At 35.4% G+C, this 72,089-nt stretch overlaps 2 long non-coding RNA genes across 2 annotated transcripts; both read left to right on the plus strand.

Moving 5' to 3' along the window:
- Positions 1-30,657: 30,657 nt before the first annotated feature.
- On the plus strand, positions 30,658-44,161 carry LOC121765196. Its single transcript, XR_006042781.1, has 17 exons — positions 30,658-31,574; positions 31,641-31,693; positions 31,817-32,025; positions 34,376-34,473; positions 34,595-34,686; positions 34,775-34,862; positions 34,941-35,039; positions 35,254-35,317; positions 35,455-35,527; positions 35,952-36,058; positions 38,455-39,501; positions 40,292-40,389; positions 40,691-40,789; positions 40,868-40,937; positions 41,474-43,023; positions 43,422-43,765; positions 44,061-44,161. It is a non-coding gene; the product is annotated as an uncharacterized LOC121765196 (long non-coding RNA).
- A 108-nt stretch (positions 44,162-44,269) lies between these two features.
- Positions 44,270-45,795, plus strand: LOC121765206. Its single transcript, XR_006042795.1, has 3 exons — positions 44,270-44,359; positions 45,022-45,119; positions 45,586-45,795. It is a non-coding gene; the product is annotated as an uncharacterized LOC121765206 (long non-coding RNA).
- Positions 45,796-72,089: the final 26,294 nt, after the last annotated feature.

Raw genomic sequence — 72,089 nt, forward strand, 5'->3', positions numbered from 1 at the left:
AGAGACAAGAAGAACTGATGCTAAGTGATGTAGCTATGCAACGACAAGAGATCATACTCGCGATGCAAATTAATATAACATTATCTCGCATAATTTTGCTAAAAGTAGCAACACGATGGAGACGACCTTTATAGCAGGCAGAGAAGCACATGGAGGGTTAAAATGTTTTAAGAGAATGACTGTTATAATATGCAAGAATATTATGAAGATATGGCTTTTGACTGACTACAATTATTTTGTTGTAATGGCGTGATGAATATCAACGTTGAATATACGGATTCTTAGAACGATGTTACCACGTTCTCAGAAAGACAAGCGAACGAGTGCGACCTTCGTAGCTAGAATGAACGATTTTAAATCAACAGTACTTACTTGGATTCTAAGTTCTTTTCGATACGTATTGAATAACCGTGGGCCCTTGCCTATTTAAACACCTTGGTTGACTCATGCTTTGCAAGTAGTGCCAATTATTTCTTTTCCTATATCGAGTCATGACTCACTTTTATTTCTTGAAAATTTGGTGCTTACCTTGGTATCTTTGGACATCTTGATTAGTAGTCTTCTTTGATTCATCTCTCGTAGGCAAAATGTTTTGACCTTATGAGCCTCCGTCATTGAACTTCATTCCTAAAGTTGTTTGCAGTTATGACCTTCAGTATGATTACATCTCCCATACATGTTTTTTTTCAAAGAATGAAATATTCCTCTTGGAACTTTTGTACACCTTTTTATTTCGTAACTATGCATGTGGCAAGTTCTTTCTTGCAGAAGTGAAATAGTTTTTAGCTCAGTTTCACTACATATATTGTTTCAAGCAATGATTTTTCTTGCTTGCAACACCAAGTTAAGGCTATCGTGTTCTCTTTTTCCTTAACTTGTTTGATCTAGCTGGTTTTCCAAAAAAGTTCACTTCACGTCGGTTGCAAACCTGTGAATCCATTGATGTGATTTCATTATTCAATAGCATGATGTCGTCGAACCATGATCAGTGCTACTTCATGACATTTTTCTATGCTCCTAAATCCTCCCACGATTGACCATCCCATGTCATGACATGTTTGAACCGTCATTTATTGATGCCGAAATTTTGCTAATTTGATTGACAATTGAAATATCTTATTTGGCAGCCTACTATGGAATTTGAGACTTAATTCAGTTCATCCTGTTCTCAAGACCTATGTCATATTCTTTCGAGCTCTCATCAGAAGTAAAGTCTCAAGGTTTATGAGTTTACCTGAAACCTTAATTCTCATAATGAACACCAATTTTTGTAAATTGGTGATGAGATCTAAAAGAGTCGAGCTAGAAATGTTGTTCTTGTTTTCTTGATTAATTCTGCAGCCTTTCTGATTAATACACTTCCTGCAGTGTTGTTATAATTTTTAAATCAGTTCATATCCAAGTAAGACTGTTTGATCAATTTCCGAGTTCTTGATACTAGACTTGGAGGAAAGGGTGAGGTTGAGCTTTTCGAATGCACACGGGGGAATAAGTTTCTATAATCAGACATGCGTAAAAGTGATACACCAACTAGAGGCATCGATATAACCAAGAACACGAGGTGTTAAATTTTCAGCAATGGTTATTAATCTTAAAGAGTTACGAGGAAGCTGTTGGAAATTGGATTACAAGTTCATGGAGAAATATTTTATTAGAATGATGTAAGCAAATTTCGGGATGAAATTTCTGTTAAGGTGGGTAGAATGTAACGCCCGTACTTTTTATGGAAGATGACGCACGTAAAACGAGGAACGGTCGAAGGAATTATATTTGGAACAACACCAAATAGTATAATTTTGCGTTGGGCGTTTTTAATCGTTGTGAAGACAAGATAACGAAATTTAATAAAGTTCCCGTGATTTTTTTTTAATGAACGAGGGAAAATACGAAAAAAAAAATATAAAAAGTATGAATTTATTTTGGTTTCTCCAAAATAAATTTGAAGCCAATTAAAAATGAACAACTTGTTTTTCTAATCACCCTTTTATGTTGGGCTTGTATTTCTTTTTAGCTCATTAGAAAATAATTCTACGTGCAAGCCCAAGCATGAATTTAATTGATTTAAGCCCAAGCCTTTTTCTTCCTTTTTCTTCTTTCTTCTTCTTCTTTCTCCCCCATGACCGACGGTTTTCTTTCCCCCATGATCGACGGTTTTCTTTTTACCTCCCCACTTCCCCATCAATACCCACACCCCAAAAGCCACCCCCTCACTTTCACTTTGCAAGGAAAAAAGAGAAGAGAGGAGGAGAAGTGGCGAGAGAGAGAAGCCGAGAGAGGAAGCGAGAGGGGAAGTTTTCACATCTTTGTCCATTCACCATCAAGTCCAACCATTTCTTTTTTGGAGGTATACTCCCTTCTCTATCTCAAAGCATGAGTTGTTATTAGCTTTGCATGCATATAGTTTGTTTTATCCTTCATAACCGAGCTAGGTAGAATTTAACGTAGAACCTTCCGAACGATCGCCGCGAGTAACCGGAACTTAGAAAGAACTTAGCTTTAGGTTAATAAAACGTGTTGCGAGCCTTTGCGGGGTGTTTTCGGGCGGTTTCGGAGTGGTTTCGGAGGAGGAGGAGTCGCCGCCGGCGATGGGCAGCGGCGGACAGCCGCGCTCGACGTTCCCGGTGCGGATGACGGCTCCCGGTGGCGACGGCGGCAGCAGCAACGCGACGGGAGGCAGCAGCGGCCGGTGACCCCGGCTGGCGGCGACGCCATGCGCAGCCCCTTCGCGGCAGCAGCTCTCGGCGAACTCAGCGACGGCGACGGGCTGAGGACGTCAACTCCTCGACGACGTTGCTGCAGCGGCGATCCCATCGATGGCGTCGAGCCGGAGAGAGGGCGACGGCGGCGTACCTTCCGTCGGGAAGGGGCAGTCGACGGGAAGGGGCAGTCGACGGGAAGGAAGGAAGAGAAAAAAAAAATGACGAAGAGAGGGAGGGAAGAGAGGGAGAGGGTGTGTTGGAGAGGGAGATGTTTTGGGCCTTTGTTTTTTTAGAAAGTAGGCCTTTTATTTTAGAAATGAATTAGGCCCTTGTTTGTTTAAAGGAAGTGGGCCTATTAAATTAAATGGGATGTTTTGGTTGTTGGGCTTTTATAGATTAATTGGAAGATGGGCTCACTAATTAATTTTGGAGAAATAAAGTGGCTAAGGAATTTAATCTCTTGGGCCGATAAATAAAATTTAATCGGGGGAAATTATTTAATTAATTCCCGGAAGACTTTTTGAAGAATAAATAATTTACCTAAGTATGAAATGATACTTTTTCAACGGTAAATAATTACGAAAAGTTAAGCTTGCGCTTGAATAATTTTTAGAAATTATTCCGACGACATGGAAAATACGAGGAGCCAACGGAGGAAAAGAACGAGCGTAAGCGGCCGACCGGCGTCGCACGCGATGCCTTGGGCGGTTGCCGAATAACTGAAAATGCACGAAAACCGAGAAAACGAATTAAAAGATTTAATTAGAGTGCATGCATTCTAAAATGGTTTTTGTTACCGAGATTGATATGAATTTTATGTATTTTCCGAGAAGGTGGTTTGCACGCACGCTAAAAGTCAGAACGAGGAACTTTTTACGGAAATCCTAAGCTTTTGAGGTGGGCTCTATTACTTAAACTCTTTTATTTGCAATGATATGTTTACGGAGAGATAAGGGTGGTTTGAATGTTATGTCATGCCGTATTTTATGTTTTGAATTGCCTATCTGATTGTCTACTAGGATAACATCCTACTAGACTTTGATGGTTAACGAATTCGGGTCTGACTAGGGAGTGAGTCCCTACTCGGACTAGTGCACTGATGGGGATCGTGAGCCGTCCTTTGTGGTCGGCCGGTCCAGCGATCGAGTTTGTGGCCACATTCTCGTTTCACATGATGGTTCAGATATGGTATATGATGGAGGATGATAATGATATGTGTCTGCAGACACCTTTTAAGGAATGATTTAATGTTTCTCGGCCTTTTAAAGTAAAACCCGAGTTTCACTCAATGATGGCTTGACATATCTTAACGATGAATGTATTCCGGGCATGAGTTCACTTAGTGCATCAAGTACTCAGCCCCTGCATATGTTTTCCCTATGTGCAAGTTGAGTGTGGACGGGGGACGGAGGATGTTGAGCATTGGACAGAGACAGTATTCAATAAATGATCCGGTTGCTATTGTGTCTTCATACATAGTAGTAGCTAACTCTCAAATGCTTCCGCTATGCCAAGTTTAGGAATTTCTTTGATTTCCTTTGAATTGTCAAACTATGTCATTCACGTTATGTACCTTCGGGATTTGGAACCCTGTTGATAAATGAAATTTCGTATTTCGACCGATATGTCGTACTTCTTTGATTGTTTCCCTTTCTTCCCCACTTCTTAATTCCCCCACTAGTCACGATTCCCCGTGTTTTCTATCCTTAAGAAGCGCGGTCGTGACAAAACATGAGTCAAATGAATTCCCGTACACAGTGAAGTCGTCCATAAAAATCTCGATGCAGTCCTCCAAAAGATCCGAGAAGATACTCATCATACACCGCTGAAAAGTGCCTGGCGCATTGCACAGGCCAAACGGCATCCTCCTGTAAGCATACGTGCCGAAAGGACACGTGAAAGTTGTCTTCTCCTGGTCCTCGGGATCCACATAGATTTGAAAATACCCACTATACCCGTCTAGGAAACAGAAATATTGCTTGCCCGCCAGCCTTTCCAGCATCTGGTCAATGAAAGGTAGAGGGAAATGGTCTTTCTTGGTCGCTTCATTTAACTTCCTGTAATCGATGCACATCCTCCACCCAGTGACTAGTCTGGTGGGCACCAATTCATTCTTGTCGTTCTTGACCACCTGTATTCCTGACTTCTTGGGTACCATATGGACTGGACTCACCCATTCACTGTCTGGTATGGAATAAATGATTCCTAGGGAGAGTAGTTTCAATACTTCCTTCAGCACTTCCTCCCTCATGTTAGGATTCAATTTGCGTTGAGGATCTCTGCAGGCTTTTGCTCCTTCCTCCAAACGGATGTGATGCATGCACAAATCTGGACTAATTCCTACCAAGTCAGAGAGTGTCCACCCAATAGCCTTCTTGTTTCTTCGGATTACCTTCAGCAGTTCCTCTTCTTGTCCTTCGGTCAAGCTGCTGTTGATAATAACAGGGAAAGTTTCGTTCTCCTCTATATAAGCAGGCCTGGTGGAAGTGTTTTCAGCTCTTTCTTGGGAACATCTTTTTCCTGGGGCAAGGGATTTTTCTCTGTTTCTTCCGTAGTCATTCCCTTCCTCGACCCAGCAGAACCTTCCACACTCGCCACATACGGTGTCTTTCTTGACCTAACTAGTTCCGAATTTGCACAGAATTCCAGAATTGCTTCAGCTAACTCCTCATCAGATAACTCACTTGTGTTCATTGCTTGACACCAACTGGCTACCTCTCTATCAATGGCATGACTCATCTCGGAGTTCTCAATCTGTTCCTGCATTAATTCCGTCTCAAGGTATTCCTGGACCAAAGGGTTAATAACATCTATAGCATGCAGGTTTTCAACGTCAAGAGGTTTCTTCATTGCCTCATCTATACTGAATGTATATTTCTCCCCATTATAATCAAGGCAAATTGTTCCATCAAAAACATCAATGATAGTTTTAGCGGTACGTAGGAAAGGTCTCCCTAAAAGTACTCCGCCTGACTCAGCAGACTCATTATCACTCATCTTAATCACATGGAAATCAGCAGGGTACAAGAAGTCATGTACCCTGACTATCACATTCTCAAGCACCCCTTCAGGACAGATGCATGACCTATCCTCCAATTGAATCACAACTTTCGTATCTACCATGCCTACCCCAACTAACTTCTTGTATATGGAAAGTGGTAACACGTTTATCGACGCACCTAAATCACACATAGCATGCTCGATTTTCACGTCACCAATAGAGATGGGTAAGGTGAACATACCTGGGTCATTGCATTTTGAAGGCATCTTCCTCTTCTGAATTATTGCGGAGACATTCTCGCCTATCAGAATTTTCCCACTGGGCCTAGCCTTCCCAGCTATAAATTCCTTGATGAACTTGCTAAAGACTGGCATCTTCAGGGCCTGTAAAAATGGCAGATTGATTTCCAACTTCCCAAAAATGTCCATGAAGTCTACTGGTTCTTCTTTCTGTTTCTTGGCTTCCCCCCAACTTGGAAAAGGTTTCAGTCGCTTCCCTGCTCCGGTAGAACTTTCAGCTGATAACTCTCCAGTTTCTTTTCCCACTGCCTTATCTTCCAACTCCGGCTCTGGGTCGAGGAAGAATGGTTCGGTCGGTCTAGGCAATTGTTTCTCCAAATCTTTTTCCTCAAGATCATCCTTGACCAAGGGACTTCCTCCCTCCAAGTGTCTGGGTCTGGGAGTTGTATCCTCTTTCTTCTTGCCTTCCTTAGGATCTGTCCCCTCCTTTGTTCTCACCACCGGTCCCTCATATCCTTTCCCGGACCTCAAGGTAATCTGACTTATATTAGCTCTATCAGGTGGCCTTACTGAGGCCGGAATTTTTCCTTCGTTTCCCCGCATGTCACTCAAAGAAGTGGCTATTTGGGACAATTGCTTAGCCAGCATATCCATGGCTGCTTTCTGTTCTTGCTGAGCGTCTTGAAGCTTGTGCACTACGTCATTGTTCGATTGCAGGTTGTTTTGCATATGTTGCTGAGAACTGACGAGGTCGTGCACCATATCATCGATACTTTTTGGTGGTTTCGGGGGCTGACTGGGCCCTGGCCCTATACTCAGAGTTGGTCCACTCACTTGATTCTGACGAGCGTTTCCTTGACCGCCTGAAGAGTTATTGTATTGATTTCCTTGGCCCTGGTAATTGTTCTGAAAATTCCTTTGGTGTGGTGGTACATAAGAGTTCCCCTGATTGCTCTGATTTCTGTTTCCCCAGTTTGGGTGGTCTCCTTGGTTACGATTGATCCAGTTGCCCTGCCCTTCTTGATTCCTTCCTGACCAGTTACCTTGTCTTTCGGGCTGAGGTGCAAACTGCTGACTTTGTTGTGGTGCCAGCTGATTCTGTTCATTGTCAGTACATCTGAAATTTGGATGGTTTCTCCAAGGCGCATCTCTCTGTCTCCCTGGATTCCAGCTCCCATCGGGATTCCAACTTCCCATTGCATTGACCTGGGCCTGATAATCTCCTTCCTGGGTCCCGTAATATTGTTGCATTTGATTATCTCCTGGACCAGGAGATTTCTCCTTCCCTTGTGAAGCCAGTGGAATCGTCTTTTCAATCACGTTCAAAAGAGCCTTCTCGAGCCTATCAATCCTTGCTTCGACTTTGTCATCTTCTTGTTCTCTCACAGCATGCACCGATCCTCTTTTCACTGCATTCCTAGGGTTATCGTACGCCTTCTTAGCGTCAATCAACTTCCCTAGGATCTCTCTTGCCTCACTTCTCCTTTTTCTTGTGAAATTTCCCCCACTCGAGGAGTTCATTAAGTCCTTTGACTCGGGAGTTGCTCCTTCGTAAAACAGAGAGTAGGTCTCTGCCTCTATCATTCGGTGATTCGGGCATGCATCCAACAACCCCTTAAATCTCGACCAATACTGACTCAACGATTCATCGTAATCTTGCTTACACTCTAGTATTTCTTTCTTAAGTGCATTCGTCTTGTTGGATGGGAAGAAATAATCTAAGAATTCTAACTTGAAGTCCCTCCACGTGCGGATAGAATCCGAGGCAACCTCAATAGCCACGTATTAGCTTCCCCCTTCAAGGTAAACGGAATCGCTCGTAGGCGATAATCCTCCTCTGTTGCATCATTCGGCCTCTTCTGAATACCACATAACTTACTGAATTCATTTAAGAACTCATACGGACACTCATTTCTACGCCCAGAGAACGTCGGCAAGATGCCGAGTACGTTTGTCTTGATCTCGATAGTCCTCTGGCGTGGATTCATCACTATAGCTTGAGCTGGTTCTCCATCTAAATGGGCAGTGAGAGAGCCGATTTCTGGATCTGGGTCTACCACCTGCGCCATGACTACTTCCTCTTCTTCCCCTGTTTCTGACTCTGTTTCTGATTCGGGTGGTGATTCTGGATCTTCGCGTCCTGATGACGTCCAAGATTCGTCGCTAGTAAATTCACTCGGAAACGGGCCTCCCGTGGTGAACCCTGATCTGGTGGTCACAGTAGAGACTGTATCCTTAACTCGCCAATCAAACTGGCCGTGTTTCCACCCAGATGAGTTGCTCCAGTAGGTAAACCTTGAGCCTCTGCTCATAAACTGCAAACAAAAGAGAAAGAAAACAAATCAAAACTATTTACACCACAGACTCTGAACACTAACACTAAGCACGCCATCCATCCCCGACAACGGCGCCATTTGAAGTTGAGTTGGGCCTGCCTCTCGACTCTAATGTCGAATGACTAGACTCAGGAGTAAGCAAGTGTGCACATGTGAGAATTAATGCAAGGCTCGGTCCAGACACAACGCTCCTTAAATCCACTGGATCACTGGGTCCAGGAACTCAAGAGAACTACAGTGTTTTTGTCGTTGGACACACTCGACTCCCCTTCAAAAAAATAAATCCCTCAACCCGAATACTATGAATTAGTATAGGGAAGTGGGGTCGATCCCACAGAGATGGATTCGCAGGGTAGTGCTAAGAGACTATGGAAACAAACGGCTGCTGCCACGCAAAGGGGTTGAGATTTTAACTACCACTAGATCTAGGCAAGAAATGTAAACGCTAGACCTAGAACACAGAAAACTTACTGGAATCAGACATCAAATCCGAAAGACACAATCACTTCCTTGACTGAGTAAATAACTAACTGATTGAGACTAGGCAGAAAGAATAAAACAACGGGAAACATGATTCCAAATATAGCAAGTACGGTAAAAAGCTGCAGATAACAGATCAGCTCCAGCTAGCTTCGCATGCAAAGTTCCTAACAGATTCAGAAACGCAAATGCAGAAAACAGAGCATACTCCCAGATTCGAACAGAATATAGAAATTGAGATGCCGGAAACTTGCTACGAATCGGAAATAACCAGATCTACGTAAACTAGGCGGAATGAAATGAAAACACGTAAGCTAGGCATGAAATTTAAACACTCCTGCTCAGAATCACGTCGGACGCTTAATCCACTCCGGATCCAAGCAATCCAAACTCAACAATCAACTAAATCAACTCCATAACTCCGATTCTAACAGATCTGCTCCGATCACCGCCAAATTCAATCAATCAAGAACAATCTGCAAACAAATCACAAACTCCAGCAAAACCCAACCTCTGATTCATCCAAAAATAGAACCATTCTTCAGATCCAAACGAAAAATATCAGCAAATAATCAGAAACCAACTGCAAAAAAAATAAACAACTCCGACAATCCAACTCGAAATCAAGCGAACTCAACCAGCAAACCAGAAACGAACACAATAGACATAAGCGAAAGTAAAATCTGGAATAAAACAGGAAATATTGGTTAACAAAAGAAAACCGAGCTTCGAACAGCGAAGCTCGGCGGAATCAGTGTAAATAGCAACGGAATTGTAAATTGTTTCTTCGCCCTTGAACTAGGACGGTGTTACAACCCTCGAACCACTCTCGGAAAGCTAAAACGTGAACCCCAGCCAAGTGCTAACTGGAATCTCTCGCGAATTTGGAGTCAAGTGTGTGGAAAGGTGAATCGAGCAAGGGGCTGTTAGTGAGGCCTCCACCCGAGAAGGTCCCTCCAGCCTGCATGCTTCTCCCTTTTATAGATGCGGACATAGCCTTCTAGAGTTTTCGTAGAAATCCCTATTCTACCCTTCAACTCCGAGGCTTCCTCCGTCTAGCAATTTTCTTCCAATTGTTCACCCTTTCGCCAGTTTCCTAGGACCATGCAAGCGTCCTCTTCTTTTCCTGGATCTGGCGAAAAACTTCACATACCTGACTTAATTCAATGCGTTAGACCCAGTAATTTCATGAAATGAACCCCTAGACCGATGCATGAAATTAGCCTTATCAATTGGGATGAAGTTGGTGAGAGGAAGATGTTAGGACCCGATGCTATAAAGGAAATGACCGAAATTGTGCATCAAATTCGTACAAGGATCAAGGAAGCTCAAGATAGGCAGAAGTCGTACGCTGACGTGCGCCGAACAGAGATCAAATTCGATGTTGGTGACAAAGTATTCTTGAAAGTATCCCCCGACTAAAGGAGTTGTGAGGTTTGGAGTGAAGGGCAAGCTGAAACCGCGTTTTGTAGGGCCGTACGAGATCATCGATGAAGTAGGTCCTGTAGCGTACCGTTTGGCGTTACTTCCCAGTTTTGGGAATGTGCACAACGTGTTCCATCTGTCGCAGTTGCGCAAGTACGTGTTCGACCCCAAGCATGTGATTCATTAAGAGGAAGTGATCCTGACCCCCGACATGAGTGACGAGGAGAGGCCCGAGGTAATCCTAGATCGGAAGGTGCAAGAGTTGCGAAACAAGTAGATAGCATCCGTGAAGGTGTTGTGGAAACACCATGGCTCCGAGGAAGCCACGTGGGAATTAGAGGATAGAATGAAAGAAAAGTACCCGGAGTTGTTTATGAGAGACGATCAAATTTCGGGACGAAATTTCTGTTAAGAGAAGAAGGATGTAACATCCTAAAAAAAAATTTGCGACTTTTGTTGTAATATGGATGTCGAGTGGAAAATTTTCTTTTATGAGATTATTCGTTCCTAAGTGATTGAGTTGATTATGTGAAATAATTGTCATGAGCGATGTGGAATGAAATGTTACATACATTATATGTTACAACGTGGGGAATTAATTAAATGAGATCATGCATTTTGTTCTAGCCAAATTCATTGGGAATTTTCGGCCCCTTCAATTATTGAAAATATTTTCTTCTTGGATTTAATTGATTGTTTTGGGATATTTATCCAAATTAAATCCAAACCGAATTATCCCTAATTTGTGCTACATGAAATTCGAATTCTAGCCTAATGTTGTGAGTTTCAAAAATCCCCTATTTTAATTAGGAGGATGAATTATTTTCTTTGATTTAATTGGTGCCTTGTTGATTCCCTTCTTTTAATTTTGAATTCAATTAAATCATGCCACACTTTGTTTCCTCACCTTAATTAAATTAGGATTTGAATTATTTCCTTGTGGCAATTAAAGCCAATTTTCGGCCCTCATTGTGGAGGAAAATATATTTATTTCCTATTTTGTGGAATTCCTTCTATTCAAATAAGTGTCAAATTAATATCTATGTCTAATCCATTGGGGATGTGAATATTTTCCTTTTATTTTGTTCTCCATCCCACACGCCCATATGCTTTTATTTTCCTTGTGGGTATTAATTTATTGGTTACCTATTTTTATGGGAGTCTTTTCCTATAAAAAAAAGAATTACCAAATTTAAATCCTATTCCCATTTAATTAAGGATTTAAATATTTATTTCCTTCCATGCACCAAAATACACGCCTACTTTATTTTTATTGTGGGAATTCACCTCTATTTTATTCTCCCACAATTTAATTATTATAATTTAGTGTGGGGATTTAACCTAAACCTTAAATAACTAAAACTCTAACCCTAGGCACCAAAAATCACACGCCTCCTTTCTCCTTCTCCCTCCCCCACACGATTCCCCCCCCCCCCCCTCACTCTCTACATTTTCTCCAAAAACTCTCATTCAATCCTCGTTCTTGCATCCATTGGAGTTGATTTTCAAGAGTTCCTGACGAATCGTACAATCTTTGCTTCTACCGGTTGGTTTACTATTCAAGAAGGTATATTGAATCTTTTCCCTCATCTTCACCATTGAAAACCTTGTTCTTGATCCTTCATGCATGTAGTGAGTGTATGAATCTTAGCTCGCATAATTATTGGTGGGAATTTGTGTTTTGTATGAGAAGAATTGTGAATATACGATTTTGAATGAAAATGTGTGAAGTTTGAATGAATCATTGGTGAATGATGTGTGATTGTATGAGGACATGATTGTGAGAACCTTTTGAATCATGATTGTGTGTAATTTCGAAGTTGTGAAACCTGAAAACTGTGGTGTTCGGACAGTGGATTCCGACGTGTGTTTGACTGACCAAATGATCTTATTTTAGTTCGAACTTTTAACTGAGTAAACTTTAAGGTGTTTTCTGTGTTGTGTGTACATTTCAGCCCCTCTTGACAAAAGATGAATTTTTAATAAATCTTTGAAATCGACTGCGCAATTCTGCCAGAAACTTGTATTCTCGCCCAGAAAGTTTCGTTTTCTATTTGACCGACCAAATGGCCTCTTTTTGATGTGAATTTTGAACTGGATGAAATTTGAAGTGTCTTCTGTGATTTGTGAAAATTTTAGCCTCATTGGACATCGAATGAATATTTGACAAATATTTCAATTGAACTGCGCAGTACTGTCAGAGTTTTTGTGTTCCGACCAGAGAGTTGCACTTTTGTTTTGACTGGCCAAATGACATGATTTTGGTGTGAAATTTTAACGGGTTGAACTTGAATGTGTCTACTCTGTTGGGACCAAATTTTAGCTTCATATGAGGTCGGATGGAATTTTGGTGATTTTTACAAACCAACTGCACCGTTCTGCCAGATTTGTTATTATGTTGAAATATCACTTGTTGCCTAGTTTGGGTGAATTATATGATGCATGTATGATTAAGGAATGTATCCTATGACATGATTATGTGTGACACGTTGAGAAATATTATGGCATGTTTTCCTTATGTTGACGAATGGTTGGGATGGGTAATTTAAGAGAACGATGAAAGGAACGATAGGACATGCATGATAATGTGAATTGATGGAAGGCTGATTTGTGTTGTGATGTTGGCAAGGGTTATTGTGTGTACGTGAGCACGAGGAACGAGGGTTGCCTTAAGTTGGATATTGAATTGTTTAAGCAAACGAGGTGGGCTTTCTTTTATAATTCTTTTATTTTCCGAAAATATGATGTGGTGGTATAAGGGTGGTTTAACTCGTTATGTCATGCCATGATATTGAAAGAACAAAGACTCCATTGTGAGCACCATCTTCATTTTTGAAGATTTATCAAAATCCCTTATAGTTGCATTCCAATCTATTGTCGGGCTTAGGTTGAATGTTAAGTTATGCTTTACTAGTTCTTGTGTTGCTAGTTTTGTGGAGCCATTAGGTTGTTGTTTATGAAAGTAGCCATTGGGTTTTCTTTCTTGAGCTTTAATCTAAATCATAACACATATCATCTTCTTCTTCTCTTCCATCTTTTTATTGTCTTATTTCTTGTTTAGGTTATTGGATAATTTTGCAAGAACAAATCCGGGCAGCATATGTTTCTTGAATCCTTAAGATTCATATTATCATCACTATCGTCATAAGGTGCATGAGTGGTTAAAGGGGGGGGGAGGTCTCAAGTAAGAGCTCAAGCCCTCGACATGGTGGTGGAGACACAAGCCGAAGAAGCATCCCACCAAAGAAGGTGGACCAATCTAATCCTAGCTATCACACGAAGGTTTCGTCGTGGTTGTCATCTAATTTTCCTCTTTCAAAGAGCTTGATTCAAAGTGGGTGTGACAATGTTAACTACATTGTTAAAGAGCATGTCAAGCATATGGTGGATTTTGTTGCCGATGATGATGAAGAGCAATGTGAGGATGAAAAAGAGTCCATGGTCGTACATGAATTAGACGGACGCCCAACTTTCAATGATGGCGTGTCTAGCATAGTGGGAGCCGAAGACGAGTGTGAGCCATTAAAAGCCCTTCAAGTTTTGAGCATTGAAACGAAGCCAAATGAAATTGCTAAAGTAAATGACTACTTGGGGAATGGGCAAGAGAGAAAAGAAAGTATAGAGTGTGAGAAAAGGCTAAAAATTGAGATGCAAAAGCCAAGAGAGAGTGGTGGGAGTGAGTGTGAATCAAACAAACCAAGAGAGAAAAACTACAAGCACGTGAGGAAAAAAATTGCTTGTTAGATTATAAGATCAACCTTGGGAGGGCTCTAAATCACCCTATTCCTTTTGCCATTGGTGAGGAGAATGACCCTTATTTCATTAACTCTTATGACTTGTCTTTTCTCTTTGATGACTTTAGGAGACAAGAATTGGGAGGATTAGAATGTGAACCCCGAGTCGTGGATGTACCGAGTAACTTCTTACCGGTAATAAGCTCATGGAAGCAATGTCAAGATGAATCACTCATTTCCCAAGGTTCAAGTATTCTCACCTTAACTTGTGATAATGATTTAATGAAACAAGTGAATGTGATTGGTTTTCAAATCCCCATTTGTGTTGATACTCTTATCACGTGCGGTTTGTTTGGAATGTGGCATGATAATCTTGAATCATTACTTGCTAAGTTTGTCTTACAAGCTATGAGGATCCTTTCTTGTGTATCCCTAGCCCTTCTAAGAATGTAAATTCTTTTATGAAGGCAATGTTAGATATGTGGATGGGTAGAGTGGGTGGATTTGGGACCAAGAGGTACAAAGTGTTTGATGCATGTGTGTCTTGGCATGATAGGTTCTATTATTGCATGAGAATCAAACCTTTTAATGGAGTTGGTATATTTTATGGCTATTTTGTCAAAGATCTTACAACAAATGATTTTGTTTTGAAGTTCCTCGTGAAAGAATTGTTAGACTTTTGTGCCTCCATATCATGTGCTTATATTTTGGACTCGTTAGAGTATGATCATGGTAAATATCTTGATGGGATACACATTTGTGTTGGGAGAAAACTTGGTAACCATAACATTGCTTATGAAATTGAGTTCACATGTGTAGTATGGTTAGGTTGGAAATCCTATGCTCTTTACTTGATGCAAACTTCATTGTTTGATGATAGCATCCTAACCCCTAGTGGCCGAATTTTTCCAATATTGTTATTACTTTATGATGACGATGATGGTATGATGGATGAGACCGTATATTCACTAGATATACTCCACATAGTGATGTGCAAGCTAGACTATGTAGGCCACAACACCTTTGGTAAGCCTAGTCCAACTTCTAGAATTATGATATTTGATTTGGACTCGCTCAATTTTGTAGGTATACTTGATTGGGATTTGAGGACAAATCCTTCAAAAGAAGGAGGGGATGATGTGAATCCGGGTGTCACAAGGAAAAATCAAAGAATCGGATTTGAGGACAAATCCTTTTACAAAGAAGGAGAGTATGATGTGAATCCGGGTATTCACAATCATAGAATGCAACGATGTCGAGGGCCATGGGTTGATTGGGGTCCGAGAAGAGGGTGGAGACATGTCAATGTGCCAAGCCAAATTCAGAGGTCTAATTCAAACTGGAATTTCACTATGAATATACAATCCAAATGCACTCCTCAGACCACCATTGTCTTCATCGTCAAAAGAGCTTCGCGTGGGCATCTTGCATGCCTCAATCGGAGCCCGGATGAGGAAGTTATGATCAATTTAAGAAAGTCGCGCAATGCAGAAAGAAACACGCGGGCGGGTGTTTTGCCAACCCAAAATCACCCGGCCGGGTGGTTTTGCCGAGAGAACAGTTTTTGTCCAGAGACTTCACGTGGGCGGGTGAAATGAGCCGTGGAAAACACCCGGTCAGGTGTTTTGTCCGGAATGTGACTTTTTGACCAAGAATTATTTTATTTTGCTTCTTTTTTCACTCTAGTATAAATACCCATGTCTAGGGTTTTTGTGAGTAGTTTTGGAATGATATTGAAAGAACAAAGACTCCATTGTGAGCATCATCTTCATTTTTGTAGATTTATCAAAATCCCTTGTAGTTGCATTCCAATCTATTGTCGGACTTAGGTTGAATGTTATGGTATGCTTTACTAGTTCTTGTGTTGCTAGTTTTTAGAGCCATTAGGTTGTTGTTTGTGAAAGTAGTCATTGGGTTTTCTTTCTTGAGCTTTAATCTAAATCATAACACCTATCATCTTCTTTTTCTCTTCCATCTTTTTATTGTCTTATTTCTTGTTTGGGTTATTGGATATTTTTGCAAGAACAAATCCGAGCAACATATGTTTGTTGAATCCTTAAGATTCACATTATCATCACTATTTTTTTAAAATTTTTTAGCACTTCCACACTTAATTTGTTATCAAATTAAATAAATTTAAATGCAAAAAATATTATCACGCAAATCTTCGTTGTATTGCAATATTTGTGAGAGTTTTTGGAATCCATTTTGTAGGGAGAGGAAGTGTTGAATGAGAAGATGGATGAAGGGAAGTGTAGGGGTGATTGAAAATGATGGGAAGTGGATGTATATACAGAGAAATTAAATTAAAAAATTTGAAAAAAATAAAAAAATTGAGAGGGCCGATGATCGGCCCTTGCTTCACAATGGAGGGCTGATCAAAGGGCCCTCATCATCGGCATAGGACGATACATCGGCTCGTTGGGGGAGGGGGGCAATCGACGGCCCGTTCACCTCAACGGTGGGGCGATGAGGGTCGATGGGGAAGGCCCCTCCGTCGACCCTCCACTGTGAATGCTCTTAGACCTTTTTTTTTGTTGGCCACATAATAATTAAATAAAAGGAGAGTCCATTTTTAGATTTTAATTTGTTGGGGCTGATTAGTGAAAGGTAAAATCGGGCCTATTTTAAAAATATCATGGTTGGGTTAGGTAGGTTTAATAAAGAATCATTAAGTCCTGCTTTTAAATTAAAGCTTAGTCAGTATTTAGATGCTAACTAATTAGTTTTGCTAGTTTAATTTATGTTAGTGAACCAAAATATTGTAATCTCGTGTGAATTAAGTCTTCGAATTTAATTATTCGCATAAATCAAAACTCCGATTTAATTAACGCACCATGCTAGAAAAGAAAAAGAATGGCATAAAATAGAATGCATATCATCATGCGATTATATATCCTTGAAGCTTAATTTAACTTGTTTTTGTCCGAAAAGGGAGAACCGAGAGGAAAGTAACATTGTGAATGTAACATCCCAAACTTTTGTGACTCTTCTTATATGTTATTTGAATTTTGAATTCTTGGAATTTTGAAACTTTTGTTTCTATGTGATTAAGTGTTTTGCATGAAATAAATTGTCGTGGTTAATGTGGAATGATGAGCTTTAGATTTTATATTTGTTTCCAATGCGGGGAAATAATTAATAGGATCATGCATTTATCCTTTTTCGAGTCAATTCATTGAAAGTTTCGGCCCTCCCTAATTATTGAGATAGTATTTCATTTCGTGGATTTAATTAATTATTTTGGGACATTTATCCAAATTAAATCCAAACCAAAAGATCCCTAAATTGCACTACATGAAATTCGAACTCCATTCTTTTATCCTTGGGAGTTTCGAAAATTTCCTATTTAAAATAGGAGAATGAATTATTTTTTTTTCCTTTGATTTAATTGGTGCATTATTGACCCCTTCTTTTGAATTTAACCCAATTAAATCATGTTATAATTTATTTCTTCACCCAAAATAAATAGAGTGTGGGGATATTTTCCTTGGCTATTTGAGCCTAGTAATTTTCGGCCCCTCCAATAAATTTTGGAGGATAAATTATTGTTTCCTATTTTGTGGAATCCTTTTTTTTATTCAAATACATACCTATGTCTAATGAATTGGGGATGTGAATATTTTCCTTCTATTTTGCCTCCATATCACACGCCCATTATGCTTTTATTTTCCATGTGGAAATTAATTTATTTGTTACCTATTTTATGGGAGTCTTTTCCCTTAAAGAAATTTCCAAATTTAAATCCTATTATATTTAATTGAGGATTTAAATAATCCCCTTGTGCAATTCTCCTTTAAATTTTCTGCCCCCACCCATTTTTCCTACTTGGAGATTGAATTTATTTGTTTCCTTGTATTCATTATTTTTTTTTATTTCCTAAGTTGTGGATTTATTTCTCTCCAAGAAATATCAAATAATCCCTTGTTAATTTGCAGCCATAATTTTCAAAAATTAGGCTCTTTGTAATTGTGGGATTTTTATTCATTAGCCTATATTTTAATTCCCCACAATTTATTTATTTAATTTACCCATGGACTTAAACCTAGCAAATAAATAACACTTAAACAAACCCTAGCCCCCATTTCTCCTACAATTTTCGGCCCCTCTCCCTTCTCACTCTCCCACACGGTTTTTCTCTCCTCTCCCACTCTCCCATCTCAAAAAAAAAAAATCTTCCATTCAAGCTTATTCTTGCAACCATTGAAAGTACCTTCAAGAGTTTCCGACGGATCGCTTCGTTCTTCGCTTCTACCGATTTGTTTTTGTAAAAGAAGGTATATTTGCTCACTTTTCCTCATCCTTTTCCATTTGAACCATGTTCTTGAGTCCTACATGCATGTAGTGGTTGTAGGATTGATAGATCGCAAGATTTAACGGGGGAAAAGTGTGTTTTCGTAAGAACTTGGATGGTATTGTGTGTTTGATTGAAACCATGTGATATTGGATTGGAGTATTGGTGAATGATGTGAGTTTATGTGCAAATATGTGTATGAGAAATGTGTAAGCATGATTATGTGATTTCGAGCATGAAAAATCGGTGGTTGTGTGATGGAGGATGAAAACCCTATTTACGAACCTTGAACCTGAAATCTGTGGTGCATGACCAGTAGCTTATGATCTGTAATTGACCCATCAAACGAACTAGATTTTCTATGAAATTTTTACTGAGTAAACTTCAAGGTGTTTCTTGTGTCTCGTGTGAATTTCAGCCCTTTTTATCGAAAAATGAATTTTTAATAAATTTTTGAAACTGACTGCGCAAATCTGCCAGAAACTCGTGTTCTCGCCAAGAATGTTTCGTTTTCTGTTTGACTGACCAAATGACCTCCGATTGATGTGATTCTTGAACTATATGAAAATGTGAAGTGTCTTCTGAGTTGTATTAAATTTTTAGCCTTTTTGGGCATTGGATGAATATATGGTGAATTTTTCAAATAAACTACGCAGTGCTGTCAGAAATTTTATGTTCCGACCAGAGAGTTTAATATGTGATAGGACTGACTAAATGACGTGATTTCGGTGTGAAAATTTTCATGGATGAATTTGAATGTGTCCTCTGTATTGTGACCAAAATTTAGCTTCTTTTGAGGTCGGGTGAATTTATAGTGATTTTTACAAAACGGTCGCGCAGTTCTGCCAGTTTTCTGCCTTGTTAAAGTGACACCTAGTTTCAAGTTTAAAAGTATTATATGATGCATGTATGTCCAAGGAACGTGTTTAAATGTTGAAATCACTTGTGATAAGTTGGAATGTGTTACGTGTGTCTTTACACCTTTGTGACGTATGTTGGGTTGGGGAATTTGAGAAAAATGATGAGAGAGAAAACGATAGGACATGCATAGTAAAATGTTGTTGTGGAAGGCTGACTTGTGTTGTCGTTGACAAGGGTGTTGTGTACTCGTGAACTCGAGGATCGAGAGTTGCTATAAGTTGGGTTATGAATTTGCTAAGCGAACGAGGTGGGCTTTCTTTTCAAACCTCTTTACTTTTCTGAAAATTATTATGTGGCGATATAAGGGTGGTTTAACTGTTATGTCATGCCATATTGTTTTTATTATGAGATTGTGTGCCTGATGCCTAGTTCGTATGAGTTCACTCCGTTAGGCTATATGGCTGTGTTGTGAAACGAATTCGGGTCTGAGTAGGGCCGTAAACCCTATCAGGCTGTGTACATTGGTGGGATCATGAGCCGTCCTTGCAAATTGGCCGGTCTCGTGGGTGAATATTGTGGCCACACTTTCGTCGCACTGTGATGTGATTGATGGATTGATGTGAAAAGTGGGGAGATAAATTGTCTGGCCAGACTTGAATGTTTTTGTGTTTCTCGTGATATTTTTTTTCTTACTACTTAAAACTCGAGATCACTGGTATGGATGACATAACTTATTAAAAAGTTTTCGGCATGAGCCCATTGAGTACAACAAGTACTCAGCCATGCATATTATTTTTCTTATGTGCAGGTTGAGCGGGATGTAGCGGTGGATGTTGAGCTGGCTTAAGTACTTAGGATGCGTTGTGTCTCCATACATACGCGTTATCCTTGACTCTCCTTAAACCTTATTTTTCCGCTGCTATAATTTGAACTATGTCTCAAGACCTTAATCGTTTCTTTGTGTTTTGTGTTTGAACATGCATGGTGGTGATAGGTTTTAAACAAATATTTACGTTGGCTTTTGAAAATGGTATTCTCCGAGATTTAAGTTAAATGTTGTTTTGCTTTAGTTATTAATTGTTGTTTTACTTAAGTCAAATTCTTTCCGTTGTCTTTTTTTTACAAGTATTTTACCTTATGTCTCTTCAAAAAAAATCATAACCTTAAACTCCTTAAACTAAGTTGTTTTTCTTTCATTAAGTTAATTAAGTTGTTCCTTTAAATTGTTATCCATGCATGTCGGTCACGATCGCCGCGTCTGTGGTACCCCTTGTATGGGCGGTCGTGACAGTGAAGCAGAGAATTATTTTCAAAAATAGTGAAATGCATACGAGGTGAACTTTTCTATCCTACATACTAATGTGGATAAAAATGCAAATTATTGTTTTTGATATTTTATGAAAACTCGAACTTATGTTCGTTTATTTTAAACGATGTTCTCATACCAAAATGTTTTGTGTAGGATGCCTATGTTTGGCTAAGGCCAAGTGAATTATGAATTATGATATATGTGAATCGAATTCGGGTCCCAGTGAGGATGGTGTCCCTACTTGGACTAGTGCACACAGGAAACCTCTTACCGTGAACGGCAGAAAAGGTGACCATGGAAGGTGGCCACCTTCCCGGCATGAGAAACCTCTGACAAGATGGGCAGAGAAGGTGACCATATGAGAACACCATCTCTGCGGCACAAGATGATCAAATATGGTTAAGTACATGAAGAACTTAGACTGCCCAGTCAAACAATGATTTTTATTAAGCTCAGGTCTTTTTAATAAAACCCCTGAGTGGTATTGCGATGATGGCTTGACAATATTTTCAAATGTATATTTGTATTTTCGGCAATGTGTTCACTAAGTACTCTTGTATTCAGTCCTACATATATTTCTAAATGTGCAGGTTGGAATGTAATCAAATGTAAACTCCAAACTATGACCTGGACCATTAAAAAATATCAACAGATTATAAAATAATAGCAACATAAAATATCAACACAGTGTCAACGGTTGACATCATGTTGACATCGTGTTGATATTGTGTTGACATTGTATTGACATTGTATTGACATTGTGTTCACATCAAAATCTTGAAATTTTACACATTGTTGACATTGTGTTGATGTTGTGTTGCCACTATGCTGAAAAGTTTGAAGTTTGTATAATATATGAGTTTACATTTTATCACTACCCTGTGCAGGTTGAGCAACAAAGTGGTGAAAGAAGTGCTATTGAGAGAATATTTAATTCAAACTAAGACTCTAGGAGGTTTATGTCTTCATATATGAAACTGTGTTCATTCGCTTACGTTGTGCATCTTAAAAGACTCAAGTTTATTTTGTTCAAACTCTGGTATATTGAAATTTTTACAAACTACTCGAGTTTTTATGATCGAGTATCTCTTCTTCTATGTATCAACACTTGATTAGTCATGTCTCACAACCAAGGTTTAATCTTATTTACCCCTATTTCTTTCCCCCACTTCTTATACCCCACCCCTAGTCACGGTTCCCCGACTATGCTATCCTTAGCAAGTGTTGTCGTGACATAGTTAGAATCAAGCAAACGCAAAGGAAATCTATGCAAAGACATTTGAGAAACGTTTGCCTTTAGTTTAGCCATCTACATTCTCTATGTGGGAAGGTATGTAAATCATAATTACTCCCTCCATCCCATAAAGATTGTCTCACTTTGACCGAGCACGTGTTTTAAAAAATGTAATGAAAAGTGAGTTGAAAAAGTTAGTAGAATGTGAGTCCTACTTTTATATATTAGTTTTATAATAAAATGTGAGTATGAATGAATTAGTGGAATATTGGGTCCACTATAAAAAATGGTAAAATGTGAAATGAGACAAATTTTGTGGAACGGATGGAAATGGAAAAATGGGACAATCTTTATGGGACGGAGGGAGTATTACTTATCATGGTTTTTAGGATAATGTGTTATCCACTTGAAAGTAGAGAGGCAACGACAACAACATAACTTAACTAAGTATTGTTCATAAATTAAAAAAAATTAACAAATTAAAACAAAACACTGAAACACGATGAAAAAAATGATAGAGTAATATTGAGAGAGGAACACCGATAGACAGAGAAAATTAGTTTAACGAAAATACTCTACCAATTGTAGATACTGATATTTATAGAGCTTCAAAATTTCTTTTATACGCCAAACGTATACAATGTAACATACATTGGTTATTGCACATAAAGAAGTAATACTCGTCACTTAGTTTTGGACCAATTATCAATTATATTAAAAATTTGATTTATTTTTAGATTTTAACAATGCATAACGGATAGAATTAAATATTCCCTACGTACTACGATAAGAGTCACATTTCAATTTTAACATAAATAGTAAGTAGGTCTCACATTTCACTTACTTCACTGATATTCTATTATAAAACTAACATTAAAAATGGACCTTATATTCCACTAATTTTTCTAACTCACTGTTCTTTACATTTATCCATACCCACACTAAATATAACTTCTTATTGTGGGACAGAGAAAATAATAAATTATTCAATGTACTATACAATAATTTATTATAATGAATCAAGAATCTGTCATCATATTTTATGCATAATTTTCCTTTCATGTACCATGCTCGAGTTTATTTTACGCCAATTCATATATTCTGGCCTAGCCCACTAACTAAAAAGTACAGTAAATTTTGAAAATTCTTTTACACACTTGTCTTACATAAGTCTTTCACAAGTCTTTTGATGATTTGAAATTGCTTTTCATGTACTAATAGAAATACTAGTTGTAGGGGTAATTTGTTATAAGAAATAAGTATTAGTTTTAGAGGGAATTTAAATATCCTTCAACATAATTCTCATAAAATTAGCCTAAATCTTGGGTGGTAATTTTTTGGAGTGATCTCAAAATCCTTACTTATTGTATAGAAGTATGGATAGATTATTTAGATAGACCTAAGAGCATACACAACGCGTGCCTTCACGGTGCCGCGTTCCGTGTCTGCGGAACGAAACCACGGAGACACGCATCGTGGATGCCCGTGTCGTCCCCATGCCGTGCCCAACCTGTGCCGTGAGTCGTCGCCGCGAGACGTGGCACGACACGTCTCGCCACGCGCCGAGGCGACGTGGCGAGTTCCCAGCGCATGCGTGACGCCCACTCGCTGCCCCGCGAGTGGGTTTCGTCACGGTGACACAATAATTCATTTTTTTTAAATCGATTTTAATTTAAAATTTTTTTTGCAACGGTAATGTTACCTTTTTTTATCCGTTTTTTAATTTTTTTTTTAATTTCTTTACTCTATAAATACTCCTATTTCATACTCATTTCACTCACAAACACACATCTATTCCTCTCAAATCCTCTCTATTTCCACCCCAATTTTCATCTCAAATCAACTCTGTTTTTCTTCTCCAAAATTTAATCAAACTAATGGATCCTTTTGAACAAATGCGTCAAATAATGGAACAATCATTAGAAGAAGATCGACGACGGGAGGCGGAAGAAGCCGCGCCGCCCCAACGACGCTCTCGTACGTACATCCATCGTAACCGGGAGGAAGCCGCCGCACGGTTAGTACGCAACTTGTCACGACCGCCCTTATTAAGGATAGTGAAGACGGGGAAAACGTGACGAGGGGAGGGACTAAGGAGCGGGGAAGAAAAGGGGGACGCAATGAAAGACAACAATAAAGGACGAGATTGAATATGAAAACTCAATTAACTTCAAAAAGAAATATTTTGGTCTATCGAATAGTTAAACAACGGATTAATGTCTCAAGGTAAATAATGTCATAACGTAGTGTGGGAAAAATTAAAGACTTTATCAAGAACGATTCGAAACATGGCAGCGGAAAAACAAGTATAAAGGGAGAGTCATAGGATGACGCCCATGTATGAAGACACGACACATCCGAGAATTCCTAAAGCTCACTCAACATCCATCGCAACATCCCGCTCAACCTGCAAAATTTTAAAAAGAAATGCAGGGATGAGTACTTGTTTATTCAATGGGCTCATGCCGAAAACATTTTATAACAGTTATGTCATCCATACCAGTGAACACGAGTTTTACATGTAGTTAAGAACTATCATCGAGAACACAAAAACATTTTCATAGTCTGGCCAGACAAAACAATCTCCCCACTTTCTCATCAATCAATCAATCAATCAATCACATCCTCTTACCATAGTGCGACGAAAGTGTGGTCACACTATTCGCCCACGAGACCGGCCGACTAGCAAGGACAGCTCACGATCCCTCTGTGTACACAGCCTGATAGGGTTTGCGGCCCTACTCAGACCCAAATTCGTTTATCATAGCCCTATAGCCTAATGGAGCGAACTCACAAACTAGGCATCAAGCACAATCTCAACATAGACTTATAGCCTAATGGAGCAAGCTCAAACGAACTAGGCATCAGGAAACAATCTCAACATCAAAACAATCATGGCAAGACATAACACTTTAAACCACCCTTATAGCTCCACAATCATATTTCGAAACATAAAAGAATTTTAGTAAAAGAAAGCCCACCTCGATTGCTTACAAACACGGTTCACAACTTTATTGAAATCCATGCTCTTCATACCCACGTACGCACAACAATCCTTATCAACATCATAACCACATAATACAACACAATCAGCCTTCTATCAATACAATTTATCATGCATGTCCTATCGTTCCTTTCATCGTTTTCTTAAATTACACATCCCAAACATTCACCAACATAAGGAAACACCCCATAGTATACCTCAACGTATAACACATAACCACGCCATAAGATATGTTCCTTAATCACACATGTATCATTTATTCACTCAAAACTTGACAACAAGTATTATTTTAACATAACAGAAATCTGGCAGAACTGCGCGGTCGTTTTGTAAAAATCGTTAAAAATCCATCCGACCTCTGTTGGGGCTGAAATTTTACCACAATACAGTAGACACATCAAAGATTATCCAATTAAAATTTCACATCAAAATCACATCTTTAGGTCTGTCAAATCAAAAACAAAACTCACTGGACGAGAATACAATTTCTGATAGAACTGCACAGTTAACTTTAAAATTCATTTAAAATTCATCTTTCGTCAAAAGAGGCTGAAATTTATACAAAACATAGAAGACATTTCAAATTTTACTCAGTTAAAAACTCGTGCCAAAACAATTTATACAAAACATAGAAGACATTTCAAGGTATGGTAGGATTTAATTTGGATAAATATCCCAAAACAATTAATTAAATCCAAGAAAGAGAATATTTCTTCCAATAAATAGAAAGGGCCGAAAATTTCAAATAAAATGGCTAGAATGATTATGCATTATCCCATTTAATTTAATTCACACACTGGAAGCTTAATTACATTAACTCACATAACTCACAACTACTAATTTCACATAATTAACTCAAACACATAGAGACTCACTTTCCACAAAAGAAATTCTCATTCAACATCCACATCAATTAAAATAAAATAAGCCATCAAATAAAAAATAATAATAAAAAAAAGTCACAATTTTCTGAGGTGCTACATTCTTCCCCTCTTAACAGAAATTTCGTCCCGAAATTTGGTCGTCTTCCATAAACAATTGGAGGTACTTCTCTTTCATCTTATCTTCTAACTCCCACGTGGCATCCTCGGGACCAGGGTGTTCCCACGACACTTTCACGGATGCTATTGACTTGTTTCGTAACTCTTGCACCTTTCGATCTAAGATTGCTTCGGGCCTCTCCTCGTAGCTCATGTCGGGTGTCAGGACAACCTCTTCTTCTTGATGGATCACATGCTTGGGATCAAACACGTACTTGCTCAACTGCGACACGTGGAACACTTTGTGCACATTCCTAAAACTAGGAGGTAACGCTAGACGATACGCTACAGGACCTACTTCATCAATAATCTCGTACGACACTACAAAACGTGGTTTCAATTTGCCCTTCACTCCAAACCTCACAACTCCTCTAGTCGGGGATACTTTCAAGAAAACTTTGTCACCAACATCGAATTTGATCTCCGTTCGGCGCACATCAGCGTACGACTTCTGCCTATCTTGAGCTTTTTTATCCTTGCACGAATTTGATGTACAATTTCGATCATCTCCTTGTTAGCGTCGGGTACTAACATCCTTCTTTTCACCAACCTCATCGTTCCATCCTTCTTCTTCACGAATAAAACATGCGCTCCCCACGGTGACACACTAGGTCGAATGAAGCCTAAATCTAGTAGTTCTTGCAACTGAATCTTCAATGCCAACTCTTAGGGGCCATTTGGTATGGTGCTTTCGCCTGTCAGGCGGCGGTCCAGGCAAAGTTTCAGGAAACACGTCGGGAAAGTCCCATACTACGGCCACGTCTTCCACCTTCAAGTACTTCTTCTCATCTCCATTCAAGTACACAAGATACGCCGGACGCCCTTTTCTGATCATCGTGGTTGCTCGCAAAGCGGAGATTATGGAGGTTCGTCGGTTCATGGAGATTCCATACAAGATAGTAGTCTCTTTGCCAGGGGCTCGAAAGGGAATTTGTCTCTTCTTGCCGTGGATCATCGCGTGGTTCTCGGCAAGCCAATCCATTCCCAAAATTATGTCGACGTTCTCCAAAGGCATGACGTGTAAAAGATGAGCTACTACTCCTAACTCTCCTAAAACAAACTCTACGTTCGGGCAAGTTTGCACAATATCAATTAGACCTCCTACGGGTGATGACACCCTCTTCCCTCTACGTCTCGGTGGCATTCTGATCCAAAACACATGTTAGCATCGTTGTTAGTATTCGTTGTTATCAAAATCATAACTTCCTTGCATTCGTCGCACTCTGACACTATATTGAGCGCCCTCGTGTGCGGGTTGTTTTATCCGTGCCATCTACGCGAAGACAAAGGTTTTCCAACATATATTTCATCTCGTTATTTGTGATAGATCTAGAGTTCGTCACACATCACCAAATTTGAGGCCGTCCTAAGGCTTCCTATGTTCACATGCTTACGTCGTAGTACTTTCACACATAACACATACTTATGACATCATGTAATTCATGCTCATGTCCCACATAATCATACAAAGTCACAATTTTCTGAGGTGCTACATTCTTCCCCTCTTAACAGAAATTTCGTCCCGAAATTTGGTCGTCTTCCATAAACAATGGAGGTACTTCTCTTTCATCTTATCTTCTAACTCCCACGTGGCATCCTCGGGACCAGGGTGTTCCCACGACACTTTCACGGATGCTATTGACTTGTTTCGTAACCTCTTGCACCTTTCGATCTAAGATTGCTTCGGGCCTCTCCTCGTAGCTCATGTCGGGTGTCAGGACAACCTCTTCTTCTTGATGGATCACATGCTTGGGATCAACCACGTACTTGCTCAACTGCGACACGTGGAACACTTTGTGCACATTCCTAAAACTAGGAGGTAACGCTAGACGATACGCTACAGGACCTCACTTCATCAATAATCTCGTACGACACTACAAAACGTGGTTTCAATTTGCCCTTCACTCCAAACCTCACAACTCCTCTAGTCGGGGATACTTTCAAGAAAACTTTGTCACCAACATCGAATTTGATCTCCGTTCGGCGCACATCAGCGTACGACTTCTGCCTATCTTGAGCTTTTTTATCCTTGCACGAATTTGATGTACAATTTCGATCATCTCCTTGTTAGCGTCGGGTACTAACATCCTTCTTTTCACCAACCTCATCGTTCCATCCTTCTTCTTCACGAATAAAACATGCGCTCCCCACGGTGACACACTAGGTCGAATGAAGCCTAAATCTAGTAGTTCTTGCAACTGAATCTTCAATGCCAACTCTTAGGGGCCATTTGGTATGGTGCTTTCGCCTGTCAGGCGGCGGTCCAGGCAAAGTTTCAGGAAACACGTCGGGAAAGTCTCATACTACGGCCACGTCTTCCACCTTCAAGTCCTTCTTCTCCTCTCCATTCAAGTACACAAGATACGCCGGACGCCCTTTTCTGATCATCGTGCTTGCTCGCAAAGCGGAGATTATGGAGGTTCGTCGGTTCATGGAGATTCCATACAAGATAGTCGGCTCTTTGCCAGGGGCTCGAAAGGGAATTTGTCTCTCCTTGCAGTGGATCTTCGCGTGGTTCTCGGCAAGCCAATCCATTCCTAAAATTATGTCGACGTTCTCCAAAGGCATGACGTGTAAAAGATGAACTACTACTCCTAACTCTCCTAAAACAAACTCTACGTTCGGGCAAGTTTACACAATATCCATTAGACCTCCTACGGGTGATGACACCCTCTTCCCTCTGCGTCTCGGTGGCATTCTGATCCAAAACACATGTTAGCATCGTTGTTAGTATTCGTTATTATCAAAATCATAACTTCCTTGCATTCGTCGCACTCTGACACTATATTGAGCGCCCTCGTGTGCGGGTTGTTTTATACGTGCCATCTACGCGAAGATGAAGGTTTTCCAACATATATTTCATCTCGTTATTTGTGATAGATCTAGAGTTCGTCACACATCACCAAATTTGAGGCCGTCCTAAGGCTTCCTATGTTCACATGTTTACGTCGTAGTACTTTCACACATAACACATACTTATGACATCATGTAATTCATGCTCATGTCCCACATAATCATACCATAACAATATCATATTCGCACATACAACACATAAAAAATAATAATAAAAAAAGTCACAATTTTCCGCGGTGCTACACGACTACTTCTGCGATAACCCGGTTTGGGGAGATACGTACTTCCGTCGCCATTTCCGCATGGGAAAACCGCTATTTCTCCACATCGCGAATACTTTGGCAGCCCGGGAAGAGTTCTTCCAGGAAGGGTTCGACGCGGTCGGCCGTCCCAGCCACACGACGCTGCAAAAATGTACTGCAGCAATCCGCCAGCTTGCGACTGGACAAACGGCCGACATGTTTGACGAATACCTCCACATCGGAGACACCACTGGGCGACTGTGATTGCTCAAATTCTGCAAAGGCGTCCGGGCAGCCTTCACCGATGAATTTCTCTGGAGGCCAAGCACGACCGATTGTCAGTTCCTGCTCGACCTTCACGAAACAGTGCACGGATTCCCCGGGATGCTCGGCAGCGTCGATTGCATGCACTGGCAATGGAAGAATTGCCCGGTGGCGTGGAGGGGGTCCTACACGAGCGGCCACAAAGGCACCCACCCAACCGTTATACTCGAGGTCGTTGCCGACTACCGGCTTTGGATCTGGCATGCGTACTTCGAGGTCCCCGGGTCGAACAACGACGTAAACGTGCTCCACCAATCCGGCCTCTTAACCGAAGTTTTGGATGGTAAAGCGCCGGCCATCAACTTCATCGCCAACAACTGGCTTTATAAAATGGGGTACTATCTCGCCGACGACATCTACCTGAAGTGGCCTACCTTCGTGAAGACGTGCAGCATGCCTGCGAACCCAAAGCAGGCTCTTTTTGCGCAGAAGCTGCTCGCAAGGATGTGGAGAGGGCGTTCGGGGTTCTCCAAGCGCGCTTCAACATCATCAAAGCCCCGGCTCGTACGTGGTTCATTGAGAGCATGGTCGACATCATGTATACGTGCATAATCTTGCACAACATGATTGTCCTAGACGAAGGACCCGAGGCGGGAAATTGGTTCGACCCCGAATCCCCCGGAAGCTCAACCGCAAGTAGTCCGCCTCGAAGTGAAGCGCACCCGTCTATACAAGAACGGTTATCTATTCGTGCAAGGACACACGACTCTAGCGCCCACACCCAACTCCAAGAGGATCTAATTGAGCACATTTGGGCAAACTTTGGGGGATGAAATTATTAAATTGTGTACTTTTATTTTTTAGGAAATTATTAAATTATATTTTTTTACGAATTTTATGTTGTAAGTTTATTTTATGTAATGAAGTGTGTTTGTTTTAATTGAATTGGGTTGAAAATAAAAATAAATAATGAAATTGAATGAATAGTAATTTAAGGAACGGTTAAGGAACGGATAAGAAACGGAGGGTTACAGGTTCCGTTCATTAGTTAAGGAATAGAGTAAAAAAGTACAGTGGGGCCCGTAAATAGTAGTTTAAGGAACGGTTAAGGAATGATGGGGAACAGCGTAGTAGATGCTCTAACAAACATAGGAACGGTTAAGGAACGGTGGGTAGTGGATGCTCTAACAAACATAGAGGAACAAAACCGTGTCTACACAAGAAACGTTTTAGCCTCCCATGCTGTGCTCCAATACGAAGCGAGTTTGTTTGTGATATTAATTAGCCATTTTACAATGTTTGTAATAGAGAAATGCAAGTTTGCAAAATATAATTTTTAAAAAATCAAAAGGCTAAATCTAAAACTTAAAATATTGTATCCTTCCATTGAGAAAACTTTATAAAAGTGATAATTGAAATAAAAACTAATAAATTAAAATAACAGCAAAAGATTTTTAAAAAAAATCTATTGTTAATCTAAACATGGACTTACTTGGAAAATTTAATTATCATCCAAAGTTTTATATCCAAATTAAATTTATAATTGAATAAAAAATTAACTATTTTATTTGAGAAATTAATTAATTCCTAATCAATTTAAATTCATAGTGAAATATATATTTAAGAAATAAAAGATCGGGTCTCCTAATTCTGTTACATAATTTCAGTTGAAGTTCTATATATAATTTCTAATTTCAATTTAGATTAGTTTTTTGATATATTTGAAAAAATGGAATACAATCATATTATTAAACTAACTTTTATGTAATTAAAAATGAAATTACCAAAGAAAAAAAAAGATTTAACTATCTAAATTTTATTTTGAAATCCTACAAACTTAAAATTTGAAAATCCGCACCACTCCCATCTATTTCAAAATTTGAAGACTGTACCTCTCCCATTTCAAATACTCCATCTACTAACTTATTTTGAAGACTCTAACGGTCCATCTCTCCGGCGAAACTCGGCACCACCACCGTCGCTGATTCTCCCCCTCTCTCAATCCCACTCTCTTTCCCTCTCTATTCTCACAATTCCCAAATTAGGATGCATCTCTCTTTCTCCCAAAAATCTGACTCTCTCATCTCCGGCGAAACTCGTCTCCAGCATATCACCACCGCAACTTCTCTCTCTCACTCACCCTGCTCTGGCCTCCACCTCCTGTCAGGTTGTGCGAAATTTCTCATTAAAATTACCTAGAAACCCTACATGAAAAAGCGGTGCCTCTATCTCCCTCCTCCAACGGCACTGCACTCTCCCTCTCCATCTCCATCTCCTTTCTCTCTCAATTGGCGGAATCGACTCGTGTTTTCCCCACACCAAGAGTCATAGCCCTCGCAGATTTCACGCCCCCGGCCTGCTCGCCCGGAGAAGAAAGCCGAGGACGTGGCTGTCTCGGAGTTTGGTCCCCACCGCGGCTGCTACTCGCCATCATCAGACGCCGTCGTCTCCTGCAGCAGGTCGCTGGTCTGGATTCGTGGGTGGCGTCGGGTGGCCCCTGACTCGCAGCCTTGCCGCCGCCGCCAGCTGCACGAACCCGTCGCCTTCCGCCCTTCCGTCGTGGGTCTTTTCTCCTTTTTCTTCTCATCTTTCTCCCTAATTGAATTGTAAATTGAATTGGTTTAGGTGGGGGCGAACTTGTAGTGTGTGATCATGCGTGCAAATTAAGCTAGAAAAAGGTGAATTATGGAGTTTTAATTTGTTAAATTTCTTTGCGTCATTGTCTTTTTCCCTTTTTATTTGTATTTTTCTGGTATTTTTTGTTCCCATTTTGGAATTTCACTGTCTTTCTTGTATGTCAGTGTTTATTTAATTGTCTAGACGGGATACATGTCACCATCGACCTCCTCATGGACTCGCCGTCTGATTTCGTTGCTGCTGATTCTCGCCGAGCGGTGAGAGGCGCTCCAGGATCCACTGAGCAGTCGCTTCGGTCGGTGTCATACTCCAGCCATCTCGGCTGCATTGTCATTATCAATTTTGTCGGACTGCCGTGGACTTCTCGGCTTAGGTAAGTTTCCACTAATTTTCCAATTTACAAATTTTATCTTCCTGTTTGGGTAGATATGTTAGGGAGTTAGATTTGGGTTTATGAGATATGGGTTCACTTCTTGATTTGTGAAGCTATTAAACTTCTTGTGATGTCCAAACATTCTTGGGTTGAAAGAGCAGGCCAGCCATCACTTGCTTATTTGTAGATTGGTGTTATCCCTTTAAGAATTTATCTTAAAATTTGGGTTCAGCCATTGTGAAAGCTAGAATGAGTTTGTAAGTTTACCAGCATATTTTTTTGTCATTTTGATCATCTAATTGAAAAACTACCACGAACTGTTCAAGTGACATCATTTCCGCCACTTAGCTACTCTGGCTGATTTGGTTCTTATGGTGGAGGCTTTGGTGGGGGGTATAGCAGTGGGCTAGGTGCCTATGGTCGTGGAGGGGGGCAAGTGGTGGATATGACTCTGGCCCTGGTGCTAGTTATGGTGGAGCAGGAGGGGGAATTTATGGGGGTAGAGCAGGTTATAGTGGCAGTAGTCGATACCATCCTTATTCAAGATAGATGTCCTTTAAGCATCTTGTAGGAGTTCTCACATTTCTCTTGGCCATTGCTTCTCACCACTCGGAGTTGACTAGATTTTCAAAGTACTAGCAAGGAGATGATCTGTAGAAGACTGGAGAACCTTAGTATTTTGTTGTTTCTTATTCGCTGAATTCTAAGTTTGAATCTCATTGAGACACTGTTAAGCTTTCTAAGCTAGACATCTTATACTGTATGAAATGTATTTTGTTCTATTTTTAGTTAGAATGGCCTTTTGCTTTTTTAGGTTCTACCTGCTAGAATTTAATGTTTATCTAGAATTGAGTATACATGCTCAAGTGATCTGTGAGATTATGCCTAACCAGACATAGCGCCTCTAGCTGTTTTTGAATCTGTGATTTGTGTCTAAGCTTTCTTGTGTGTTTTTGGATGTTCTGGCTGGATGTATTAAAGCCTCTAGTTGTAGATCTCTTTATTGTTTCAGTTACATTGATTTTAGGTGAGTGTTGGTAGAGAAAGCTATGAAATACAAACCTAGTAGTTTGGGTATTTGCTGCTTTTTCATTGCAGGAGACCTGGGAATTTTGCTGCTAATTTTTAATTTGCTATTTATATTATTTTTCCATATATTGTCATTTGTAATGACTGCTGAGATTATAACTTTTTACAGATATCTGAGTTTATTAAGAAATATGTTATGGTTTCAATCTTTTTGTCTAGTATGTTCCAAAGTTAATATACTGTGTTGTCTTGCATGGCCTAAACTCTAAACCATAATTTTTTCGTTTGCTTTTTATGAAATTTTGGTACATTTGACTTGTTGACTAGAGTTTATATTTATAATGTGCTTGAAATGTTGATGCTGTTGTCAAGATGATAGAATTAGTCTTGTATAATGAAGACGAGAGATGCTGCAATAGTTATTCATATTCAGCCTCGAGTGTGTTAGTTGATTCGTTTATTGGCTGTAATGGTCTTATTATGAGCTTGGTTTGCTCCCAATTGCTTTATTAACTGTTCTTCTCTTTCACTTGATTGTGTCTAAATGAAACTGGATGTCTACTTAATTGTCTTACTAGTGTGGTGTAGGTTTGATTACGTTTTGCTAATTTATTTAATTTGTATCAGTCTTATCATGTAGTAGTAATTGTTATAAATTTTTTATATTTTCAAAGTTTTGGAACGGATCTTGAAGTACGAAATCATGCAAATATACAATTTATTATCATGAATCATATTGATTAATACTGAAGCTCGCTGTCGTGTGTTTTATTTTCGTACTTAATTTATTTGAAATGCTTAGGGCCATTACTAATCTACAGTTTATTCTGAATGTCTATTAAAGCATCCATTGTTTTGCCTCCTCACTTCCTCTCCCACCTTACTATCAAATAAGCAACTTGTCACTTGCTATTTCCTGAACATCAACTATTACGACAATTCAAATGATTCAATGCACCTAATTATATACTACTCCCTCCGTCCAGTTAAGATAACCCCTTTCGTTTTTCGCACATGTTTTGTAAAAATCGTAATAAATAGTTAAATGGAGGAAAGTAAATTAAGAGAGAGAATAATATGGAAGAGACTCATTTTCTCATTTGGATTTTGTCATTGCAAAGAGATACAAATGAGTTTAAGCTATTTGTCAATGTATGGCGGTTAGTTATTTGTTTTATTTGACGTTTATGTCTCAAGAGTAAATGGAAATTGGTATGCTATACTATACACATCAATTCTTTTGATTCATAAATTGTTATAATCTTTTCTCAAGGAATCGTGCATTCTTTTTTTCTGACTCTACAAATGTGTTCCTTCATAGGGAAGCTTTAGCAACAATCTTTCTACTCCCTCTGGAGAGTTTGTATCTGGCTGGTGCTTGGTTAACGTTCTAGTTTGTGAAGAGGATGCACCATTAGAGTATGTATTATCTACATCATCTTAATAATTCTTATTTCACCAAATTAGTCAGTTACAACTATTGCGTGGGTCTTAAACACCCTATATCGCCAATGTATAAATTTGAATTCACCCCTTGCAGTGTCCCTCGTTCATCTTATGCTCATCAGAGAACGTCTTTGTTGATTAAAGTGATTGCAAACCTTGATTGCTTTGTTCCTGATGTATACCAGGGTAAATGATTTAGTAATTTTCAGTTTCAATCAGGGTATGCTCCTTGATAGTAATATTTAACAACTAATAACATTTGTTTCAATCCCAGATGAGAAGGATTTGTTTCTCAACATGTTCATTTGGTTCATAGAGAAGGACTATTAGAAACTGTCAGATGACAAAGTGTCCACAGTTATGTATGCCTGCTTCTAACTCTTCCCTTGGTTAATCAAGTAGTAGTACATATCTATATTCTAATACTCTATTGCGTGTAGGTTCACTACTAAGTCTTTAGTTCCAGGATTTTTGAATGAAGATGATGTACAACTGCTGAAGTAATTTGAATATATGCCTTCCTTCCATGCTGAAATCGGGTATTGGTTATTTCTTCATGTTCTATCTTTCTTATTTTGCAATTTAGATAATGAAACATTCTAGCAGATGGTCACAATGCTGCTTCTTATAGTTGCACTTTTTTTTTCTTTAATAAACTTGCTTCACTCACCGTAGTTATTCATTATGTGCATGAGTGCATTTGATACTTAATGTAATTTTAAGGCTATCTAAGATTGACAATCTTCTTTGTAGGTTATTTGTAAGTCAGTTTGAGTTCTGAATCGTTTGTGCTGCATCGGAAGATCATTTAGTCCATGTAAAACCTCTCCGGCTTAACATATGGATGTCATTCATCTTTTTCCATAAATGTTAGATGCATCTGTTTTTTTTTATTCATAATCATATCTGTTTTCTTCTTGATAAGATTTTAATGAAGTTTCTTTCTTCATGCAGGAGCTTGGGAAGAGGTGGACTGCAGGAGCAACTAGCTTCCTATATTGGACTCCCGACCCTGATGAAAAAAAGAGTAGGTATATTTTTTTTGTAAGAGATCATCTCATGTTGCGATGTAGTACTTATTTTCTCTAGTGATGATAAAAGAAAACGAAAGAAATTCTCTTTTTTCTATGATATAAAACGTTTCCTTCCTTTTGCTTAAGATTTGAAAATCATGTTAATAAAAACCACGTTTAAATAACACTTAATTTGCTCGAGGTCTTGCATGTTATGCAAATGATTCACAATGTTTTGTAGGGAATAAGCTTTATAAAAAGGAATTTTAATGCCAGAAAAGGAAGGTAGGAAGGTAAGACTGATCTTGTAAAGATGACAGGAAAGATGACAGTATATATTTAAAGAAAACAATTTAATCTATCAATCAAAATTGAATGTTGGAAAGTTTCGAAGATGATCTAAATTGACAGAGTATTATGTTTTTTTTTCTGATAAAGATACATCAGTAGAGGTTTGCTTTCAGCATTTTGGTATGTGAGAAGGTACCAGGTTTGCAGCCGGTAGGAAATCCGAGCTTTCAGCATTTTGGTCTTTGAGGATTCTGGTAACTCTACTTCTCATCTTTTTCGGGTGTCATTCAAACCCGTATAATATACTCAACTTGTGATGTTTCCTACTCATACATGAGTGCCTAACTGCTATTTATTCTTATACATGCCTGATATGTTGATTTTATAGAGAATTTAAATGATTTTTTGTAATTGATGTTGATTTTATAGAGAATTTAAATGTTTTTTTTTGTAATTGACATGTTATGATTAAGAGTAAATTTCCAAGAGGTTGTCTGCCATGGCTCTCTAATATGTGCATCTCCCTCGTTTTTAATGATTTCATACACATCACCAAATGATAAACAACATATATTAGCTTCATAAATATCCAAAAATTGCCCTAGTACTACGCTACTTTGTACTGAGGACGAAATGCTTCCATGAACAGAGTTTCACCAATTGCTATTTGTGTATGCATGCAAGATTTTCTCTCTATTGATTGTCACTACTTTCACCACTTTTTTATGGGTTATTAGCGTAGGCTTCATTTCTCTCGAGGGTTGGTCTGCAAACTTGTTGTTGCTTACTAACTTCTGGAGAACTAGGTTTCCCGTGCTTCAGATAAAGTGACAAGAGTGTTCTTTGGTGCCCGATTTCTTGAGCTAAGGAGAGAGAACTATTCCGGTTTGAAAAATTAATTGAAAAAGCCATAGGGCCGATCGACTTAATGAGAGCTTTATGAGTTGCAATCTTGTTGATATTGGTGCATAAAAATGATTTAGGCAATAGGACAAAAAGCCTCATATCCAAATTATCACATGCCTAACCCCACATAAACCCTTAGTGAGCCCGTTTGAGCCCCAAAAGCCTAATTTCTTTGTTGAAAATTTTGAAGTCACTATATTAGCCTACTTATTATATCCATTTGTTGGCCTATATTTTCTACCCTAGTCACTAAAATTAAAATGCTAGCACATTCTTGGGAGGGTATTTATGGTGGCAAGAAAAAGATGGAAGTCCTGGAACATTCATCAGGTGGTATTCATTTATATTGAGATACAAAGTGAAAAAAGTTATGTCTTCAAAGAAAAATAAAATAAAAAGGCGGCCTTTAATGTGTTAAAAAAAGCGAAGGCTAGAAAAAAAAAGGCAGCCTTTCATGTGTAAGAAAAGCCAAGGCTAGAAAAAAAAAGGCAGCCTTTCATGTGTAAAAAAAAAGCCAAGGCTAGTAAAAAAATAAAAATAAAAAGGCAGCCTTTCATGTGCAAAAAAAAGCCAAGCTAGTAAAAAAAATAAAATAAAAAGGCAGCCTTTCATGTGTAAAAAAAAAGCCAAGGCTAAAAAAAAATGAGCAAAAAACAGAAATATGCTCAAAAGAATAAGATGACTTTGTTTAGATGGTAGAAAAATCTCAAGTTTGGGGTGTTGAGCTGTCAGAATTTTGCACGCATTGAGTGAGATGTGAAGGATGTTGTGAAGGATGCTATGATGGATGTGCTAGTATTTAAAATGTGATAAGCTACTTAACCAAATATGATCACACCTTTACCATAAGCCCCATTACATCCAAATGAATAAGACCTTTTGATATATGCATCATATTGACTTGTGAGCGATGAATTTTGCTTGAGTTTGGGAGAAAGATCTTATGTGCTTAAAATAAAGAATAGCCGGAAGAAATTCTCTTTATGAATTAGTGACGATGGTTTGAGACTCCCAAGACATAAATCGAACATACATTGAAGCATTGGGATGCCTAGCTCTTAGGGAATTAGTTCGTGTACAATTCTTGTTCTAAAGTCTTACCCGAGAGTGAATTTGGGGTCAACCTAGTTTCTCTAAATGATTCGTGTGATTTGACGTGACTTGAAGTAGAGGATTATCTAATGTCTTGTGAATGTGCCTATTTTTCTAACTTGATTGAGGGCGAGCAAGACTTATGTCTGGTGGTATTTGATGTGTGTGGGTAATTGTTTAACTTGTTATTATACAATGGATGGAATGGAGGGTAGCGCACTACTGCTCCAGTTCAATTTTGACCACCTCACTGTTTATTCCAGTGGGTTGAAGGGTATAAAGCTGCAACCAATATTTGCTTCAATATTCAACCATTTATTTTTATAAACCTAACTTTAGTTCGATATTTAGTGTGTCATTTCATACTAAAGCCATCAATGAAGAACTACTGCAAAATCTCTCTGATGCTCTACACTTGTTGGTACTTGATAAAATTGGGGTTGGACTTGCTTTGTCTAATTCTGAAGAACATGATATATTCACTATGCCTGGATGTGTTGTTTGTTATTCTCTTCTTTGTATATACATTTAGATATAATTTTTTGTTTAGTTGTAGGAAGTGGAATACATACAACATTTTATTATTTTTATCTCCTTGGAATTCTTCTACATGTTGCACTAAACCTGTAACCCTTTTCTTGGTTGTATGCAGGAAAAACTTTCCGTTTGAGTCAGATTGCAGAGCAATCATGCTGCTTTGAGGCTACTGAGATAATTCAGCATATTCTAGTGTTACTCGTAGTCGATTTGATGGCCTCTCTAAGCATTTAGATTCATTCTTGCAAATGTTATCTCTTGTGCAACTAAGGTGTTTTCCGTGATAGTTCCTAGTGCATAAATAGACTAGAGAGTACTTAGTCGATCAGAAGGTCGAGGGTGGTAGGGGACTGAGTTCTTAACATAAAAGAAACGGGTGGAAAGGGTGGAAAATTGAAGGCACAAGTCTATTTATTGATTTTTGTGTTAGCTTTGCTTGATCTTCTGCCTCTTGGTTGTTGCACCTATATTTTTCTACTTATTTAATTCACTCTTTGCTACATTTTGCAGATTTAAAATTAATCTGTTAAATATATGTTTTTGTGAGTTATACAGTGCCTGACGTTTTTCTACTTTTTTCTAATCCACTGTTTGCTGTCTTACTACTTTATAAATAACACATACATAGTATCCTATTTTTCTGTCTCATATGCCTGTACAAATATGTGCTATATTAGTGTTTCTCTGATATATAAACTCCCATTGATTGTCAAATCTTGGCATCTTAATATCTGTTTTTACAGGCTCATTCCCAAGTACTTACTAGACACATTTCCTTTTTTACTTTGGCATTAGGTTTGTTGTACTTGCATCTAACAAAGAAATCATGGGCCTTGGAAGCTGGTTGAGCAGTCAATTGGGTCTATAACAAATGTTTATAGCATTTACCGTACAATAAGCATTGCAATATCTGCACTTTGAGAAGATTTTGCCTTTTATACATATGCAGTTTTCAGTTTCTCATTTTGCCCTACTGTTAACATGGGCAATTGTTTTGTATAGGTTCTTGCATTGCTGAAAAAATGTTTGTTATAGATTCAAGAGAGTTAAATGCTCCCTCCGAGGAAAGTTACCCGAAGGGCCAACTGGAACGTAATACAAAGCGCTTGGCAGATGTCGTCTCAGATGCTTCAAATTTTCAGTCATTCATTATGATAAATTTGTAAGTTTTCCATCTGTACAACTAATTTTAAAATCTTATAGAGTGCTATAGATTTCATGGTAAGGTTTCACGATTGAAGGTCGAAAAGACTTAAAGCATGATATCTGAGTTTCTTAGAAAATATCTTTGCGTATGTGAACACAGTAATGATGTGCCTGAAGAGATTTTGAGATCAAATTGCTTGTTTTAACAAATGGATGCTAATTTTATGAAATTTAATTTCAAATGAAAAGGTAAGAGTTTGAGCACCTGCAATAACTTAGACTTAATGATCACCTCCATGCTTATCTTATCTTGAATGTTTGTACTATGTAGTCTGGGGACAATCTTATTTGTATTTTGCATGGTATTTGCTGGTAAATTTCTTTACTTAAACCTAACCAACTAATTTTTTTTTGCTGGTATTTAGTGAAATGGAATAAAGAGGGCTTCCTAAACTGTAGTTGCTATATTCACAAGTCACTTAGCACATAGAATGAGTTTGTAAGTTTACCAGCATATTTTTGTCATTTTGATCGTCTAATTGAAAAACTACCATGAACTGTTCAAGTGACTTCATTTCCTCATTTGGTTTTTGTCATTGCAAAGAGATACAAATGATTAGTAAGAAGAGTTTAAGCTATTTGTCAATGTATGATGGTCAGTTATTTTTTTCATCTGACGTTTTTTGTCTCAAGAGTAAATGGAAATTGGTATGCTATACTATACACATCAATTCTTTTGATTCATCAATTGTTATAATCTTTTCTCAAGGAAATCGTTCTGACCCTACAAATGTGTTCCTTCATAGGGAAGCTTTAGCAACAATCTTTCTACTCCCTCTGGAGAGTTTGTATCTGGCTGGTGCTCGTCTAACATTCTAGTTTGTGAAGAGGATGCACCATTAAAGTATGTATTATCTACATCATCTTAATAATTCTTATTCACCAAATTAGTCAGTTACAACTATTGCGTGGGTCTTAAACACCCTATATCGCCAATGTATAAATTTGAATTCACCCCTTGCAGTGTACCTCGTTCATCTAATGCTCATCAGAGAACTTCTTTGTTGATTAAAGTGATTGCAAACCTTCATTGCTTTGTTCCTGATGTATACCAGAATAAAATGATTTAGTAATTTTCGGTTTCAATCAGGGTATGCTGCTTGATAGTAATGTTTAACAAGTAATAACATTTGTTTCAATCCCAGATGAGAAGGATCTGTTTCTCAACATGTTCATTCGGGTCATAGAGAAGGACTATTAGAAACTGTCAGATGGCAAAGTGTCCACAGTTAGCAATAACTTGTGTATGCCTGCTTCTAATTCTTCCCTTGGTTAATCAAGTAGTAGTACATATCTATATTCTAATACTCTATTGCATGTAGGTTCACTGTTATGTCATGCAGAGTCTTTAGTTTCAGGATTTTTGAATGAAGATGATGTACAACTGCTGAGGTAGTTTGAATATATGCCTTCCTTCCATGCTGTAATCGGACATTGATTATTTCTTCATGTCCTATATTTCTTATTTTGCAATTTAGATAATGAAACATTCTAGCAGATGGTCACAGTGCTGCTTCTTGTAGCTGCACTTATTTTTTCTTTAATAAACTTGCTTAACTCACCATAGTTATCATTATGTGCATGATTGCATTCTCTACTTTTTAAAGTACTGCCTGCTTGTTTCGGAAAATCTAAGATTGACAATCTTCTTTGCTCGGGGTCATCTTATGTAACTTTTTATTTATGATTTGCAAATGATTCAAACTGTTTTTGTAAGAGATCATCTTATGTAACTTTTCTGGTGCTGTAGTACTTACCTTTTCTAGTGATGATAAAAGAAAACAAAAGAAATTCGCTTTTTTCTATGATATAAAACTTTTCCTTCCTTTCACTTAAGATTTGAAAATCATGTTAAAAACCACGTTTAAATAACACTTAATTTGCTTGGGGTCTTATATGATATGCAAATGATTCAAACTGTTTTGTAGGGAATACACTTCATAAAAAGGAATTTTAGTGCCAGAAAAGGAAGGTAGGAAGGTAAGACTGATCTTGTAAAGATGACAGGAAAGATGGTAGTATATATTTAAAGAAAACAATTTAATCGATCACTCAAAATTAAATGTTGGAATGTTTCGAAGATGATCTAAATTGACAGAGTATTATGTTTTTTTATTCTGATAAAGATATAATGGTAGAGGTTTGTTTTCAGCATTTTGGTATGCGACAAGGAACCAGTTTCCAGCAGGTGGGAAATCCGAGCTTTTATTGTAGTCGTCAAATCCTGGGTCTTGTGAATGTGCTTATTTGTCTAAGTTGCTTGAGGGCGAGCAAGACTTCTGTTTGGGGGGTATTTGATGTGTGTGGTTAATTTAACTTGTTATTATACAATGAAGCTGCAACTAATATTTGTATTTTTATAAATCTAACTTTAGTTCGATATTTAGTGTGTCATTTCATACTAAAGCCATCAATGAAGAACACTACTGCAAAATCTTTCTGATGCTCTACACTTGTCGGTACCTGATAAAATTAGGGTTGGACTTCTTTGTCTAATTTTGAAGAACACGATATCTTCACGATACCAGGATGTGTGGTTAGTTATTCTCTTCTTTGTACATACATTTAGATATAATTTTTTGTTTAGTTGTAGGAAGTGGAATACATACAACAGTCTATTATTTTTGTATCCTTGGAATTCTTCTACCTGTTGCACTAAACCTATAACCCTTTTCTTGGCTGTATGCAGGAAAGAATTTGTGTCTGATTTAGATTATTGAGCTGTCTGCCAATTCTGCTGCGTTTGAGGCTACTGATATAATTTAGCATATTCTCGTGTCACTCTTAGTTGATTTGAAGGCATCTCTAAGCATTTAGATTCATTCTACTTGAAGGCCTCTCTAAGCATTTAGTTTCATTTTTTCAAAATGTTATCTCTTGTGCAACTAAGGTGTTTTCTGTGATAGTTCCTAGTGCATAAATAGAGTAGAATGTACTTGGTCGATCTGAAGGTCGGGGTGGTAGGTGGAGTTTTTAACTTATAAGAAACGGGGGGAAGCTGTGGAAAACAAAAGGCAAAAGTCTATTTATTTGTTTTTTACCTTGCTTTGCGTGGTCTTCTGCTTCCTGGTTGTTGCGCCTATATTTTTATATTTATTTTATTTATTATTTGCTGCCTTTTGCAGCTAATTATTGAACTGTTACATATATTAAATTTTTGTTTGTTATACTGTGACTGACGTTTTTCATCTTTTTCTAATCCACCTTTTGCTACCTTGCAGCATAATTAATTAATACATACATAGCATCGTACTTTTCTTTGTCTATGCCGTGTACAAATATGTGCAATATTAGTGTTTCTTTGATATGTATACCCATCGATTGTCAAATCTTGGCTTCTTAATATATCTGTTAACTAGACACATTTCCTTTTTTACTTTGGCATTCAGTTTGCTGTACTTGCATCTAAAAAGAAATCATGGGCCTTGGAAGCTGGTTGAGCACCCAATTAGTGTCACGTAAAGATACTTTCTATGAGGTTAGTGTTGCCACTACTGTGGCAGGGTGACTGAATTTTAATATTTTTGCAATGCCGGAATGAAACTGCAGCTTGTTGTTACTATGTAGTGAATACTTCAATTACAATGGATGGAATCTAGACTACTTCGATTTCTATATATTTAGTCAAGTTCCTCAACAATTTAATTTGACTTAATATCTCTTATATGCCAGTTAAGCAGTTTAATACGTAGTCTACTATATTTGAGTTTGATATCTTTACTGTCCGTTTGATGATTATGATTGATACAACAAATTTTGGTTTACAAATTAGTAGCATTGTAAAATACTATTCAACCTAACTATGTTAGTTGAATGTTACCCTGTTATAATCAGTTTGTCTATAATGTTTATCCTTTGTGAATGCTTCTGCTTCAGGATCAGTCATTAAACATCAATGTGTGACTCACCGTACATAGGGTATTGCTTTACGTGCTATTTTAGATGCTTTGAGAAAGCCTGCAGATTCAGAAGTTTGTTCCTTCCTAGTTTATCAGTTAATGTTATAGTGAATTTCAGTTTTACCTTGGATTTATAACATTCTGATGTTTTCCTTTGAGAGTATGGCATTGGAGCAGTTTGTGGACCATCTCATTGAGTGGCCACAGTATAGAGAGGGCACTCAACAGTATTTCAGCGGCTTATACCGAACCTGATGGTGGCCATAGTGCCAATACTGCTCACCGACACGGTCATATTCAATCTTAGCTCCACATATAGAGGTATTAAACATGTTATTTTATCTTCCTGTTAAGTAGTTGAACCAGCATATGAGAAACAGATGACTATTTCTTAGAAAACATGACAAAAGTGCTATCTCGATGTCATCATTCAAATCGTCTTCCCACATGCCTATATGTGGTTTCTGGTTTCACCTTGTCTATGTGGTTGTGGATAATACTTCTACTCCAAGTGATTTGCGTGAACTCATGATCACTACAATTTTGTCCTTTTGGTTTCAAATTGCACGACCACAATTTTCTCTGATTGGACCCAACAACATTTTGTCTCGATTAGCAATTCCCTCTTCGATCCCACTGCAACAGAGACCACCAAGTTCTCTGAGTTCACTCCTAATTACATGAAGCCATCACAACACACCTACCCTTCCTAAGGCAAGTAATAGTGTCTTTGTATACTTTGATGTAGTTGACTTGATACTTTTTCTATTTTTACCTTGTTTTGACTGTATTTTTGAGAGCTAATCTACTCAAAACCCACAATGCAGTCACTCAGTGGTGCTTTGCTATCAATACAATCTGCCTCATCGGATTTACCACGGTCGTCTAAATCAACCTCAGCAAGTAAATTATCAGGTTTAACTATGCTACTCTCTCTCGCTGTGTGCTTTATGGATTACATTAACATTGGGACTGGTTTTACAACTATGAGAAGAGAAACTCCCGTAGAGGTGATTGGATGTAGCTGTCTTATAAATTTTAAGTCTCTGTTTACACGTTATCTTGATCCTTTCCCATGCTTTTACTCCGGATTTTCTTCCTTTTTATGAGTTAGCAATTACAAGTTCTATTAATAGCACATTTAACTTTATCCCACTAGTTAACTAAAATCTCACACTTCTGAATTCTTTCTCAATTCCCGGTTACTTTCTCGTTTTCCTTTTCCCCTTTTGTTTCTTTATTATTTGCTTTCGTCCCTGTGACATATTTATTAATTAAGGAGTAGTGGGGCAATGGAGGTGTTCAGATTCTGGTTCAGACCGTCAAGAACTTAAAAGTTATCGTCTCTGAAAATATTTCCTTATACATGGCTGCTATCTCCCACCTAAAATCTAAAGTTTTATCTATTATGAGTGCACTTTCCAATTAAGATAAGTTGATATGTCTTTAAATCTTAGAGCTGCTGGTAAAGTTAGCACACCTTAAAATTTTTATGTGCTTGTAGTTGTGCTTGGTGTTGACGTGTTGTTGTATGAACAGACCCTTAATTCTTTAAAGTATGAATTTTTCTACTGCAGCTTTTGCAACACTGTGAACCTGAAAGTGTATCATACCTGGATGAGGTGGCCAGCAACACAGCAACTCAGGATATGGCACACATTCTGTTGGACTCAAGGTATTGGTTTCTAAAATCAAAGCATCATGCAGTTTTTGTCATAACTGTAGAGAGATACATGTTCTTTGCATTTATAATAGAAAAAATTTCCCAGACCCTTTAGATCTATTGTTACAATTACATTGAAAAAACAAGTTTTGTACTCTGAAAATGAACTGAATTATTTTCCAACTTTTTCTTGTGATTTTTAACTACTTATTAGTAATGCCTTGTACTTGTGCTTGGTGTGGTTGTATAAACATACCCTTAATTCTATAAAGTAAGTGTGATTTTTTCTGCTGCAGTTTTTGCTAATTAGTAATGCATAGCCGCAATTGGTCTATAACATTGTTTGTAGTATTTACTGTACATTAAGCATTGCAATATCTGCACTTTGAGAAAGATTTTGCGTGCTATACATATGAACAGTTGTCATTTTATTCATTTTGCCTTACTTGGTGCTATCATGGTCATTTGTTTTGTATAGGTTCCTGCATTGCGGAAAAAAGCTTGGTAAAGATTCAAGACAGTTAAATTCTCCCTCCAATAACTCCCTCCAAGGCAAGTTACCAGAAGGGCAACTTGAGCTTAATACAAAGCTCTTGACAAGTGCCGTCTTATATGCTTCAAATTATCTGTCATTCATCATGAAGTGTGTTTATAGGGTTTGTATTTTCTGTATGTATTTTGTGTAGTGCAGGCAGTGTGTAATATTTTTTTGTATGTATGTGTAAAGTGTGTGTATTTGTGTAGTGCAAGCAGTGTGTATATTTTATGTATTTTGTGTATAGTGTATGTAGTGCAGTGTGTTTTATTGTGTGCGGACACTATGTGTATTTTGTGTATAGTGTGTGAATTTTACGTGTAGTGTATTTTGTGTATAGTGTGTGAATTTTACGTGTAATGTATAATATGTTTAGGAATACTTTTTGTAGTGTATGTATACTTTATGTGAAGTGTGTGCAGTGCATGTATATTGTGTGTATAGTATACATTGAGTATATTTTGTGTTTTTTTTGTAGTGTGTTCAGTTTGTTTATTATGTACGAGTGTATATTTTGTGTATAGTTCAAGTATGATGTAGTGTGCATCTATGTTTGCAACGCATGTATTTTGTTTATACGTGCGTGTGCAGCGCATGGATTTTGTGTGTAGTGTGTGTAGTATGTCTATAATATCTTGCGTGTGTATTGTCTGTATAGAATGTGTGTTATTTTGTGTAGTAAGCAACATGTGCGTTGTATGTATATTGTGCGTGGTATATATACTTTGTGTGCAATTTGAACTTTGTGTTATGATACATAGTATGTATATAGTATGTAATGTGTATGAAGGGTGTGTTATTTTTTATTTAGTGCATAGTATGTTCATTTTATGTAGATATAGTGTGTATGTGTTTTATTTATATTGTCTTTGTGTTTTTTTTGTACCGTGGTTAATGTTTGTAGTATATGCGACGTATTTATAAATTGTGTATTTATAGTGTATAAAGTGTATTTTGTCTATATATTGTGTGTAAAGTGTCTTATTTTCTTTTGTGTGTGTTTATTTTGTGAATTGCGTACTAGTGTGTATTTTGTGTATAATGCGTGTGGTATGAGCAATCCATTTAGCGTGTAGTGTATTTTATTTATATTGTGTTTATGTATTTTATCGTCCATTTAATGTGTAGTGTATTTTATTTATACTATGTTTAATATTTATAATATGTGGTATGTATGTATAAATATAGAATTTTATATGTACATTTGTTATATAGTGTATATAAATATGTGCAGCATATGTATACTAAGTGGTGTTTCTATAATGTTTGTATTCTCTGTATTTATTTTGTGTATAGTGTGTGTAGTGATTGTTTAATATGTATGTGTATAAAGTGTGCGTATTTGAGTGTTGTATATACTTTGTACTTTGTGTCAATGTATTGTATGTATATGTAGTGTGTTTTGTTGTGTGTGAATTTTATGTGCAGTGTATTTTGTGTATAGTGTGTGAATATTACGTGTAATGTATAATATGTTTAGGAATACTTTTTGTAGTGTATGTATACTTTGTGTGAAGTGTGTGCAGGGCATGTATATTGTGTGTATAGTATACATTGAGTATATTTTGTGTTTTTTTTGTAGTGTGTTCAGTTTGTTTATTATGTACGAGTGTATATTTTGTGTATAGTTCAAGTATGATGTAGTGTGCATCTACGTTTGCAACGCATGTATTTTGTTTATACGTGCGTGTGCAGCGCATGGATTTTGTGTGTAGTGTGTGTAGTATGTCTATAATATCTTGCGTGTGTATTGTCTGTATAGAATGTGTGTTATTTTGTGTAGTAAGCAACATGTGCGTTGTATGTATATTGTGCGTGGTATATATACTTTGTGTGCAATTTGAACTTTGTGTTATGATACATAGTATGTATATAATATGTAATGTGCATGAAGGGTGTGTTATTTTTTATTTAGTGCATAATATGTTCATTTTATTTAGATATAGTGTGTATGTGTTTTATTTATATTGTCTTTGTGTTTTTTTTGTACCGTGGTTAATGTTTGTAGTATATGCGACGTATTTATAAATTGTGTATTTATAGTGTATAAAGTGTATTTTGTCTATATATTGTGTGTAAAGTGTCTTATTTTCTTTTGTGTGTGTTTATTTTGTGAATTGCGTACTAGTGTGTATTTTGTGTATAATGCGTGTGGTATGAGCAATCCATTTAGCGTGTAGTGTATTTTATTTATATTGTGTTTATGTATTTTATCGTCCATTTAATGTGTAGTGTATTTTATTTATACTATGTTTAATGTTTATAATACGTGGTATGTATGTATAAATATAGAATTTTATATGTACATTTGTTGTATAGTGTATATAAATATGTGCAGCATATGTATACTAAGTGGTGTTTCTATAATGTTTGTATTCTCTGTATTTATTTTGTGTATAGTGTGTGTAGTGATTCTTTAATATGTATGTGTATAAAGTGTGCGTATTTGAGTGTTGTATATACTTTGTACTTTGTGTCAATGTATTGTATGTATATGTAGTGTCATTTGTTGTGTGCGGACACTATGTGTATTTTGTGTATAGTGTGTGAATTTTACGTGCAGTGTATTTTGTGTATAGTGTGTGAATATTACGTGTAATGTATAATATGTTTAGGAATACTTTTTGTAGTGTATGTATACTTTGTGTGAAGTGTGTGCAGGGCATGTATATTGTGTGTATAGTATACATTGAGTATATTTTGTGTTTTTTTTGTAGTGTGTTCAGTTTGTTTATTATGTACGAGTGTATATTTTGTGTATAGTTCAAGTATGATGTAGTGTGCATCTATGTTTGCAACGCATGTATTTTGTTTATACGTGCGTGTGCAGCGCATGGATTTTGTGTGTAGTGTGTGTAGTATGTCTATAATATCTTGCGTGTGTATTGTCTGTATAGAATGTGTGTTATTTTGTGTAGTAAGCAACATGTGCGTTGTATGTATATTGTGCGTGGTATATATACTTTGTGTGCAATTTGAACTTTGTGTTATGATACATAGTATGTATATAATATGTAATGTGCATGAAGGGTGTGTTATTTTTTATTTAGTGCATAGTATGTTCATTTTATGTAGATATAGTGTGTATGTGTTTTATTTATATTGTCTTTGTGTTTTTTTTGTACCGTGGTTAATGTTTGTAGTATATGCGACGTATTTATAAATTGTGTATTTATAGTGTATAAAGTGTATTTTGTCTATATATTGTGTGTAAAGTGTCTTATTTTCTTTTGTGTGTGTTTATTTTGTGAATTGCGTACTAGTGTGTATTTTGTGTGTAATGCGTGTGGTATGTGCAATCCAGTTAGCGTGTAGTGTATTTTATTTATATTGTGTTTATGTATTTTATCGTCCATTTAATGTGTAGTGTATTTTATTTATACTATGTTTAATGTTTATAATACGTGGTATGTATGTATAAATATAGAATTTTATATGTACATTTGTTGTATAGTGTATATAAATATGTGCAGCATATGTATACTAAGTGGTGTTTCTATAATGTTTGTATTCTCTGTATTTATTTTGTGTATAGTGTGTGTAGTGATTGTTTAATATGTATGTGTATAAAGTGTGCGTATTTGAGTGTTGTATATACTTTGTACTTTGTGTCAATGTATTGTATGTATATGTAGTGTGTTTTGTTGTGTGCGGACACTATGTGTATTTTGTGTATAGTGTGTGAATTTTACGTGCAGTGTATTTTGTGTATAGTGTGTGAATATTACGTGTAATGTATAATATGTTTAGGAATACTTTTTGTAGTGTATGTATACTTTGTGTGAAGTGTGTGCAGGGCATGTATATTGTGTGTATAGTATACATTGAGTATATTTTGTGTTTTTTTTGTAGTGTGTTCAGTTTGTTTATTATGTACGAGTGTATATTTTGTGTATAGTTCAAGTATGATGTAGTGTGCATCTATGTTTGCAACGCATGTATTTTGTTTATACGTGCGTGTGCAGCGCATGGATTTTGTGTGTAGTGTGTGTAGTATGTCTATAATATCTTGCGTGTGTATTGTCTGTATAGAATGTGTGTTATTTTGTGTAGTAAGCAACATGTGCGTTGTATGTATATTGTGCGTGGTATATATACTTTGTGTGCAATTTGAACTTTGTGTTATGATACATAGTATGTATATAATATGTAATGTGCATGAAGGGTGTGTTATTTTTTATTTAGTGCATAGTATGTTCATTTTATGTAGATATAGTGTGTATGTGTTTTATTTATATTGTCTTTGTGTTTTTTTTATACCGTGGTTAATGTTTGTAGTATATGCGACGTATTTATAAATTGTGTATTTATAGTGTATTTTGTCTACATATTGTGTGTAAAGTGTCTTATTTTCTTTTGTGTGTGTTTATTTTGTGAATTGCGTACTTGTGTGTATTTTGTGTGTAATGCGTGTGGTATGTGCAATCCATTTAGCGTGTAGTGTATTTTATTTATATTGTGTTTATGTATTTTATCGTCCATTTAATGTGTAGTGTATTTTATTTATACTATGTTTAATGTTTATAATACGTGGTATGTATGTATAAATATAGAATTTTATATGTACATTTGTTGTATAGTGTATATAAATATGTGCAGCATATGTATACTAAGTGGTGTTTCTATAATGTTTGTATTCTCTGTATTTATTTTTTGTATAGTGTGTGTAGTGATTGTTTAATATGTATGTGTATAAAGTGTGCGTATTTGAGTGTTGTATATACTTTGTACTTTGTGTCAATGTATTGTATGTATATGTAGTGTGTTTTGTTGTGTGCGGACACTATGTATATTTTGTGTATAGTGTGTGAATTTTACGTGCAGTGTATTTTGTGTATAGTGTGTGAATATTACGTGTAATGTATAATATGTTTAGGAATACTTTTTGTAGTGTATGTATACTTTGTGTGAAGTGTGTGCAGGGCATGTATATTGTGTGTATAGTATACATTGAGTATATTTTGTGTTTTTTTTGTAGTGTGTTCAGTTTGTTTATTATGTACGAGTGTATATTTTGTGTATAGTTCAAGTATGATGTAGTGTGCATCTATGTTTGCAACGCATGTATTTTGTTTATACGTGCGTGTGCAGCGCATGGATTTTGTGTGTAGTGTGTGTAGTATGTCTATAATATCTTGCGTGTGTATTGTCTGTATAGAATGTGTGTTATTTTGTGTAGTAAGCAACATGTGCGTTGTATGTATATTGTGCGTGGTATATATACTTTGTGTGCAATTTGAACTTTGTGTTATGATACATAGTATGTATATAATATGTAATGTGCATAAAGGGTGTGTTATTTTTTATTTAGTGCATAGTATGTTCATTTTATGTAGATATAGTGTGTATGTGTTTTATTTATATTGTCTTTGTGTTTTTTTTGTACCGTGGTTAATGTTTGTAGTATATGCGACGTATTTATAAATTGTGTATTTATAGTGTATAAAGTGTATTTTGTCTATATATTGTGTGTAAAGTGTCTTATTTTCTTTTGTGTGTGTTTATTTTGTGAATTGCGTACTAGTGTGTATTTTGTGTGTAATGCGTGTGGTATGTGCAATCCAGTTAGCGTGTAGTGTATTTTATTTATATTGTGTTTATGTATTTTATCGTCCATTTAATGTGTAGTGTATTTTATTTATACTATGTTTAATGTTTATAATACGTGGTATGTATGTATAAATATAGAATTTTATATGTACATTTGTTGTATAGTGTATATAAATATGTGCAGCATATGTATACTAAGTGGTGTTTCTATAATGTTTGTATTCTCTGTATTTATTTTGTGTATAGTGTGTGTAGTGATTGTTTAATATGTATGTGTATAAAGTGTGCGTATTTGAGTGTTGTATATACTTTGTACTTTGTGTCAATGTATTGTATGTATATGTAGTGTGTTTTGTTGTGTGCGGACACTATGTGTATTTTGTGTATAGTGTGTGAATTTTACGTGCAGTGTATTTTGTGTATAGTGTGTGAATATTACGTGTAATGTATAATATGTTTAGGAATACTTTTTGGAGTGTATGTATACTTTGTGTGAAGTGTGTGCAGGGCATGTATATTGTGTGTATAGTATACATTGAGTATATTTTGTGTTTTTTTTGTAGTGTGTTCAGTTTGTTTATTATGTACGAGTGTATATTTTGTGTATAGTTCAAGTATGATGTAGTGTGCATCTATGTTTGCAACGCATGTATTTTGTTTATACGTGCGTGTGCAGCGCATGGATTTTGTGTGTAGTGTGTGTAGTATGTCTATAATATCTTGCGTGTGTATTGTCTGTATAGAATGTGTGTTATTTTGTGTAGTAAGCAACATGTGCGTTGTATGTATATTGTGCGTGGTATATATACTTTGTGTGCAATTTGAACTTTGTGTTATGATACATAGTATGTATATAATATGTAATGTGCATGAAGGGTGTGTTATTTTTTATTTAGTGCATAGTATGTTCATTTTATGTAGATATAGTGTGTATGTGTTTTATTTATATTGTCTTTGTGTTTTTTTTATACCGTGGTTAATGTTTGTAGTATATGCGACGTATTTATAAATTGTGTATTTATAGTGTATTTTGTCTACATATTGTGTGTAAAGTGTCTTATTTTCTTTTGTGTGTGTTTATTTTGTGAATTGCGTACTTGTGTGTATTTTGTGTGTAATGCGTGTGGTATGTGCAATCCATTTAGCGTGTAGTGTATTTTATTTATATTGTGTTTATGTATTTTATCGTCCATTTAATGTGTAGTGTATTTTATTTATACTATGTTTAATGTTTATAATACGTGGTATGTATGTATAAATATAGAATTTTATATGTACATTTGTTGTATAGTGTATATAAATATGTGCAGCATATGTATACTAAGTGGTGTTTCTATAATGTTTGTATTCTCTGTATTTATTTTGTGTATAGTGTGTGTAGTGATTGTTTAATATGTATGTGTATAAAGTGTGCGTATTTGAGTGTTGTATATACTTTGTACTTTGTGTCAATGTATTATATGTATATGTAGTGTGTTTTGTTGTGTGCGGACACTATGTATATTTTGTGTATAGTGTGTGAATTTTACGTGCAGTGTATTTTGTGTATAGTGTGTGAATATTACGTGTAATGTATAATATGTTTAGGAATACTTTTTGTAGTGTATGTATACTTTGTGTGAAGTGTGTGCAGGGCATGTATATTGTGTGTATAGTATACATTGAGTATATTTTGTGTTTTTTTTGTAGTGTGTTCAGTTTGTTTATTATGTACGAGTGTATATTTTGTGTATAGTTCAAGTATGATGTAGTGTGCATCTATGTTCGCAACGCATGTATTTTGTTTATACGTGCGTGTGCAGCGCATGGATTTTGTGTGTAGTGTGTGTAGTATGTCTATAATATCTTGCGTGTATTGTCTGTATAGAATGTGTGTTATTTTGTGTAGTAAGCAACATGTGCGTTGTATGTATATTGTGCGTGGTATATATACTTTGTGTGCAATTTGAACTTTGTGTTATGATACATAGTATGTATATAATATGTAATGTGCATGAAGGGTGTGTTATTTTTTATTTAGTGCATAGTATGTTCATTTTATGTAGATATAGTGTGTATGTGTTTTATTTATATTGTCTTTGTGTTTTTTTTGTACCATGGTTAATGTTTGTAGTATATGCGACGTATTTATAAATTGTGTATTTATAGTGTATAAAGTGTATTTTGTCTATATATTGTGTGTAAAGTGTCTTATTTTCTTTTGTGTGTGTTTATTTTGTGAATTGCGTACTAGTGTGTATTTTGTGTGTAATGCGTGTGGTATGAGCAATCCATTTAGCGTGTAGTGTATTTTATTTATATTGTGTTTATGTATTTTATCGTCCATTTAATGTGTAGTGTGTTTTATTTATACTATGTTTAATGTTTATAATACATGGTATGTATGTATAAATATAGAATTTTATATGTACATTTGTTGTATAGTGTATATAAATATGTGCAGCATATGTATACTAAGTGGTGTTTCTATAATGTTTGTATTCTCTGTATTTATTTTGTGTATAGTGTGTGTAGTGATTGTTTAATATGTATGTGTATAAAGTGTGCGTATTTGAGTGTTGTATATACTTTGTACTTTGTGTCAATGTATTGTATGTATATGTAGTGTGTTTTGTTGTGTGCGGACACTATGTGTATTTTGTGTATAGTGTGTGAATTTTACGTGCAGTGTATTTTGTGTATAGTGTGTGAATATTACGTGTAATGTATAATATGTTTAGGAATACTTTTTGTAGTGTATGTATACTTTGTGTGAAGTGTGTGCAGGGCATGTATATTGTGTGTATAGTATACATTGAGTATATTTTGTGTTTTTTTTGTAGTGTGTTCAGTTTGTTTATTATGTACGAGTGTATATTTTGTGTATAGTTCAAGTATGATGTAGTGTGCATCTATGTTTGCAACGCATGTATTTTGTTTATACGTGCGTGTGCAGCGCATGGATTTTGTGTGTAGTGTGTGTAGTATGTCTATAATATCTTGCGTGTGTATTGTCTGTATAGAATGTGTGTTATTTTGTGTAGTAAGCAACATGTGCGTTGTATGTATATTGTGCGTGGTATATATACTTTGTGTGCAATTTGAACTTTGTGTTATGATACATAGTATGTATATAATATGTAATGTGCATGAAGGGTGTGTTATTTTTTATTTAGTGCATAATATGTTCATTTTATGTAGATATAGTGTGTATGTGTTTTATTTATATTGTCTTTGTGTTTTTTTTGTACCGTGGTTAATGTTTGTAGTATATGCGACGTATTTATAAATTGTGTATTTATAGTGTATAAAGTGTATTTTGTCTATATATTGTGTGTAAAGTGTCTTATTTTCTTTTGTGTGTGTTTATTTTGTGAATTGCGTACTAGTGTGTATTTTGTGTATAATGCGTGTGGTATGAGCAATCCATTTAGCGTGTAGTGTATTTTATTTATATTGTGTTTATGTATTTTATCGTCCATTTAATGTGTAGTGTATTTTATTTATACTATGTTTAATGTTTATAATACGTGGTATGTATGTATAAATATAGAATTTTATATGTACATTTGTTGTATAGTGTATATAAATATGTGCAGCATATGTATACTAAGTGGTGTTTCTATAATGTTTGTATTCTCTGTATTTATTTTGTGTATAGTGTGTGTAGTGATTGTTTAATATGTATGTGTATAAAGTGTGCGTATTTGAGTGTTGTATATACTTTGTACTTTGTGTCAATGTATTGTATGTATATGTAGTGTGTTTTGTTATGTGCGGACACTATGTGTATTTTGTGTATAGTGTGTGAATTTTACGTGCAGTGTATTTTGTGTATAGTGTGTGAATATTACGTGTAATGTATAATATGTTTAGGAATACTTTTTGTAGTGTATGTATACTTTGTGTGAAGTGTGTGCAGGGCATGTATATTGTGTGTATAGTATACATTGAGTATATTTTGTGTTTTTTTTGTAGTGTGTTCAGTTTGTTTATTATGTACGAGTGTATATTTTGTGTATAGTTCAAGTATGATGTAGTGTGCATCTATGTTTGCAACGCATGTATTTTGTTTATACGTGCGTGTGCAGCGCATGGATTTTGTGTGTAGTGTGTGTAGTATGTCTATAATATCTTGCGTGTGTATTGTCTGTATAGAATGTGTGTTATTTTGTGTAGTAAGCAACATGTGCGTTGTATGTATATTGTGCGTGGTATATATACTTTGTGTGCAATTTGAACTTTGTGTTATGATACATAGTATGTATATAATATGTAATGTGCATGAAGGGTGTGTTATTTTTTATTTAGTGCATAGTATGTTCATTTTATGTAGGTATAGTGTGTATGTGTTTTATTTATATTGTCTTTGTGTTTTTTTTGTACCGTGGTTAATGTTTGTAGTATATGCGACGTATTTATAAATTGTGTATGTATAGTGTATAAAGTGTATTTTGTCTATATATTGTGTGTAAAGTGTCTTATTTTCTTTTGTGTGTGTTTATTTTGTGAATTGCGTACTAGTGTGTATTTTGTGTGTAATGCGTGTGGTATGTGCAATCCATTTAGCGTGTAGTGTATTTTATTTATATTGTGTTTATGTATGTTATCGTCCATTTAATGTGTAGTGTATTTTATTTATACTATGTTTAATGTTTATAATACGTGATATGTATGTATAAATATAGAATTTTATATGTACATTTGTTGTATAGTGTATATAAATATGTGCAGCATATGTATACTAAGTGGTGTTTCTATAATGTTTGTATTCTCTGTATTTATTTTGTGTATAGTGTGTGTAGTGATTGTTTAATATGTATGTGTATAAAGTGTGCGTATTTGAGTGTTGTATATACTTTGTACTTTGTGTCAATGTATTGTATGTATATGTAGTGTGTTTTGTTGTGTGCGGACACTATGTGTATTTTGTGTATAGTGTGTGAATTTTACGTGCAGTGTATTTTGTGTATAGTGTGTGAATATTACGTGTAATGTATAATATGTTTAGGAATACTTTTTGTAGTGTATGTATACTTTGTGTGAAGTGTGTGCAGGGCATGTATATTGTGTGTATAGTATACATTGAGTATATTTTGTGTTTTTTTTGTAGTGTGTTCAGTTTGTTTATTATGTACGAGTGTATATTTTGTGTATAGTTCAAGTATGATGTAGTGTGCATCTATGTTCGCAACGCATGTATTTTGTTTATACGTGCGTGTGCAGCGCATGGATTTTGTGTGTAGTGTGTGTAGTATGTCTATAATATCTTGCGTGTGTATTGTCTGTATAGAATGTGTGTTATTTTGTGTAGTAAGCAACATGTGCGTTGTATGTATATTGTGCGTGGTATATATACTTTGTGTGCAATTTGAACTTTGTGTTATGATACATAGTATGTATATAATATGTAATGTGCATGAAGGGTGTGTTATTTTTTATTTAGTGCATAGTATGTTCATTTTATGTAGATATAGTGTGTATGTGTTTTATTTATATTGTCTTTGTGTTTTTTTTGTATCGTGGTTAATGTTTGTAGTATATGCGACGTATTTATAAATTGTGTATTTATAGTGTATAAAGTGTATTTTGTCTATATATTGTGTGTAAAGTGTCTTATTTTCTTTTGTGTGTGTTTATTTTGTGAATTGCGTACTAGTGTGTATTTTGTGTGTAATGCGTGTGGTATGAGCAATCCATTTAGCGTGTAGTGTATTTTATTTATATTGTGTTTATGTATTTTATCGTCCATTTAATGTGTAGTGTGTTTTATTTATACTATGTTTAATGTTTATAATACGTGGTATGTATGTATAAATATAGAATTTTATATGTACATTTGTTGTATAGTGTATATAAATATGTGCAGCATATGTATACTAAGTGGTGTTTCTATAATGTTTGTATTCTCTGTATTTATTTTGTGTATAGTGTGTGTAGTGATTGTTTAATATGTATGTGTATAAAGTGTGCGTATTTGAGTGTTGTATATACTTTGTACTTTGTGTCAATGTATTGTATGTATATGTAGTGTGTTTTGTTGTGTGCGGACACTATGTGTATTTTGTCTATAGTGTGTGAATTTTACGTGCAGTGTATTTTGTGTATAGTGTGTGAATATTACGTGTAATGTATAATATGTTTAGGAATACTTTTTGTAGTGTATGTATACTTTGTGTGAAGTGTGTGCAGGGCATGTATATTGTGTGTATAGTATACATTGAGTATATTTTGTGTTTTTTTTGTAGTGTGTTCAGTTTGTTTATTATGTACGAGTGTATATTTTGTGTATAGTTCAAGTATGATGTAGTGTGCATCTATGTTTGCAACGCATGTATTTTGTTTATACGTGCGTGTGCAGCGCATGGATTTTGTGTGTAGTGTGTGTAGTATGTCTATAATATCTTGCGTGTGTATTGTCTGTATAGAATGTGTGTTATTTTGTGTAGTAAGCAACATGTGCGTTGTATGTATATTGTGCGTGGTATATATACTTTGTGTGCAATTTGAACTTTGTGTTATGATACATAGTATGTATATAATATGTAATGCGCATGAAGGGTGTGTTATTTTTTATTTAGTGCATAGTATGTTCATTTTATGTAGTTATAGTGTGTATGTGTTTTATTTATATTGTCTTTGTGTTTTTTTTGTACCGTGGTTAATGTTTGTAGTATATGCGACGTATTTATAAATTGTGTATTTATAGTGTATAAAGTGTATTTTGTCTATATATTGTGTGTAAAGTGTCTTGTTTTCTTTTGTGTGTGTTTATTTTGTGAATTGCGTACTAGTGTGTATTTTGTGTATAATGCGTGTGGTATGAGCAATCCATTTAGCGTGTAGTGTATTTTATTTATATTGTGTTTATGTATTTTATCGTCCATTTAATGGGTAGTGTATTTTATTTATACTATGTTTAATGTTTATAATACGTGGTATGTATGTATAAATATAGAATTTTATATGTACATTTGTTGTATAGTGTATATAAATATGTGCAGCATATGTATACTAAGTGGTGTTTCTATAATGTTTGTATTCTCTGTATTTATTTTGTGTATAGTGTGTGTAGTGATTGTTTAATATGTATGTGTATAAAGTGTGCGTATTTGAGTGTTGTATATACTTTGTACTTTGTGTCAATGTATTGTATGTATATGTAGTGTGTTTTGTTATGTGCGGACACTATGTGTATTTTGTGTATAGTGTGTGAATTTTACGTGCAGTGTATTTTGTGTATAGTGTGTGAATATTACGTGTAATGTATAATATGTTTAGGAATACTTTTTGTAGTGTATGTATACTTTGTGTGAAGTGTGTGCAGGGCATGTATATTGTGTGTATAGTATACATTGAGTATATTTTGTGTTTTTTTTGTAGTGTGTTCAGTTTGTTTATTATGTACGAGTGTATATTTTGTGTATAGTTCAAGTATGATGTAGTGTGCATCTATGTTTGCAACGCATGTATTTTGTTTATACGTGCGTGTGCAGCGCATGGATTTTGTGTGTAGTGTGTGTAGTATGTCTATAATATCTTGCGTGTGTATTGTCTGTATAGAATGTGTGTTATTTTGTGTAGTAAGCAACATGTGCGTTGTATGTATATTGTGCGTGGTATATATACTTTGTGTGCAATTTGAACTTTGTGTTATGATACATAGTATGTATATAATATGTAATGTGCATGAAGGGTGTGTTATTTTTTATTTAGTGCATAGTATGTTCATTTTATGTAGATATAGTGTGTATGTGTTTTATTTATATTGTCTTTGTGTTTTTTTTGTACCGTGGTTAATGTTTGTAGTATATGCGACGTATTTATAAATTGTGTATTTATAGTGTATAAAGTGTATTTTGTCTATATATTGTGTGTAAAGTGTCTTATTTTCTTTTGTGTGTGTTTATTTTGTGAATTGCGTACTAGTGTGTATTTTGTGTGTAATGCGTGTGGTATGTGCAATCCATTTAGCGTGTAGTGTATTTTATTTATATTGTGTTTATGTATTTTATCGTCCATTTAATGTGTAGTGTATTTTATTTATACTATGTTTAATGTTTATAATACGTGATATGTATGTATAAATATAGAATTTTATATGTACATTTGTTGTATAGTGTATATAAATATGTGCAGCATATGTATACTAAGTGGTGTTTCTATAATGTTTGTATTCTCTGTATTTATTTTGTGTATAGTGTGTGTAGTGATTGTTTAATATGTATGTGTACAAAGTGTGCGTATTTGAGTGTTGTATATACTTTGTACTTTGTGTCAATGTATTGTATGTATATGTAGTGTGTTTTGTTGTGTGCGGACACTATGTGTATTTTGTGTATAGTGTGTGAATTTTACGTGCAGTGTATTTTGTGTATAGTGTGTGAATATTACGTGTAATGTATAATATGTTTAGGAATACTTTTTGTAGTGTATGTATACTTTGTGTGAAGTGTGTGCAGGGCATGTATATTGTGTGTATAGTATACATTGAGTATATTTTGTGTTTTTTTTGTAGTGTGTTCAGTTTGTTTATTATGTACGAGTGTATATTTTGTGTATAGTTCAAGTATGATGTAGTGTGCATCTATGTTCGCAACGCATGTATTTTGTTTATACGTGCGTGTGCAGCGCATGGATTTTGTGTGTAGTGTGTGTAGTATGTCTATAATATCTTGCGTGTGTATTGTCTGTATAGAATGTGTGTTATTTTGTGTAGTAAGCAACATGTGCGTTGTATGTATATTGTGCGTGGTATATATACTTTGTGTGCAATTTGAACTTTGTGTTATGATACATAGTATGTATATAATATGTAATGTGCATGAAGGGTGTGTTATTTTTTATTTAGTGCATAGTATGTTCATTTTATGTAGATATAGTGTGTATGTGTTTTATTTATATTGTGTTTGTGTTTTTTTTGTACCGTGGTTAATGTTTGTAGTATATGCGACGTATTTATAAATTGTGTATTTATAGTGTATAAAGTGTATTTTGTCTATATATTGTGTGTAAAGTGTCTTATTTTCTTTTGTGTGTGTTTATTTTGTGAATTGCGTACTAGTGTGTATTTTGTGTGTAATGCGTGTGGTATGTGCAATCCATTTAGCGTGTAGTGTATTTTATTTATATTGTGTTTATGTATTTTATCATCCATTTAATGTGTAGTGTATTTTATTTATACTATGTTTAATGTTTATAATACGTGGTATGTATGTATAAATATAGAATTTTATATGTACATTTGTTGTATAGTGTATATAAATATGTGCAGCATATGTATACTAAGTGGTGTTTCTATAATGTTTGTATTCTCTGTATTTATTTTGTGTATAGTGTGTGTAGTGATTGTTTAATATGTATGTGTATAAAGTGTGCGTATTTGAGTGTTGTATATACTTTGTACTTTGTGTCAATGTATTGTATGTATATGTAGTGTGTTTTGTTGTGTGCGGACACTATGTGTATTTTGTGTATAGTGTGTGAATTTTACGTGCAGTGTATTTTGTGTATAGTGTGTGAATATTACGTGTAATGTATAATATGTTTAGGAATACTTTTTGTAGTGTATGTATACTTTGTGTGAAGTGTGTGCAGGGCATGTATATTGTGTGTATAGTATACATTGAGTATATTTTGTGTTTTTTTTGTAGTGTGTTCAGTTTGTTTATTATGTACGAGTGTATATTTTGTGTATAGTTCAAGTATGATGTAGTGCGCATCTATGTTTGCAACGCATGTATTTTGTTTATACGTGCGTGTGCAGCGCATGGATTTTGTGTGTAGTGTGTGTAGTATGTCTATAATATCTTGCGTGTGTATTGTCTGTATAGAATGTGTGTTATTTTGTGTAGTAAGCAACATGTGCGTTGTATGTATATTGTGCGTGGTATATATACTTTGTGTGCAATTTGAACTTTGTGTTATGATACATAGTATGTATATAATATGTAATGTGCATGAAGGGTGTGTTATTTTTTATTTAGTGCATAGTATGTTCATTTTATGTAGATATAGTGTGTATGTGTTTTATTTATATTGTCTTTGTGTTTTTTTTGTACCGTGGTTAATGTTTGTAGTATATGCGACGTATTTATAAATTGTGTATTTATAGTGTATAAAGTGTATTTTGTCTATATATTGTGTGTAAAGTGTCTTATTTTCTTTTGTGTGTGTTTATTTTGTGAATTGCGTACTAGTGTGTATTTTGTGTGTAATGCGTGTGGTATGTGCAATCCATTTAGCGTGTAGTGTATTTTATTTATATTGTGTTTATGTATTTTATCGTCCATTTAATATGTAGTGTATTTTATTTATACTATGTTTAATGTTTATAATACGTGATATGTATGTATAAATATAGAATTTTATATGTACATTTGTTGTATAGTGTATATAAATATGTGCAGCATATGTATACTAAGTGGTGTTTCTATAATGTTTGTATTCTCTGTATTTATTTTGTGTATAGTGTGTGTAGTGATTGTTTAATATGTATGTGTATAAAGTGTGCGTATTTGAGTGTTGTATATACTTTGTACTTTGTGTCAATGTATTGTATGTATATGTAGTGTGTTTTGTTGTGTGCGGACACTATGTGTATTTTGTGTATAGTGTGTGAATTTTACGTGCAGTGTATTTTGTGTATAGTGTGTGAATATTACGTGTAATGTATAATATGTTTAGGAATACTTTTTGTAGTGTATGTATACTTTGTGTGAAGTGTGTGCAGGGCATGTATATTGTGTGTATAGTATACATTGAGTATATTTTGTGTTTTTTTTGTAGTGTGTTCAGTTTGTTTATTATGTACGAGTGTATATTTTGTGTATAGTTCAAGTATGATGTAGTGTGCATCTATGTTCGCAACGCATGTATTTTGTTTATACGTGCGTGTGCAGCGCATGGATTTTGTGTGTAGTGTGTGTAGTATGTCTATAATATCTTGCGTGTGTATTGTCTGTATAGAATGTGTGTTATTTTGTGTAGTAAGCAACATGTGCGTTGTATGTATATTGTGCGTGGTATATATACTTTGTGTGCAATTTGAACTTTGTGTTATGATACATAGTATGTATATAATATGTAATGTGCATGAAGGGTGTGTTATTTTTTATTTAGTGCATAGTATGTTCATTTTATGTAGATATAGTGTGTATGTGTTTTATTTATATTGTCTTTGTGTTTTTTTTGTACCGTGGTTAATGTTTGTAGTATATGCGACGTATTTATAAATTGTGTATTTATAGTGTATAAAGTGTATTTTGTCTATATATTGTGTGTAAAGTGTCTTATTTTCTTTTGTGTGTGTTTATTTTGTGAATTGCGTACTAGTGTGTATTTTGTGTGTAATGCGTGTGGTATGTGCAATCCATTTAGCGTGTAGTGTATTTTATTTATATTGTGTTTATGTATTTTATCATCCATTTAATGTGTAGTGTATTTTATTTATACTATGTTTAATGTTTATAATACGTGGTATGTATGTATAAATATAGAATTTTATATGTACATTTGTTGTATAGTGTATATAAATATGTGCAGCATATGTATACTAAGTGGTGTTTCTATAATGTTTGTATTCTCTGTATTTATTTTGTGTATAGTGTGTGTAGTGATTGTTTAATATGTATGTGTATAAAGTGTGCGTATTTGAGTGTTGTATATACTTTGTACTTTGTGTCAATGTATTGTATGTATATGTAGTGTGTTTTGTTGTGTGCGGACACTATGTGTATTTTGTGTATAGTGTGTGAATTTTACGTGCAGTGTATTTTGTGTATAGTGTGTGAATATTACGTGTAATGTATAATATGTTTAGGAATACTTTTTGTAGTGTATGTATACTTTGTGTGAAGTGTGTGCAGGGCATGTATATTGTGTGTATAGTATACATTGAGTATATTTTGTGTTTTTTTTGTAGTGTGTTCAGTTTGTTTATTATGTACGAGTGTATATTTTGTGTATAGTTCAAGTATGATGTAGTGTGCATCTATGTTTGCAACGCATGTATTTTGTTTATACGTGCGTGTGCAGCGCATGGATTTTGTGTGTAGTGTGTGTAGTATGTCTATAATATCTTGCGTGTGTATTGTCTGTATAGAATGTGTGTTATTTTGTGTAGTAAGCAACATGTGCGTTGTATGTATATTGTGCGTGGTATATATACTTTGTGTGCAATTTGAACTTTGTGTTATGATACATAGTATGTATATAATATGTAATGTGCATGAAGGGTGTGTTATTTTTTATTTAGTGCATAGTATGTTCATTTTATGTAGATATAGTGTGTATGTGTTTTATTTATATTGTCTTTGTGTTTTTTTTGTACCGTGGTTAATGTTTGTAGTATATGCGACGTATTTATAAATTGTGTATTTATAGTGTATAAAGTGTATTTTGTCTATATATTGTGTGTAAAGTGTCTTATTTTCTTTTGTGTGTGTTTATTTTGTGAATTGCGTACTAGTGTGTATTTTGTGTGTAATGCGTGTGGTATGTGCAATCCATTTAGCGTGTAGTGTATTTTATTACTACTTTCAGAAATGTTTTGAATTTCTTCAATTTCTGACTCATTTTCTGAGTTTGAGGAATTATTTTTTTCTCTTGACATGTTATTAATTTGTTTACTTAAAACCTGATGTTTTTCTTCTTTTTCTTCCAACATTGGTCTTCAGTGTGACCCGATTTTTTGCAGTACCAACATTTTATTTCATTTCTATCTTTATTATTAGTTGGTTTAAATTTTCTTATAGGCTTTTTCTTCTAAAATTACCTTGAGGTGGTTTGTAATTATCTTGCATTTGCGATTCTTTTTTAAATTTTTTAGTTTTCCTTTTGATCTTAGAAGAAGGAGCTTCAATTTTTTTGATCCCGAACATTTCACAGAAACATCCTAATTCATTTTTCTCCTTTTGCTTGTCTTTTCTATATTTGTTCTGTATTTTTATTTCCATACAAAGAGCTAGCCCTTCTTTTTTTGACAAAAGCAAATAATTGGCCAAACGTTAAATTTTCGAAAGGGAGGTTTTCAGAGTTAATATCATTTTTGAGTTTTTGTATTATTCTTTCGCTAAAAAGTTTAGGTAATCCTGCTATGAATCTTTCTTTCCAAAAGGCTTGGTTACAATCACTTCTCTTGAGGACATGAGTTAAAAAGACATCTTTGTACCATCTGTAATCAGATAAGGAAGGACACCTAAGGTTGTTTAAAACCATAGAAGAGCTATTATACTCTTCCCTAGGATTTCCTACGAAATACATTGAAATGGTGACAACAAGAAAGTCACAAGCATCGCTTGCTTCTTGTATATCTCCATCTTGATCTTCAATATTAACAACATGATTAAGTATTTCTTCTTTGCTTTCCAAACTTAAAGCGTTATCCCACCAATTTTTAAGTTGACCTGTAAAGCCATTAACAAGGAGGACACAAGCTTCTTTTTCAGAAATACCTGCGTATCTATACGCCATCTTTGCCATTCCCATTTCTTGTAAAGTATTAAGAATTTCATATTCAGGTTTTCCTTCAATATTCCACTCAGTAATTGAAGTTCCGTCATAACTGGATTTATGAAATTGACCTCTTTCTTCGTAGAGTAGGTCTGCCGGCGAAGGTCTATTATAATAAGGTTTACTGCTGTTAAATTTTTTCCCTTTGAAAATTTTATTTATTTTGAGAGGGGAGTTATTAGAATCTTTGAAAATATCTTCTAATTTTTCAACAAAATTATCTTCCTTTTCAGATGAAGAGTAACTTGATTGCTCAGTACTCGACTCATGGCTTTTATGAAAAACATTTGTAGTTGACTTACTTGATTCACCAAGGCTTTCAGAGAGTTTTTTAAGAATGTTCTCTGTTTTTGAATAAAAAGAAATATTCTTATTTTTTAAAATTTCATTACTTTTGAAAAAAGGTTTGGAAGTATCATTAAGGATACTTTGTCTTGGAAAGTTATTTGAAGAAATAGTATCTAATTGATTTGCAATAGTATGAAGAATCTGGTTTGCGTAATTATTTTGTTGAATGATTTTTCGGATTTCTCTATTTTCTTCAGGGTCATTCACTTTAGTTCGTTTGAAAGGGTCAGCAATAATTTCTCCTTTGGAAGTTTGTATTTTTAAGGATTGAAGAGGGGGATGAATTGCTGTAAAAATATCATTATTTTCAGAAGAACACCATTTTCTCATAAGGTTTGAGCCGACTTTAATAGCCGGTTTTTTAAAACAATTATACCATCCTTCTGAGGATAGGTATATTGCAATGAAATCATAGAAAAGGAAATTTGTTTTAATTCTTATCATTTCTTTCATCCATTCATCTTTTATTTTATTTTTAACTTTAATGTTTAACTTATTGAACCATTTTTCTTTTTCTTTATAGAAAGGATTATTTAATTCTTCGTTTAAATAAGCCATATCAGGTTTAAATTCTTCATTAAAAGTTATGACCATAGTACTTCTAGTAGGTGAGTAAGGGTCACCTATATTTTCTTCGACAGTTAAATTTGGTTGAGGTATGGGGGTTTTGAAAGTCCAATTTCTTTCCGAAGTGCTTGGCATATCAGAACAGGAGGCTCTACTACTTTCATAGATAAAACTCCTGCTATTTCTGGAGTTTGAGAAAGAATTTGTTCTATCAAATTTGACTATTACAGTTCCATCAGGTTCTTCAATGATTTCTGATGGTTCAGTTTTCTCTAAGTTTCTAGGGGCTTGTGGTTCTTTTATGATAAACTCACTAGGAATTGTAATGTCATTCCATTTAAGTCTCTTAGGAATATAAGTTGTAGGTTGTTCTGCATCAACCTGTAAGAGGATGGTTTCTCCTTTTGAGAAAGGATTCCTACTGAATTTAGGATTTAAGTTTGAAGACATAAGTCTAAGATAGACCCTAAACATGATTGCAAAATTTTTACATTCATGAAATTCATCTCCTTGTATTTGGACATCAAGGATGAGAGACTCAAGAATCATGGGATCTGTAAGGTCTACAGAGAAATTAGGAGAACAATTAAAGTATATAGGACCATTACATATATTGGTTTGAACCATAGCTAAAATAGATGTTTTATATTTTTTGAGTCTTTTATCTCTTAGAGTAATATATATGGGAGTATCGACTCCTATATGAACCAAGGGTTTCACAGTAATTTGAGCAAGACCAAAATGGGCATATCTATACTTCTGTTCCCTGTATCTTTTTTATAGATTCTCTATTAAGGAGGGGAAAGCTTTCCGATTTTTGCAATATGCTTCTAGTTTCTTCATGAGTCCTTATAGAAAAGGCAGTTTTAAAATCAATGAGCCCTATATCATATAAATTTTCTACTTTTTCTTTAGGGATAGTCCAATTTGAATAATCAATAGGGGCATGAATTTCACTACTTGAAATAATATTTTTGTCATTCTTGTTTTTAATACTGGATCTTAACAGATTTCTAAATTTACTGGCCATATTCAAAAAAGGGGGATAAAGACTTAGATTAGGAATTGGTTTAGGTGGAAGAAACTGGTCGCAGGGGAACACTATGCGTGGAACACCTAGACATAAGGTTTGTAGTGTGTTCAGTTTGTTTATTGTGTACGAGTGTATATTTTGTGTATAGTTCAAGTATGATGTACAATATATGTAGTGTGCATCTATGTTAGCAACACATGTATTTTGTTTATGCGTGCGTGTGCAGCGCATGGATTTTGTGTATAGTGTGTGTAGTATGTCTATAATGTCTTGCGTGTGTATGGTCTATATAGAATGTGTGTTATTTTGTGTAGTAAGCAGCATGTGCGTTGTATGCATATTGTGCGTGGTATATATACTTTGTGTGCAATTTGAACTTTGTGGTATGATACATAGTATGTATATAGTATGTAATGTGTATGAAGGGTGTGTTATTTTTTATTTAGTGCATAGTATGTCCATTTTATGTAGTAATAGTGTGTATGTGTTTTATTTATATTGCCTTTGTGTTTTTTTTTGTACCGTGGTTAATGTTTGTAGTATGTGCGACGTATTTATAAATTGTGTATTTATAGTGTATAAAAAGTGTATTTTGTCTATATATTGTGTGTAAAGTGTGTTATTTTCTTTTGTGTGTGTTTATTTTGTGAATTGCGTACTAGTGTGTATTTTGTGTATAATGCGTGTGGTATGTGCAATCCATTTAGCGTGTAGTGTATTTTATTTATATTTTGTTTATGTATTTTATCGTCCATTTAATGTGTAGTGTATTTTATTTTTACTATGTTTAATGTTTATAGTATGTGGTACATATGTATAAATATAGTATTTTTGATGTACATTTGTTGTATAGTATATATTAATATGTGTAGCATATGTATACAAAATGGTGTTTCTATAATGTTTGTATTTTCTGTATTTATCTTGTGTATAGTGTGTGTGTAGTGATTGTTTAATATGTATGTGTATAAAGTGTGCGTATTTGAGTGTTGTATATACTTTGTACTTTGTGCTATGATGTATTGTATGTATATGTAGTGTGTTTTGTTGTGTGCGGACACAATGTGTATTTTGTATATAGTGTGTGAATTGTACGTGCAGTGTATTTTGTGTATAGTGTGTGAATTTTACGTGTAATGTATAATATGTTTAGGAATACTTTTTGTAGTGTATGTATACTTTGTGTGAAGTGTGTGCAGGGCATGTATATTGTGTGTATAGTATATACATTGAGTATATTTTGTTATTTTTTTTGTAGTGTGTTCAGTTTGTTTATTATGTACGAGTGTATATTTTGTGTATAGTTCAAGTATGATGTACAATATATGTAGTGTACATCTATGTTTGCAACGCATGTATTTTGTTTATGCGTGCGTGTGCAGCGCATGAATTTTGTGTATAGTGTGTGTAGTATGTCTCTAATGTCTTGCGTGTGTATGGTCTGTATAGAATGTGTGTTTTTTTGTGTAGTAAGCAGCATGTGCGTTGTATGTATATTGTGCATGGTATATATACTTTGTGTGCAATTTGAACTTTGTGTTATGATATATAGTATGCATATAGTACGTAATGTGTATAACGTGTGTGTTATTTTTTGTTTAGTGCGTAGTATGTTCATTTTATGTAGTAATAGTGTGTATGTGTTTTATTTATAATGTCTTTGTGTCTTTTTTGTACCGTGGTTAATGTTTCTAGTATGTGCGACGTATGTATAAATTGTGTATTGTATAGTGTATAAAAAGTGTATTTTGTCTATATATTGTGTGTAAAGTGTGTTATTTTCTTTTGTGTATAATGCGTGTGGTATGTGCAATCCATTGATGTTTTTGTGAAATGTTTGGAATTGAAAAGATTGAAGCGGAGGATGAATTGCCGAAATGATAGTACCAATATTTGAAAAACACCATTTTTTTATAAGACTTGAATTAACTTCAATGGTAGGTTTTTTAAAACAATCATACCATCCTTCTGAAAGAGAGGTATATTGCTATAAAATCATAAAAAGAAAGTTTGATTTTATTCTTTTCATTTCATTCATCCATTCATTCTTTATTTTGCTTCTAATCTTATTATCTAATTTGTTAAACCATCTTTCTTTTTCTTTGTAAAAAGGAGAACTTAATTCTTTATTCAAATACTCCATATCTGGTGTAAATTCTTTATTAATAGTTATGACCATAGTACTTCTAGTGGGTGAGTAAGGGTCACCTATATTTTCTTCAACCGGGGAGTTTGACTGTGGTATAGGTGTTTTGAACGTCCAGTTTCTCTCAGAAGGACTAGGAATATATGAACAAGAAGCTCTACTATCCTCATATCTAAAGCTTCTATTGATTCGGTAGTTTGAGAAAGAATTTGTCCTATCAAATTTGACTGTTATAGTACCATCAGGTTCTTCAATTATTTGAGATGGTTCTCTCCTTTCAATGTCCCTGGGGATTTGAGGTTCTTTTATAATAAACTGACTTGGAATTGTCATTTGATTCCATTTAAGACGTTTAGGAGTGTATGTTGTGGATTGTTCAGCATCTACTTGTAAGAGAATAGTTTCTCCTTTCACAAAACGGTTCTTACTAAATTTAGGGTTCAAATTTGAAGACATAAGCCTAAGGTAGACTCTGAACAAGACAACAAAATTTTTGCAATTATGAAACTCATTTCACTGTATCTGAATGTCAAGCACAAGGGATTCTAAAATAATAGGGTCTGTGAGATCAACAGAAAAGTTCGGGGAGCAGTTGAAGTATACAAATATTAGTTTGGACCATGGCTAATAAGATAGAAGTTTGATATTTCTTAAGTCTTTTGTCTCTCAAAGCTAGGTAAATGGGTGTGTCGACTCCTATATGGACTAAAGGTTTGACAGCAATTTGGGCTAGACCAAAATGGGCATACCTATGGCCTTTTTCTATATATTTTTTATAGAATCTTTATTGAGGAGAGGAAAGCTTTCTGACTTGCGCAAGATACTTCTAGTTTCTTCATGAGTCCTTATAGAAAAGGCAGTCCTAAAATCTATAAGACCTATTTTATAAAAATTTTCAACCTTTTCTTTAGGGATACTCCAATCTGAGTAATTAATGGGTGCATGAATCTCATTACTTGAAACAATATTTTTATCATATTTCTTTTCAGTTTTGGGTCTTAACAGATTTACCAATTTACTGGCCATGGACAAACAGAGGGATAAGGGTTTAAAAAGGATCTGTTTTAGTAGAAAGAATCTGATCGCAGGGGAACACTATACGTGGAACACCTAAATTCAAGGCTTACCAACCGATTTACAAGTTTACCAATCCTGAATTCCAACGCTTCTTTTACTAGATTCAGATCTAAAATAGTCCTCATCTATTCTGCTTTAAGTAACATGACAAGTAAACATAGAAAACCGGTGAATATACAGTACCGCCATCGAAATGGCTCTGATACCAATTTGAATCCCAGATTAATTATTCCGTTATTTGAATAAGAAATATGAATGAAGAGGTATGATGACCGGTAAATAACGTATGGAAAATCCACCGAGATCATCCTGCAGCTGGGGAAGTATATCAAAATGGTTTCCACAACATTGAAATCCAATGAAAAATCCACCGAGATCATCTTGCAGCTAGGCAAGTATAACAAAATGGTCTCCACTTGGATTGTGTACTGATTAAGCATGATAAACTAGGCAATATGAAAGAGAGTAAATAAAACAAAGTATGAGTTTTGAAAACTAACTTGTGGCTTAAAAACTTCAAGGGTTACAGAGGGAGGAGGAAGAGAGCAATGGTCTGGAAACTCTAAGACCGGTGTGCCCTTTCTCCTTAATTTACAAGCTATTTATAGAGCTACAAAGTTAACTATTACATAATATTATATTGAAAAAGATTACAATAAATGCTACGTGCTGATCATCTTGGGAAGTGGTGGACACCTTTGATGATAACTCTTGACTTTTAGTATACTCTTGGAAAATTGTGATAAAACTTTTGTCTTTTGTGGCAAATATTCTGACAATCTTTTGATTAGGCAGCTAGTATGATTTGGATGATGTGAATCCTTCTTTTGCATTCTTTGATGATTTTGATTCTCCTTTGAATAAGCTCTCCGATAGTTCTCATCTTTCTTTCATGGTCTTCCTTGAATCTGATAAATCCAGAAATTCTTTCTTTACTTCTTCAGATTTCATAGAAGACCTTGATCATTCTTTCTTGATTTTTGATTTCTTCTTCTAATATTCTGACTTCATGACCAAAATTCTTTCTTAATGGCATCTTTGTGCAGCAAGCATTATATGGATAATTTTGTTTCTTCTTTTTTTTCTCTTTGATTGCTATTTTCCTGAAAATTTAGAGATATTAAAAGTTATAAGGGTCTTGATCCGTAATAGGGTCTGAGGAGACGGATTCTTCAGATTTTGATCTTGAAGAGACAGACTTTTGCGCCAGATATTCAAAGAATTCTTTCTTGATATTATCTGGAATATGATCCATATAACTATCAATTTTCTGTCCTGAACTGTTGGCCTTCTTGGCTGTATCTGTTTTTTCTTTTCCTTTATCATTTTTTTGATAAATCACTTTTTCACCAGTGCTTAAAAAATTTCTAATAGCCAGTTCAGTTCCAATATGATTTTGGAACCTCGCCCACCATTTGACTTTATAAACCTATATAAACATAAACGTGGACCCGATGGACGAGTTAAAGTCTTTAAGGCAAGACTAGTGGCCAAGGGGTATACCCAAAAGGAAGGCGTCGATTATGACGAGACCTTCTCCCCAGTGGCCATGCTCAAATCGATCCGGATAATATTGTCTATTGCAGCTTATATGGATTGGGATGTATGGCAGATGGACGTTAAGACTGCGTTTCTAAACGACGGTCTTGAGGAGACCATCTACATGGAACAACCCGAAGGATATGCCATAAAGGGCAAGGAACACATGGTTTGGAAGCTTAAGAAGGCCATTTATGGCCTCAAGCAAGCATCTAGATCGTGGAACCAATGCTTCGATCAAACTGTTCGCAAGTTTGGATTTGAAAAGTGCCCAAGTGAAAGCTGCGTGTATAAGAAAGTTGATAAGAAGAATGTAGTGTTCTTAGTTTTATATGTAGATGACATTCTTCTAATTGGAAACAATAAAAAGATGTTGTCATCAGTACGAACATGGTTGTCGAACCAGTTCAAGATGAAGGATATGGAAGACGAGGGACACATCCTCGGGATCAAGGTTCTTCGGAATCGAGAAAAGAAGATGTTGTGCTTATCTCAAGAACTGTAACGCCCGTACTTTTTATGGAAGACGACGCGCGTAATTTGAGGAACGGTTGAATGAATATTATATTTGGAACAACACCAAATATAATTTATGTACGATTTCTCGTACTTTAATTTTTGGTTATGAAGAACGAGATAACAAAATTTAATAAAGGACCGTGAATTTTAATTGATGAAGGAAAATACGAAAAATAT

Source organism: Salvia splendens, chromosome 14 (genome assembly GCF_004379255.2).
Source record: "Salvia splendens isolate huo1 chromosome 14, SspV2, whole genome shotgun sequence".
NCBI lineage: Eukaryota > Viridiplantae > Streptophyta > Magnoliopsida > Lamiales > Lamiaceae > Salvia > Salvia splendens.